The 72,089-nt window shown below is 33.8% G+C and overlaps 2 protein-coding genes and 1 long non-coding RNA gene across 5 annotated transcripts; 1 reads left to right on the top strand and 2 right to left on the bottom strand.

Annotated features, from left to right (window-relative positions):
• Positions 1–17,197: 17,197 nt before the first annotated feature.
• On the bottom strand, positions 17,198–21,414 carry LOC120081068 (pentatricopeptide repeat-containing protein At5g18950-like). Of its 3 annotated transcripts, none has more exons than XM_039035752.1 (3): positions 19,475–21,414; positions 18,023–19,044; positions 17,198–17,496 (listed from the first exon to the last, which is right to left on the bottom strand). In XM_039035752.1, exons 1-2 carry the CDS (start codon positions 21,138–21,140, stop codon positions 19,034–19,036), a joined length of 1,677 nt encoding a protein of 558 aa, XP_038891680.1. In that variant the 5' UTR covers positions 21,141–21,414; the 3' UTR covers positions 17,198–17,496; positions 18,023–19,033. The 3 variants fall into 3 exon arrangements, with proteins under 3 accessions (XP_038891680.1, XP_038891688.1, XP_038891677.1); XM_039035760.1 differs by having other exon boundaries at positions 18,023–18,375; XM_039035749.1 differs by having other exon boundaries at positions 18,023–21,414.
• A 14,869-nt stretch (positions 21,415–36,283) lies between these two features.
• On the top strand, positions 36,284–38,992 carry LOC120067493. The gene is made up of 3 exons (XR_005478990.1): positions 36,284–36,459; positions 37,666–38,011; positions 38,181–38,992. It is a non-coding gene; the product is annotated as an uncharacterized LOC120067493 (long non-coding RNA).
• Positions 38,993–40,176: 1,184 nt separating this feature from the next.
• On the bottom strand, positions 40,177–45,333 carry LOC120089390 (mitochondrial adenine nucleotide transporter ADNT1). The gene is made up of 8 exons (XM_039046845.1): positions 44,978–45,333; positions 44,474–44,522; positions 44,162–44,325; positions 43,514–43,551; positions 43,269–43,381; positions 42,943–43,056; positions 42,050–42,394; positions 40,177–40,648 (listed from the first exon to the last, which is right to left on the bottom strand). Exons 1-8 carry the CDS (start codon positions 45,133–45,135, stop codon positions 40,565–40,567), a joined length of 1,065 nt encoding a protein of 354 aa, XP_038902773.1. The 5' UTR covers positions 45,136–45,333; the 3' UTR covers positions 40,177–40,564.
• Positions 45,334–72,089: the final 26,756 nt, after the last annotated feature.

The following is a 72,089-nucleotide window of genomic DNA, read 5'->3' as shown; positions in this document are numbered from 1 at the left end:
ATCCTGTGCAATAAGTTTGCACAAGACCGGACCGTGAAATAGTAACCACTAGATGTAACTCCATTGACTAATTAGGTTTTTATTTCAATAGGATGACCTAGGCAACTTAGTCTTACTCCTGAGTATATTATGAACTCTTGTTCACGAGGAATTGTCCTTTGATTTGTATGGGTGAGAATGGCCAGTTCGCCAACTCAATATGCCTACTATTTTGGGGATAAGACTGAGTGGGTAGCTGGGAACATAATCATACAAGATGGATTTCACTCCTCCTCGACTTCAGAGTAAGTAGACGAGTGTTCTCATAAGTGATATCTCCGGTGTTGGGGTTGATGCCCTAAATCTCCTAGGGTCTTATAGTTTGTAAATATTGTTGAATAAACTCATTATGTATTTAATAAAATATTTTATATTTTATTCATTGTCTATAAAATATATGATATTTTAGTTGCATTAACCACAAACCAACAAAATAACATCTAAGATTATTTTTGTAACTTAAACATGTATGTAGAGACATACGGGTGGATCATGTTTAAGTGATAACCTAAATGGTCTGTAGTAGATGGACAAGACTGTATAACTTATCTTGGTGCTACTGCGAGTATGACCCACTTTGTAGGTGTTACAATTGTTGTAAAGTGCTACAAATGATATGATCCTGATCATTCATGTATAGACATGCGAGTGAGGATATACAAAGGAATTTGTATAAGACCGGACCACGAAATTTTTAGTCTCATTATATAACACCGTTCATAATAGAGACTTACATTTCACCAGGATGACCATAGGTAACATGACCTGAATCCTGAGTGGGCTGTGAAATCCTACCTATGAGGGCGGTCTTTTGATTTTTATTGGTGAGAGTGGCCAGATCGCCGACGTAACAAGCCTACCATTTTAGGGATTCGTTTGATTGAGGAGCTAGAAACACAGCTACACAAGATGGAATTCACTTTTTCCCCGAGGTAGGGGTAAGTAGATAAATTGCTCCTTAAGAGCTGATTCTGGTCTTGAACAATGTGGTCTCACCCTCTCCTGGCCCGATAGAGGTTTAGTCATAGTTGGACTATGATCTATTGTTCATTAGAGGGATCAGTGATACTTTAAGGAGTTAGATATAACTACAATGACAAAACAATTATTTGGCCTAGTTGTATTTATGAGCAATTTGTGAAGGTCATCATATTTGATTTGTGTATATCCAATGGACACAAAATATATCTGCAGTGAAAAAAGTGCAGCTGTCAGTCTTTAGTGGAGTGTCCGATAGTTAACGGATGGTGAATAATGTAATTAAAGAGTTTAATTAATTATTCAGTATCGTTGAAGCTTCAAGCTACAGGTCCATGAGGTTCCATTAGTAGCTCAATAGGATTTAGTTGAGAAATCGGTTTTTGGGTTAATTTGAATTGTTCTAATTAATAGAGGGATTTAATTATATATGATATAATTAAGTTGTATAATTATAGTGATATAATTTCATAATGTATTGATACCTATAACTCAATGGAAGGAAATGAGTATTTGAATGAGATTCAAAATATAGTTTGTATGGATTAGACATAGTTGTTAAATTTAATATAAATAAGATTTATATTAAATTCCATATTTAAAAGAGAAAAGAAATTATAGTTTATATGTATGTGATATAATAGTTAAAACTATAGGTTATATATTATATTTGATATAACATATAATTTATATGATAAGTTAGTTATCATACTTATATTATTATTATTTTAATAATAAGGAAGGGAGTTACAACTTCTTTCCCCATCTTTTCTCTCCACCCACATTAGTGAGTGGTGGTTATTTTATGGTGAGGAGAATAAAAAGAAAGATGTTTTCTTCTTTTTATAGGCTGTTTTTTGGACGATTGAGAAAGAGAAATACAGAAGTGTTTTGTGTGTTTTGTCTTGGGTTTTTTTTAGAGTTCTCAATCTTCCTCATCTACATTAAGTTTTTCCTCTTAACCAAAATAGTCAGAGCTCACCACTCCTGGATTCTCACCCTGAGAATACCAACGTAACTTTTGTGGTAGTGTCCAATTTTGTTCGAGGTTAATCTTGAAGAAGGTCTTCAAGTTGTTCGTGATTTGTTCAAGGGAAAAACGTGAAGAAAAGGTCTTCAAAGGTGAGGTTTCATGAAACCCTTTAATTCTTTCTAAAGCATGCTGTAATTTAGAAACAAATACATATCTTGTTTATGAAGAGTAATATAACATGCAACGGAAGAATTCATATCAATAAACACTCTAACTACACTTAATTTGAGTTTTAAACATGCTACTCATGATATATTCATAAGAGGGTTTGAACAAAACATTACCTTTGTAGATCTCTCCATGAATTCAGCAAATTTACACAAATTTGAGCTTGATCCTTCAAGTAGACTACCACTAAGGTCTTCTCCACTAATCTCAAGAAGGAATGTGTGGTGGAAATACTCAAATTGAGCTGAATTGGTGATGAACTTAGGTGGGTTTTGTGGTTTTCAGTTTTTCGGTTTAACAACAATTCAAGTGTGTAACTTAGGTTACCCTCTCAATTCCTTGCATGAAGCTTCAATATATAGAATGAATTCATGCAGGAAGGAGGGCTGCATGTAGGGCAGCTCCTTGGAGTTTAATTGAAGATCAAAATGGATGTGGGTGATTAACCACCCAAATGATGTTAGTGGATCAATTTTTAGAAAAAATCTACTAACTCAAATCAATTTCTATTTAATTGATTTTTTATTTAAACAAAACTATTCTATTTAAAAAATAGTTTTATAAAATTAATTCAAAATAATTAATTTAAATAAAACCAATTCTAATTTTAATTAAATCTTTTTAATTAAAAATTATTAATAAAACACTAATACCACCAATATGATTCAATTTCATATAATTAATATTTAAATCATAATTTAAATATTAATTGATTCTCCAATTTCGTTTAATTTCGACTAAATTAAACGTTTTAATTGTATCGTATACAATCAATTGAAAACCCTAAAATTGAATTTGAACATTTCAAATTCATAATTCTAAATTCAAATTTTATCCAATCAATACTCAATTTGGTATTCCAATTTATGAGCTAGTAGAGGGACCTAATGGACCTATAGATCATGAGCTCCAACGATTTGTAATTAATTGGTTAAACTCTTTAAAGTGAATTAATTACTATTCGTTAACTATCAAAGCATACCACTATAGCTCAATAGTTGCACTCCTCTCACTGTAGATGTATTTATGTCCATGTTAACCATAATCGGTAAGTCGATTCTTCACAGGTTGTTTGTATTTACAGCTAGGTCAAAAGTACCGTTTTAACCTTGTAAATGCATCTTGTTCCTAAAGCTCCCATTGACCCTCTAATGAACAACTAATTCATAATACCACTTATGAATCATGTCCCTCTCTATCACGAGAGGGCGGGGCCCCGTTGTTCAAGACCAGAAATCAACACTTGAGAGAACAACCTATCTGCTAACCCTAAGACGGGTAGAAGTGAATTCCATCTTGTAAGGCTATGTCCCCAGCTATCTACCCGGTCTTATCCCCAAAATGGGAGGCATATTGAGTAGTGTTGTTGGACTACTCTCACTCATATAGATCAAAGGATAATTCTGAATAAACAGGAGTTCATGGGTAGCTCAAAATTGAGATCGAGTTATCCTAGGTTATTTTAGTATGAAATAGTCATTTTTAATAGTAAACGATCGTTATAAAGAAAAGTGACTATTTCGAGGTCCTCCCATTCACATGTCTCTACATAAATGATCTGTGGATCACATCATTTGTATTACCATACAAAATAGGTTGCATTCAATAGTGTTACTAGGATGAGATACCCAATTTCATCCATATACCTATAGATCATTTAGGTTTTATACTATCAACTTGATCCTGTCTATGTCACCATATAAAGTTAGAGTATTCATACTATAGCCATGGATATGTTTATTGGATTTTCATAACATAATGTAATATCAACAACTTTATTGAATAAGATACTCAATAATATTTTATAGATAAATAAAACGTTTAACACAAAATTTATAAACTTCGAGTTCTAGGACATTCCCAACAGTTTATTTGTTTACTGTAAACTTTGTATTCAATGAAAATGAAATTTAGTTGATCCGCTTCCGCTCAAGGTTCTCTCCCATTAGAGTTCCTTCATCCGGGACTTGAACAAAGAACCCTACCCTGTCACTGGCATGAGAGGGGTTTCTGTTTAATGGTTGGACCATAAACAGGTTGTTCATTAGGGAAGCACTGGTACTTAAGGATGTAGAGGTAACCTAGGAGTAAAATGGTAATTTGACCCAACTTGTGTTACGAACACTCGTGAAGGACTAACTTGTTGTGTTATTGGTCTATATTCGTGGATATAGAAACATATCTATAGTGAAAATAATACAATTGTGGGTCTTTAGTGGAGTATACCCATAATTAATAAATATTGATTAATTTGGTTAATGAGTTTAGCCAATTAATCTCACATCCTTAGAGCTTCTGATCTGCAAGTCCATTAGGTCCCATTCCTAGCTTGTAAAAGGTATTGAGGTAATTTGTCATTAAATTGAATTTGAAATGTTCAAATTCAGAATTGAGAATTTTTTAATGTATGTTGATACATTTTAATATAAAGTTTAATTTTAGACTTTATTATTAATTTTGGAGAACGAAATATTTGAAAATAGTTCAAGTATTAATTTCTCGAAAAGTATAGATGTGCAATGGATACGCATACAAACTATAGGTTAAATGAGAGAAATATTTTTTAATATGATTCAAATGGGAAATTAAATTAAATATGTGATATTTAATTGAATAATTAATTAATTATTTAATTAAATTGATTAAATCAAAACTATATGTTAAAATTAATGTACATTAGATGCACATTAAAACTATAGGTTATGTGAGAGAAAATCATTTAAATATGATTGAAATGATCAATTAATTAAATATGATTTAATTAATAAATTTATTTCATTTAAGTTAAACAAATTAACTTCTCATTTTAGGGAAGTTACGAGAAAACGTGGGATCAATCTCACGTTTTTCTCTCCCTTTCTCACATCTCTTTAACAAAAGGGTTTTGTTTTTGCATAGGGAGGACAAGGCTCTCAAGCTCTCTGTGTGTGTTCTCTTCTTCTTGAGAAAAGAAAGAAAAATATATTCTCAAATCCCAAAAGAGAGAATCCCACAATTCTCCATAGTCTCAATTCCCTACAAAAATAGGGAGGTTTCCAAGTGGTGATACTCAATCCCAATTCAATAGATAATTTCTACACAATTGTCAAAAGATTTGCAAGATAAGGTTTCTTCACTTGTATAATTAGTCTTTTTGGGAATTGCATGCTTAATCGATATTATTTTTTATTCCAATGCAAAATTGTTTTGATTTTAATACCAATTTGAAAAAAAAAAACGAAATGATTTTGTGTTTTGGTTTTCGCTGTGCCTTAGGATTTTCATCCCTTCACAAACATGTTGACATTTTTCTATAAAGATCAATTATGTTTAAATTCATTTCATTTCATTTCTTTATTATTTTGAGTTAAGATATTGGTTTTTATTTTCTTTTTTACATCACAGTGGTATTTGTAATTTGTAATTTATTAATTCGATTTGTTTTGATTAAATGATATGTTTTCATTATTGACGTAGTTGACATTAGTATTTGATATAAAATGTTAAGAAATACAAACATAGCTCGCATATAATATGCATTCACTAGAAGAAATTCGGGCTTTAATATCGGTTTACATTATTGACGTAGTTGACATTAGTATTTGATATAAAATGTTAAGAAATACAAACATAGCTCGCATATAACATGCACTCACTAGAAGAAATTTGGGCTTTAATATCGGTTGGCAACCGACATTAAAGATAGTGTTATTAAAGCCCTTTAATGTCGGTTGCCCTTAATGTCGGTTTTAAACCGACATTAAAGGGCTTCAATAACACCAATAACACAGCCTTCAATGTCGATTGCAATCGACATTGAAGGCCTTTAATGTCGGTTGCAACCGACATTAAAGGTCTTTAATGTCAGTTGCAGCCGACATTGAAGCCTTTTTTTTTATTCTTAACCGATATTGAAGCCCAAATTTGTCCGTTTTATCAATTATTGTCCGTTTTTTAAAGTTCCCTTGCCAAATCCATTTTTTCGGTAAAAAAGTATAACATGACACATCATCATCGAACGTTATGGCTATGACATATTATTCATATATGGATTGTAAATCTATTACATTTAATCCCGCAAATTCTGTTATAGAATTATAATTTAAAAGGTGTACAATAATTCAGGCCTTGAAAACACAAATTATAAGTAATACAAAGATTATGATTTTACAAGGGCAACAGAATCTTCCGTATAAGGGAAACACAATTTTATTTGTCTATAAATTTGGGAGGGTTTGAGAGATTAAGAGATGTAATATACGTTGTTGAGATGGAAATCATTATCAGAATTCTTCTTCTTCAGCTCATCCAGCAACTACTGAAGAATTAGAAAGATTTAGAATTTAACTTCAACTTAACAAGTAAAGTTACTGCACACAATAAAAGTTAGCAGCAGACCTCGGCCAAGCGCATGGAGGGTCCTCCAAGCTGCATTTTCTCCATAATAATGTTGCGAGTTGCCGATAATAAACTCTCCCTTCGCATCCTTTCGCTTGTCATACTCCCGTGGTAATCAGATCCATGCCAATAGTTCCTGAAAGTTTATTGCAAAGAAGCAAAATTGAAGTTAGGATATGAGTTAAGAAAACACACATCACAACACACAAGAACAATATCAAGTTCTAAAACAAAATTCTCTTAAACCTAACTTCTAGTAGAGAGCCATACCTTGAACATATAAATTTATACAACAAAAATTGAGCACCTACCTTCAAACGATGTTTTCCAAGAGGAGGCCGTAATTCTCCAAATTTTGTGGGTAATACTTTATCATCAGATGATAAGTTTAAGAGTTTTAACAAATCACCTGTGAGACAAGTGCTATCAGAAACTAATAGAAGAATTTTACTTCCCACAAGTAAATCAAATATTTGCAATTATGGAGACCATGCTGCTGTATTCATAGTGCTACTCACAATGTTGCTTTCCTGCTGTGTACATGCATGCCAAATCAATGGGCTAGATGTATAAGAGAAACCACAAAGCGCACATACCTATCAATATTAGATCAATAACAATTAAATATTTCTCTGAAACTTTGATGATTATTGACCTAATATTGATAGTTGTATGTCTTCTATGGTTTCTTTTATACATCTAGCCCATTGATTTAGAGAATATAGAGAGTACGAGTGTGAACTAAGGCACCATCAAATAAATGAAACTAGCATCATACACTAACCAAGTTTAGGGAGTATTGCACCAACAATCTCTGGGTCAACAGGAACTGGACTTTCATACATATGTTGAATTCGGAAAGAGTGAAAAACGCTCTTTGCCAAATGCATAAATCAATGGCAGGGGGAAAGAGATTTCGCCGACGGGGATTTAAGGCGTCGGGGATTTAAATATAACTCCCGATGTTGTATTGCTATTGTTGGGAGATATGCACTATCTCCTAACGCTGTATCCTCACCTGTCGACCAGCCTTGAAAGCAAATTACATTTATAGGAACTGTCGACGGTATAGAAGTATGCATCGGGAGTTCTATATATAAAACCCTAACTTTCCTCTCCAATTTCATTTCATCTCGCAGCGTCTGATTCTTTTCTCTTATCCAGCAACGTTTTCTCCCACCTCCATCTGTTGCGCTCAGTCTCCCGTTGTCACCCCAAAGTCTTCTTTATCGCCGACCGCCTCCTCTCCCTGCAAGATTGCCGATTGTCTCCTCCCCTATTTTAGATTTTTTATTGCGTCTCACTGCTGCTTGAGCCTCCGTCGATTCAAACGTTCGTCGCACGCAGTCCCTATTGGTCAATTTCATATCTCCCTCAGCAGTGAGTATTTTTCCCTATATCGTATGGATTGGGAATGAAATGGTAACTTTACCCTATATTCAGAGTTAAATTTTTGTCAAAAGTTATGAGTTTTGGGCTAAATAAATTTCATAGTTAATTTGTGCATCAATAACTTAAATTTGTGCAAATATTAGTGGCATTAGTCATGAGTTTATAGACATCTTAACGCAGTGGGTGAGTGTTAGTAACATAACTAATTCTGTAGTGTAGTTTGATGAAATTGAAAATATAAGGTGAAAATTGATAGTACACACAAGTTTAGATATAAAAATTGGATTTATCACATTTCTTTCTTTATTTCTCTTTCTTTTTTCCCCAAAATTTCATGTTCTCATATTTAATGTACAATAAAAAAGACTGGGTTAAATTATAGAACTCTTTCAATTCTTCTCACTTGAGCATTTATTTAAAAAGGAAAAAAAAATGTCCCAACTATATCCATTAGGCATAAACCAAAAGGAACAAAACTGAAAACAAAAAAAAATATATCCAAAAATAGACAGTCATAATAAGAAAAAAAAAAGTAAATAATCACAGATAAAAATGAATCCAGGCTACCAATGCACAAGCGTTGAAAATAGCGGGGCTACTAATACTATAACATGTGTGGGTTTATGATAAATTTCCAATTATAGCACCACAAGTTCAGTTACAGGCCCCAGATCATCGCCCAGTTAGTGTCAGGTATTATTTCATTTATATATTTATTTCGTTATCATTTTATGTAAGAATATAAATTAATTATATTTTTTATAATTTTAGATGGAGTGGTGTACTAACTGCTTCTGAACAGCCAACAAATATGTTGTTCGTCTACCGAAAAATATTTGACAAACTGATGCACAATCAGGTAACAAATGTATATATAAATGAATATTTAAAACATTTTGAATGTATACTTTTTTTTTTGTCAAATTATTTGGACACCATACACACAACAGATTTGGTCATTCCTACCTAATTACTGTCATGATGGTGAAGACATTTGGTTGACTGTTAGCCCTCTTATACTTCCATATAGTAGAGTGACATCATCCAGATCGTGTATTGAGACAGTTCGGTCTGAGACAAACGATACCTTCATTGTCCTATACACTCCTAGCACTACACCAGATTGATTTGAGAGGTAAGCACGACTAAGACTGGCGTCGAATCCACGCGGAATATATATCCTACTAACATGGATGACATGATCGTTATGCACAGGGAGAATTAACAAATGGGCCAGCTATATCCGATGACTACTTTTCATGGTACAATTCAATCACAAGGCAATTTACCATATTTGATGGTGCTTACTATTACTGCATGGTAAGAGATTTAAAATCAGACATTTTCCATATATATGATATGAATATTGTTTAATATTTATTTTTTTCATTATACAGAATAAATTTATTGGAGATGTACAACAATATTCAATGCAGCACAACTTACTAGACTTGGGTTCAATGTGTCAGCAAACATTGCTCAACATAGAAGGTATTATTCAACAAACAAGACGACTCAATGTTGCTAACACTGATCAAGGACGTATTCGTCATAGACGACAACGACAACAAGGTCAACTTAATTTAGAGGGACACGAAGAAAACCCATGAGGGGTAAGGGCCAGAGGGGTCGTTTTAAATTTCATGTAAACTTTCATTTTCAAATTGTAAATTAAAGAACTAATTGCAAATCTTCTTTAATATCATGACATTTTTTTTAATGAATGCAAAAATAATTATGTTTCCATTGAAGATTAAATATATAATTAAATTTAATAATGAAGGAATTTATGGACCGTTCCTAAAATCTTAATATTGTTGTACATCTCCAATTAAAAAAAATTATTCAATTTATTTAAAAAAAGAAAAAAGAAAAACACTATCGTGGACCCTGTCCACGAGTTTTCATGCGACCGGTCAACCAAGTCAGTCGATGTGGTGCTGACGGGATTAAACGGTAATCGTGTACCCCATACACAATTTTTCCACATGGCAACCGTGTACCCCGTACATGATTTCACTATCCTACTTTTGTCAATAGTTTCAATACTCACCTATTTTTAAAAATACTTTCTCATATACCTTATTTTTATCGATAGTTTGAAAAAATACTATATTTTTTAACAAAATCCTCTTACACCTAACATTGAACATATATAACAAACACACAATAATAATAATTACTTCAAGTAACCACTCTTCATCTACTTTCAACTTAATGACTATAACTTTGATATCTCTCGGGTTCTACTCTATAATATTTTTGCATTTGAATGTCATGCAATGCTTTGTATTTCAATGTGTCATGCGAAAGGAATTCATCCACTTGATACTAATCTACGTAAAATTTTGGATTATTCTTGGTTTGCTTTTAGGTTTAAATGTATTCTATTTTCGTTCAAAATCCAAATGGGAGGGTAAGATGGATAAAATGCAACCTAAGTTTTTCTCAAAATGTGACAATATAGAATCTGAGTTATCATTGTAAGCCTAAAGTGTCTCAGTGGGTTACACTTGTATAAATCACTAAGTTTGTTTCCGGTTAAGGTAAAGAAATCATTTTCCCTCATTTTTATCTGTCAGACTTCTCTGTAAAATGGTTGGCAAATATTTTCAAACTATGCTCAAAACTTCTAGTCTGGTTAATTTTAAAATTATGTTTGTGGCCTTAAAAAGGCAAATAAACCTTGGAGGTCTTACTTTATTTTGCAATTTAGTTTGGTTTATCTTAAAATTTAAACAAATGTTTCCTCCTCTATAGACAAAATATTCATATACATTGGCTCTATATATATAAATGGTTACAAGCCATAAATTAACCATAATTTTTTTATTTAAATAATACATGTTATAAATCTATCACCAATTATCAAGTTGGTCTGAAAAAATATTATAATCAAGGACGAACAAAAAATGGATCAAGCATAGAAATAAGTTATCAACTGAGTATAGAAGGGATTGACGAGTTTTTAGATGTGACGAAATCTCATGTTAATGATTATAGACAAATAAGATGCCCATGCAAGAATTGTATGATCGCAATGTAGGAGTCATTAGATGTTGTGGAACAACATCTACTAACATTTGGAATATCTCCCTCTTATTATGAATTGGTATATCCTAGAGAACCAGTCGACTTATCTAAAGGATTTGAGAGTCATACAACTCACTCAATATCCAACGATGAACCAAATACTGTAGAGTGTAATATTGTTGAAGAAAATGAAATATTGAATCTTTTAAATGATCTACAAGTTCCAATTGAAAATGAAGATACAGATCAAGAAGACATTGAGAATGAGATGCACCTTGATGATCAGGAAAGAGATATCACAAACTTTTTTTAGGATTTAATAAATGAAGCAAGCAATGAACTATACCCTAGTTGCTCACAACTTTTATCGCTACACTTTTTGGTAAAGTGGATGCATATTAAAGTTCTCAATGTTGGAGTAACAAATCGTTTGAATGCTACTAGAACTGTTAAAAGCAACATTTTCAACCGGAACCACTATATCTACTTCATTTTATGAAGCCAAGAGAAAATTATGTGACTTAGTGTTGGTTATTAGTCCATTCATGCGTGTAAATGCGATTGTGTATTTTATTGGAAAGAATTTGTTAATTGGCAACATTGCCCAAATTGTGGTGAGTCTCATTATAAAGTTAACAATGACAAAGATAAAAAATCACACATAAGATTCTTCGCCATTTCCCATTGATATTGAAGTTAAAGCGATTGTTTGCATCAAAAGAAGGCACTTCTTACATGAGATGACATAAAGATAAATGAGTTCAAACAGAGGATGAATTACGGCATCCAATCGATGAAGAGAGGTGGAAACATTTCGATCGGGAATTTCCTAATTTTGCCATAGACCCACGAAATATGCATTTGCGGTTAGCTTCAGATGGGTTTAACCCATTTCAAAATAGGAGTATTTCGTATAGTATATGGCCCATGGTGTTAGTTCTTTATAATTTGTCACCTTGGAAATGCATGAAAGAGACAAAATTTTCCATGTCTTTACTCATACCTAGTCCAAAATCCACTGGTTAAGAATTGATGTTTACTTGCAGCAGTTGATAGAAGAATTGAAAATTTTGTGGAATATTGGTGTCATAACTTATGATTGTTTTGTTGGTGAGTTCTTTCAACTACACGCGACCTTATTGTGGACCATTTAATGACTTTCTTGCATATGGGGACTTATCTGGGTGGAGTAAAAAGGGTTATCGAGCATGTCCCATTCATAAAAAAGATAACTAAGCAGATCAGTGCAGAGATATGCAGGAAACACAATCAGAATCAGATGACGGTAACTTGTGCTGCAGCTGAGAACTACAAATCTGGTTGGCATGCAGTTGGGATGCGAACAGAACGTGAGGTTGATAAGCAAATGGATCTGAAGACTAAGACGCAAACAGATCTAAAAATGGAGATCGACAAAGTGATCTACAAAGCAAAATATGTGAACGGATTTGAAGAAAATGAACGTGGGTGCTTAGATCTGCAACAAAACCAGAATTAGGTGTTCGAATTTCAGGTCAACGGCGCTATATCCGGACGGATCTAAAGTTGACGGAGGCTTGCAATGGATCTGCACTGAATTGAGGTGAATAGGATTTGGTCGAGAGTAGGGTAGATCCAGTCAACGATGAAGCTTGGTCGTCGACGACACTACGAAACGGACAAATCGAATGGATCCAATCTAATCTGTACTGAACAGATGACTTTTCGGATGATGTGGGCAGGTCTGATCTGGATGATAAAAAGAGATTGGCTAAACCCTAGATGTATGGAGCTCTTATACCATGTGAAGAATTTTTTGATATTTTATTGAATCAATATCTATTATATCTTTACAATTGGAAATAATATATAAATATACGCAAGAAGAGTTACAAAAAAGGTAAATCTCTTAACAAATAGCCTAAATGTTGCTCAAGATGCATATATGAGAACATGTTTTATCATTAACATAGGGCTAATTTGCTCATGAAACTAAAAGTTAATATGATAATTTCTTTTCTTTAATATAAAAAGTGGAATATGAGGATTTGAACTTCTGATCTTGAAAGATGAGTAGATGCCTATTTTCATTGATATGACAATTTAGTACATATAATATGAAGGAAGCAACCAAATGTTTGATAGGAATACAATTCAAAATTATTCTAAATATAAGAAAGATAAAGATTTGGACCATAAAAGAATAAATATAGTAGATATATGAAAATACACCATATAACAAGAAAATAATATTGCATTAATCTTTGATTTTACAAATTAGCTTATGATTTGGCATCTTTTTTTTATGTATGGAAAGTCGAATTAAAATTTTCATGTATAAATAAACATTTTGGCTAGTCATCAAATATAACTCAATACAGCTTTTAGAATCTTTGTAAGGATCGTTGGTGATGGTGGCATCTTCTACATCCTTGTTTATTTTTCCTTTTTATTTTATGATCTTGACTTCTTTGGATTCTAATAGCATATATAGCCCATTTTTACTGTCATAATAGGATATGAACAAGTAATTGGTAAATAGAATCAAACAGTAGAAAATTTCTCCATTATTATAGCGAAGCAGTTAGCATATATTTCAAGTTCGGTCCATGCTCACTCATTAGTAAAGAAAGTTCCTATAAATCTCTCAAAGTTTCTGTGTCTTCTTAAATAGTCATATAGTGGCCCAAGCTCTTTTTGTGCGTTGTTGTTATGACCCCGGTCGTTATAATGGATCAAGGCTTATGTCGTGTTTATTTTAAAACAAAAAACTCAGTAAATCAACTTCACTCCTCCATACTAAATAACATGAGATTCTATCTCAAAATATATTAACAATGGGAGAAATAGCTCACATATTAAGATTAAAAAGTCCTTTAATTTTAATAATATGAGATACTCAATATCCAAGTTAACTCAGTTTGGCTGCTTCACTCTCCTTCTTTCACTCAATAAACCATCTTCACTCCTCATTCCAAATCATTATAAAGGAATAAAGAAATTATAGTCCTCCATATAATAAAGTATCCGAATGTTCCCTCAACTACCGATAGAATAAAGAAAGATCATTACCTTCCTCTTTTGGAAAAAAATGAAAAGGAAAAAAAGAAAAAGAAAATCTCAAGCTAAAAAGGAAAAATGATTGTCGCATATAAAGATATCCAATTTTTCCACAGGGACGGGACCAGATTGGGGGAGGGAGTGGAGGAAAAAATTCCTCGTGAGCTAAACGGGGACGGGGACGGGGACGGGGTCGGAATATGCATTCCCATACCTGCCCCCGCCCCGTTCCCCGTCCCCGCTCCGATTAGCTTCTACATATTTATTTAGCATAGTTATCTAATGTTATGATATTATTATTATATAAATAGTATATTTAAATTTCAAATTTTAATTATTTATTACGAAAGATAATGAATATGTTTAAATTGAATATTTAAATTTATATTATATATGTGAATAATTTGATTTATATTTATTTCTGTCTACTAAAAAAATTAACTAACTTTTTTTGGACTAAAATTTTAGTAATTTATCTTAAATTCAAATTGTCATGTAAAACTAATCATAATAGCCAATTTAGTGATAAAGTTAATTATTTAATTACAATTGCTCATATTAGTGATTTAATTAATTAACCTTTTACCAAAAAAATAACGGAAAAAGATTTTCTGCGGAGAATCATTGCCCCATTTCCCGTGAGGATGGAGGTGGAAAATGGCATCCCGATCTCACCCCGTAGACATCTCTAGTCACATATCTTTTAAGAAGTCGACCCAAATGCTTTTTAAACATAGTCGAGGACCGTGCCTTAGATTAGGTAAAATAGCCTTTCTCTGGTGCCATAGGGTCGCAAAGCTCAATTCTCATATTTGGTGCAATTAAAAATAATAAACATAAACTAATTAAAAAAACTGAGCCTTTAGCTAAATATACCAACCAAATTGATAAACCCATCATATTTTTCTTCCATAGAATCAATCAAAGATGTTAGTGAATGGAATCTTTAGAACTCAAAAACAGTTCTACCAGCTATAGAACAAATTCTGTTAAAAGGTTATCCGGTTAATAATATCTTTTTTAGACAAAATTACTTGCATCTTAAAAACTTGTTACGTACCTATGTGAGTATGAAAAAACCAACATTGGATGAATGACAATATTCAAAACAAAGGAGGTTAAAAAGTTTGCATTTGAACTGAGCAACGAAGGGCTGAAACATAGTAGATCGTGGTAGCAAAGCCACTCTGCCACGATTTTTAAGCTCAGTATTTAAACTAGAAATTTAATGGAAATAAAGAAAAAGTAGTTATACAACAGGCAGAAGAGGAAGAGGCCAAGAGAATATAAAACACTGATATGAAGAATTTCAGCTATTTCGATTACAAGCACTGTTCAGTGTACACTATATATCATGCAAATCAAACTTAGTGTCTTCAGTATCACCCATTTCAATTAAAAAGTCGGTTCACATAAGAGCAAATAGTGAAAGAATAGCACGAAAACTGAAAAACAAGATTCAATAAAAGCTCTGCTCTCCCAAATGTAACGGAGGCATTCAAATGTGCTTATTCTATCGTCAAAACATTTATTGACATAGCATAAGAATAAAAGCTTATACTAGCACAAGTTTGTAGAAAGATATTTAAAATCAGGGAAGCAAATTACAAACACACTCAATACTGCCTTAAACTAGTTCTTGGAGAGGACAACTAAAACATCCTAGTTTACCATCCCCCTGCCTACAAAAATAGCAGACTGTTCAACCATTCAACAAATGTAAGTTAGTACCCAATAATCAGTCTGAGATCCTAATCTCGACTCCCAAAACGTCCTTCACCATTTTGTACGTCACAAATGCAATTGCGATTGATGCGATGACCTGAACAAGGAGCAGGCAACAGAATCAGAAAATATTCTTGATCAAGGGAAATACTATTAAAAAGTCAATTCATCAACCAACTTGTAATAGTTATGCTGGTCAAATTTAAGCCAGGAACGATATAAACCACCCAAAAGAATACGACACCAAATATTCAAAAGAAGGGACCACGAGGGGATGCAATTAGTCAATACTTCTAATCTAAATGGGATGAATGGGCATCATTTATAATAATTAATAAACATAAACAACAATCTTCAAATTTCTAATATAACAAAATCAAAGTTGTCCATGGAATATAGATGACGTGAGTACAACTTCAAACAGCTCTACAAGGAGAATTTTAAAAAAAATCAAACCATTTTCTATTCTGCATAGTAGAAATCCTACATTTCTCAACGCCTCAGATTGTAAGGTCAAACAATTATGTGGAACAGTTCAGAATCCAGATGAGGCGCGCCCAAACACACAGGTTGATTTCTTTTTTTTAAAAAAAAAAAAGTTGAAATAAAAACTGAAAGCAAAACCTAATACTACATGCATGTCTTCTTAAAGAAATCAACTCATGTTTTGAAGTCAAGATAATCTCCGCTAGTCACTGGTGTAGAGTAGCTACTATTCCTATCGATTGTGGAGTTGTTAAAACAAATGTCCATGGTACTGGTCATTATAGTAACTTCTGCTCGTAAGGAGTAGCCCACTATCTTGGTTTGAGTAAGGGTGACAAGAACGCGAATCTCTCAACAATGCATAGCTTAACCTTACTTGTGAACTATTTACTTAATATTTTTGTCAAATAAAGCTGCAGTTCCAACAAGGGGAAAATCTTGGGAACTCTAATTGGAGCTCGCTTATTGGGTTTATTTTGTTCAGAAAACAGTTCCAGGTATTATCTTTGAAGATTGGCTTTCGAAAACCCATACCCATCATCACATCAGCATGCATGCACAATATCTTCCGGAAACAGTAAAGATCTAAAACATCATGACAACAATCACTTCTGCCGTTTTCTTAAGTTTTCTAAAACCACCCAAAACTAGCATGGCTAAACAATCTCTTATCATCAAGTTGAGGCTAATGTATCATACAATATATATACACGGTTTAAAAACCATTTCCAAACAATCCACCGACACCTCATTGATCCCTCAAACTCTGCATACGGAATCTCATTCTCCCATCAAATTCAGAATTATACCTCAATCAGTCAACTTCTAGATAATGCAACATGTTAATATAAACAAGCAGAGACAGAGAAAGAGTATTTCTAACCTTCACTGAGTTGGGAACCAAACCCTTATACAATGCTCTAAAGCCTTCATAACGAACAGCTTTTCTAAGAGCATCAACCATGCCAGTGTACTCGAGGGATGCCTTACTTCTTCCATCACCAGCGACAACAGAAGCAGCATTATTCCAGCCCACCATCTGCATTCTTCTACAAATGACATCAAGAGGATAAGCAACAGTTGACCTACTGTTCCAGCAGCAGCTCCACATCCTAGGCGTGTTGTCACACTGAGCTCTGAATCTTCAACAATTCCAAATGGTTTATTTTTAATTAACCAATCTCGAGTGATTCATACACAGCAAAGTTAAGACCCACGTATGGAACCTGCAAAATGAAATGTGCTAAACTTAAACTTCATGCACGAAGTATGTAAACAATCTATCTTCTAGAATCCATAAACTGTATCCAAACAAGTTTTTAACATTGAGAAGATAAATAATACTAAAAGAAATTGCTCATTAGTAAAAGCATTTGGAATGAAGGTTTACAACAAAAAAGCAAATACTTGATGATAGATCATTTTCTAAAAATCTAGGACATGGAAATGGCACAAAGCCATCTATTAAAATATGTATACCTTTTTTTATAGATGATGATTCTCCGCTAAAATTTGTAACAATTTATAGTTATGAAAATGATAAAATATATAACACTTCAAGAGACTAAAGAAACCAGTTAAATTTCTAAAGACTAATTTTCCCCATATACTTTTTAGTGCACTTTGCTTCACTCAACTGAAGAATCCTACTACACATCTCCAGTTTCTTATTGAGCAAGAACCTCATCATCGCACCTAAAAAATACTTAGAATGACAGTACATATTTCAAAAGATAATTATAATAAACTTACAACTCCGATGACAGAAGGAAGCCAACCCTTGTACAAAGCCCTTGGACCTTCCCGGAGCACCATTGAAAGAGCATGGAATATTCCTCTGTACTGGTAAGGAGACTTATCTGTCTGGAAACAAATTCCTTTCCTCCCTTAATGGGTGGGTGGAAACGAAACACGGAGCTGTGTTTCGAAGATGAGAATGATCCAACATATTTTGTAACTAGGGATATTCGATCTTTAGCAAAGAGCAGTTGATCAATCAGAAAAAGTGGGGAAATTTGCTGGAGGATTTAGTCACAGCAAAATGGTATATGCTTCTTTCAAAGTTTTGCTATCTATCTTAAATTCTAACTGCAGCTAATGAATACCTGAATAAAAACAAAGCAAAAACTGTAAGTTGTGAAGAGATTCCCTGCCTGCCCTGCCAAAAGCGAGAGTTCTGCAAACCACAACAGAAGATGCTGAAGCTGCTCTTTTCGCCCACAGAAATGGCTTTGGAAACGGTAGGGGGAGGGGTCAAGCATGCATGAAAAAGAAAACAATGTATGAAACTTATATTTTATTAGAACCGGACTTCATATGAGATGTGTATTGCTTTGATACTGATCTTAACATTTGGAATGAGAATTAAACTTAGTGTGAAATTTAACACGATTTTGCAATAACGCAGCACATATGGTAGGAGCTAAGTTACATCACATGGAAATTCTATAACCCAATGCGTGCAAATAATTACTCATAACCATGAAGTGGAGTTAATCTAATAAATGAGCTGCATTGTTTTCATATCAACTTCTCATATATGAAATATTGACTCTGGACCTAAGAACCACTGCATAACTTCGCTACAGAATTCTCCACCAACAACATAACATAGCTTTGACAAAACACAAGGTTCTAAACACTGTTTCCACATGTCAATCTTCTTCCAAGTTGAGAACATTTTTCCCAGTGGAGATGAATCAGAGAGGTTATTCGGTTGATACAAGAACAGCTCTCCGAGTTAAAAAGATCCCTTCTAACACTTCATCTCCCACCTTCAATGAGTTACGCGAAAGCAAATGAGAAATATGATTGACAACACGGGTTTTAAGATGAGTAATATAATTCATCAATCTGCCCCATGTCCAATCCAATGAATGAAAATTCGGATATATTCAAAATTGCCGATGAACGTCCCCCCAACCCAAACAACAACTTGAGCAAATTTACAGCCCAAAGAAGCATTTGACGGATCTGCTTTAAAAAAAAACATCGACGACCGGAGTATGACCATCTTAAACTGGCCTCCTAATATATAGAGATTCTCCTACTGATTGAAATTTATGATTTCCTCTAGTTGTGATTCAACAAACTGATACTTGTTTTCACATAGTTTATTCAAGAGATAACTGAGAGTGTCTTCTTCTAGTTCATATCCTACTCTAAGCATTGAGCCTATGACTGATAAAGAATCATCTAATTTACCTATTTGAATGAGACTCTGAACCAACTTAACAAAAGTTTGCTTTTGAGGCTTGAGATTGCTCTTCAACATAGTTATCAACCACTCCATCCCCTCTACCACACATCCTTGTTCACACAATCCATTAATTATGTGATCACGAGTGCAGACCATTGGCTGAAGACCTCTATTATGCAAATCATTCCACATTTTCTTTGCTTCTTGCACACTACCTACTTGACAAAGCTTTTGAATTAGATGAGTATAAGAGGAAGTTGAAGGCTGCAACCCCTGCTCTAGCAGCTCCTTAAATAGGTCTGTGCTCTGCAATATCTTCCCCTCTCTGCAAAATCCTTGAATCAGGGTATTGTATGTTACAATATCGCAAACTACATCCTTGCAAGGCATTTCTCGAAAGAAGTTGTATGCTTCATCTGTCCTTCCGTGTAGACACAACCCTGCAATCAGTATGTTGCAGCTCAGAGTGGTTTCTTTAGAACCTCTATCATGCATTTCCTTATATAGCTTCAAGGCCTCATCCAAATTTCCAATCTTACAATATCCATAAATCAACGTGTTGTACGTATACTCATTTGGAAGAAATCCCTTAACAATCATCTCAAACCACAGCTTTCTAGCATCTCCAAGCCACCTCATCTTACAAAGCCCATGAATCATTGTTGTATACATGACCATATCAGGAGCATATCCCCGACCCTTGAGGGCATTGAAAACCTCAAATGCCTGAAGCTGCTTCCTTTCCTTGCAAAGCCCGTTGATGATTTCCTGGTAGGTAAAAATATCCGGATTACGGTTCTTAGCTATCATTGTGTGAAGAAGTTCTGATACTCTATCATAATTCTTCTCCTCACAGAATCTAGAAATCAATTTGTTGAAAGCATCATTACAAGGGGCCAATCCATCTTCTAAAGCCTGTCTTAGAAGCTCATAAGCTCTTGAAACCTTGTTATCGCTGCAAAATGCCTGGATAAGATACCCCACAGTCTCAATACCCACATCCTTCTGCACACCAGCTTTCATCATCTCTTCATACAGTTTCCAAATAAGATCAGTCCTCTCAAACTGAAGACAACTCCGTAAAGCAAAGTTCCAAGTCTCAATGGATGGACGATATCCAGTCCCTTTTAACACATCCAATACATTAACAGCTTCCTCAACCAAACCACCCTCACAAACACATCGAATGTAATTCTCCAATGAAGCTGGCTCAGGACTAAAACCAAAAGAATGAAGAAAAGATTTAGCGGGAACACAAGCCTTGGCTTCCAAAAGAGCATCGAAAAGCGTGTTGCAACTGACTGGATGGGGCAAGAAGTTAGGCTGCGAACTCAACCAGAGAAAAAACCTCAACGAAAGCAAAACATTGTTTAACTGCTTCAAAAGCTCGCGAAAAAAAGACGGGTCATGGAAATTGAAAGAAGGGTAATCAGAAAGCAGAGTCTGCTCCCATCTGGGTTTGTTCCTAATGACCTTACAAACCTCTTCCGCAATCTCACTGACGTCTTGCCGGCGAGTAGGGTTCAACAATTTCTCACTCGGTTCAATCTCTTCATACCCTTTATTGCCTCCATTCGTTTCTACCGAGAGATTCCGAATGTGGATCCTAAGGTTCTTGGCAAATCGAGAGTTTTGGCGAATGGAGATCATAAGAGATGTAATATTAGCCATAAACCACTGTTCCTCAGATTCTCATAGGTAGAATTTCCACTTCTCCGCAGATATAATAGCTGAAAATAACCTAATTGAAGATAAATGGAGGAACAGCGGCAATCTAGAAACTTAGAAGAACAAACACGAATTAAAGAGGTTCATTCAAGACGTTACTCGGATTACAACAATTGAATCCAAGAAATACAAGATAAAGTTAAGCAAACCAGACATCGTGGAGCGGCCAGTACTCCAAGGAGAACGATGGAAGAAAGCGGGAGTGGCAAAAGGATTTCTTACCTTATAAACATGTGATTTTACCGATTCACCGATGCACTCCACGCACCTGCCAATACAAAGTTACTCGATCTTCGATGGCTTGTCACTCGTTTCTTGATGGTTCATCACTCGTTCCTCAATGCATGATCACTCGATATCCAGGTGCATGGTCACTCGATACGATTGCAATCGACACGTGTATACTCTACTATTTTATACTCGATTCTTTTGAATTCTTAACTCGTTTGAAGGCGTTTAAAGTCCATTATTTCACCACTTCTGTGTTAGCTCAAACTATTTTCTCTGTTCTTCCGATTATATATCTTTCTACAACAACACCTTTACACTTAAGACTTTTATCTCTATATTAAGTAAATTCTTCTCCTTGTTTATATTTTGTTATCATTCATCTCGTTCTTTGTTATATTTTGGTATCATGTTCTTCAATATGCACATGCATGTTACTCGATACTCAACCGATGCGGTTTTCATTTATGTTTTCATATCTTGCTTGTTTGATTGGGCCTCGAGTTTGCTTCATTTCGGTTTTCATATTTTTGTTATTTCGAACCATCTAGAGTTTTAGGGTTTGAGTAGGATAATGCATGAAATTGGAAAATCAAATCGAATGCTCGATAATCAACCATCTAGTCACATGTAATGTAGCAAGTAAAGGACATCATGTAGCATGTATCGGGTATCAAAAAATCGAGTATCGTGTATCTTGTACCGTGCATCGATTATTGTACATCGTGTATCAAGTATTGAACAGAATTCTTACTTACCCCTATTTTTTGTTATTCTATGAAGTATGGCTAGACAATTCAAGATTCCTTCCCTGGATCGTTTCTCAGGCCAAGCAACCAACCTATTCTCTCACATTAGGATGGCTAACAAGATAGTGAACGAGAAGTTTACTCCCACTCAGCTTGCCCTCTTCAGGAAGATGGTGTTTGGACGATTCATGGATATGGACATTATCTTCAACAATCCATTAGTCCATTACATTCTATTGAGGGAGGTTGAAGACGATAGGAATGATGCAATGACATTCGATTTGAATGGTAAGGTTGTGACAGGAAGACTTTCTATAGGTGACAGGATTGTGGTAGTCACCTTGTCATACCCTCCCAGATTACCCTCTTAATCCGGTAGAAAATGTGACGATCAGTTACCAACCCTTTTATGGCACCCACTACCTGACTAGCCTCCTTAAATTTCTTAAGAAACTCTGGTTCCCGTATATAACATTTAGCAAACTAAGAAAACTTAAAAATAACCTCATAACACCAGGGTCCAACACACAACATAAATACATCATAATAATTATTACAAGGTTTAATGGGTCCCAACATTCTTCATTAGTCCCTAGCATGAATAACACATATGTACATACATAGACAAAATAGACACCTAGAATGTCATTGTAGTCTATGAGCTAGTCTTAAGTCCTTGAGTGGCAGAGCAGCAGGGCAACTGACCTCTGGGGAGATGAACACTACCTGGGGAAAAGGAAAACATTTGAAAAAATGAGCTACTAGCCTAGTGAGTGACTAATAAAACTTAATCATCATGCTTAAAACTGAAAACTACCAAACAAACTCATACTTAAAACTTTTAAACATAGAATCTCCAGAAACAATAAATATCATAACTTCTTAATACCTTGTTGAGAGAGAACTCTTTTTCTCAATCCTTCAACTTTTATCCTTAGTTGATGTGGAGTAATCTCAACACAACCAACGTCAACTCTACCTACGTGCATGTGGTAATAACTAAGTACCGTCATACCTTAAGTACTATAGCCAAGATACCTTTTCAATCCCACTGTCCTTCAGTATCGGGTTCATCATAATCATTATAAAAACTTACTCATTAAAACATGTATACATAAAAGCATAGCAACATGAAACATATGCTTTAACATCCTTATCATAAAATCATGAACTTCTAACGCATGCTAGTAACATAAAGTAAATATTTCTTGCACATGCTTTCATAACTTCTTTAAATTAAGCATGCATTAATAGGCACTTTAAAATCAGTTTGTTTGGAACTATCTTAAACATCTTTATAAATAAAGCTAGCATGAGTCTGAACTTTTTAAGTAAAACGCGAGTTTACTAAAACATTGAAAAAACACTTAGTTTTTTCACTGACAGCCTTAGGCGTTCTTCCTAGGGTTGATAAGCCTTTTCTATTGGCATTAACCCTATGGAAATGATAAACATATTTGGTCAATGCTATTTGTCTCCTCGTGAGACTAACTCACATAAACAAGCTTAACATTCAACGTAGAACATCATCCTTCAGCTCAATGCATACCTTCCTTATGTGTTCAACACTTAGGAAATTTCTTGAGCTATAAAACTTAGCTATGCGACCAACAATGCCTCATTAGGTGTCAACGCATGCCCATGCGCCCACTTAGCCGCACGCCACCATCGCATCACCTTAACACTAGTGCATGCCCTATCGCCCACTGTGCAACCCTTGCGCCAATGCCTCAAATGCACACTGGCACAACATCTCGCGTCAACCTTCCATTGCGCGTGCCTGCAGCTTGCCAAGCTGCTTCTTGCTCAACGGTTGTAGCTGTCTGCTTATTCAAACCAAAATTCCATATTCAACTTTGAGCTCGAATAACTTATTTTTTAGACCTTTTCTTGGAAAAATTCTTTCTACAATCTTATTTAAAAATGTCTTATCTAAGCTTCAAATTCCACATGGTCTGGTCGGAATCCTTCGATCTCTACTTCTGGCCTAGATTCATCTGAGAACCTGACCTTCTTGAAGAGTCCTTCAAATTTCAACTCGAATCTCTAAGAACTCCTTTTAGCAGTCTAGGGCCATCAACTACACTCATCAGTCGTTCAAATGGCTCTAAAATCACCTCTTTTGCATAATTAGACTGCTCAAATTGACCTTTAAACTGAGGCCTTCTTTTTATACTATGAACTGCATGCCCTTCTTTAAACCTTAGGCTACCATCTCATCCACTAAGTGGGTTTATTTCTCCTAACCTTGACAGCTGGCCCACTTAAATTGGTGATTAAGTTGAGGATTCCCTCTAATTCAATGCTTGGTTCCTCAATTCATTACAAGGCACACTCACAACTCACAACTAACTGGTCAGCGCACACTCGACACTCACACTCGACACTCGACACTCACAACTAACTGGCCTCTTGTACACATCGCCTTGTCCCTTGGTCATCGCATAGCTTCCTCATACACAGCCCTTCGCCTAGCGAACACACACTACAACCCTATCGCTTAGGCACCTTACCACGCACGTGCATCCATGCCCATCTAAGCTCAACATAAGGCTTGGCCAACGCATGGCAGTCCCTTCAGTCAACACTTAGTCGTCTACTCCTTGCCTCATGCTCAACATGCGCGCAACTAACCTCAAGATGCATAGGCTGTTGCATGCCTCAACAAGACCTTCAATGCAAAGCTTTCTTACTTAGCCAAATTTCCTTCCTTCTTTTAATCATACATATTTACACCTTTAACATCTGAAAGCCTAGATATTCCACACCTAGAATATTTTTCTTCTTCTTCTATCTTTCTCAAACTTCATCTCTACAACAATATTAACTCATTCTTAAACTTAATTAACATACTAGTTAACATGCTTGAGTAGGGAAAATAGGGTATGGGGTTTTCACACCTAATCCAACAATTGTGAGGAGGGGTGAAGCAGTTGGATCACTGCGTAGTAGGTACCTCAAAAATGATTTTGCAGGGGACATTCACATTGGTACCTTAGAGATAATGTACAAGGAGATGAAGTTTGAGAACGACATGGATATTGTAAAGATGACATTGGTATATTACACTTAATTGGGTATGATGGATATGATGGGAAGGGAGAAGACGAGGGCCAATATCGACAAGACCTTATAATTGATGTGGAGGATTTGGAATATTTCAATTCCATGGATTGGAGAAATGTGTTATGGGAGAAGACATTACTTGGACTACAAAGAGGATTGAGTGGTAAGGCAGAGAACTACAAAAAAAGGTCCAGGTATAATAAGAACTACATTGTCAAGTACAACCTACCGGAATTTTTTACATGCATTTCAGGTAATATCCATTCACTAGTCATACGAGATATACTCATTGTAGTGTCAATGTCACTTATTACTTATTCTTGTCTTATAATCATTTAAGAATTATGGTAGGTGTGGGCATAAGAGATCATTTCAATGGTTGCTGAAAAAGTTGCAACCCGACTGAATAGACATGTCGTACCTCGATTTCTGATGTGGGAGTATACATACTCATTGTCAACCAAAACAATACAATGAGATATATTTGAGTCCATCGAGGTTAATGTATTACATCACAATTTACTTGGATTTAAGGTGAGTATCACATATAACTAATAAATTGTTCGTTGTTTTGTACAGACAAAGATCATACCCACATCATTGTTCATGTCCGATAGGGAGAGGTGGTATAGGGACACTAGGGTCGATGAACAACTCGTATACGAGCGTATTGATGTCGAGACGAGCTCCTAAAAAACACATAGATCACACCATGATGAGGATGCGCATAGTAACTCTAGTGAATACAAGAGTTACGAGCATCGATTTCACAAGCCAGAACTCCAAAAGCATCAGTCTCAAAGCTCCTTATCGATGAGCGCGAGATTCACCTCCTCATAACGAGTCTCACGAGCTCCCTACTGACGAGCATGTGCCTCTAAATGAGAAGCGAGTGTCATCTCGACCAAATACATCCCATTCTGAGCCCATGAAGGGGTAGGCATTCCCACATCACTCCATGACATAGACCAGATAATGTCTATGATGGAGCATAATTAGACGATGTACAGTCAGACTTGAAAGATGTAAAGTCTGACTTGAGTGTCCTTCAGACCAGTGTACAAACAATCATCAACCTACTGTGGTCATTGTGTTAGGTACGTAATATCATCTTAAACTTGTTCTAATGTAAATCTATATCATGTTGTATTTGACTAACGTACTTCATAAATGATATAGGATTTATACATGGAGTCCACCGAGACTATTGACCCCATTCCTCCACTTTCCATCGAGACTAGTGACCTCATTCCTCCACCTACCACTGAGTCTCGTGACCTCATTCCTCCATCTTCCATCGAGTCCCATGACTCATTCCTCCACCTTCCATCGAGTTCTAGGACCTCATTCCTCCACCTTCCACCGAGACCAGTGACCCCATTCCTCCACCCTCCACCGAGTTGAGTATGGAGAGCTTACGATAAGATAAAATGCATGATTTTAGATTGCAATATGGTGCCGAGTTGTGGGAATATTAATTTTTATTAGGGCTTTCTATGTAAATTTTTTGACATCTATGTAAACCTATGTAAACTTTGACATTATTTGTAAATAAAACCGAATCTAAATTTTATCGAGTATCGAGTAATATACATTGAGTATATAGTAACATGCATCGAGTATTATTGAGTAATTGTGTACCGAGTATTGTAATTTGAGTTAATGTTTATCGAGTATTGTCGAGTAATCATGTATTGAGTAACGTGTAACACGTATCAAGTAGCGAGTAACGGATATCGTGTAACATGTAATGAGTATCAAGTAACAGTATCGTGTATCGTGTATTTATCATAATGTCTTTACATTACATAATGAACAATCTATAATACATAGTAATAAATTATCAAGTATTTATCAGAGTTTGGGTCCCTGAGTCTGGGTTTGGGTCCCCTGAGTCATCCTTGCCCATTTGTTTAGTTTGAACGTATCAAGTGATTCGTTGCACTTTTGTCTGTTATGTCCCAGTTGGCCACACCGTCCACATTTCTTTAATGTAACATATTCTCCAACAAATGGTATCCTGTTTACCCTTCATCTACCAACCTATACCATTCTTTTTCAGTGGGAGTATTTTTACCTCGGTATACCTTGATGGCTTTTTTCATTCGAATACATGACCTACCAGGTTTATTGATTCCATATATGCTAGTACTAGAGAACCAACACTATACAATCTGCTGCATAGAGTAAACGAATTGATATTGCGCTCTTTAGCTATAGCCATAGCGTGCAAACATGGAATCTCCAAACACTGAAATTGCATGCAACTATATTCTCGAGTGTTAAGGTTGACTATACCATCTAATCCACCATCCTTGACATGAAATCTATAACAATAGATTGGATTTACTCGGTATTGCCTACTTTTGTCACACTCTAAACCTATTATGTTCTCTACATACATTGAGTGTGTCGATGTACTATTAGACCAAATTGTTCACCACTCATGAAACCAACCTTGAAGTAGACCTCTTATGTATTCAAGCAACAAAGTTATTGGCAACTCCCTTGCTTTTTTAGTAATAGCATTAAAGCATTCAGCACTATTATTGGTCATGTTTTCATATCAGTTCCCAGACCGGTAACATCATGTCCACCGCTGAATATCAGCATCCTCTAAATATCTAGCAAGGGAATCGTTGTTGTAATTCACTATTTGGACCCAATGACATTTGAACTCTGATTCTTGATACGTTCTACAAGCATCGTGAAACAATTTCCTTATGGCTCGTCTTTAAAGTATTTCTCTACGTTCCTTTTCAAATGGAAGGTACAAAGTTTGTGGTCAGAATTAAGGAATATGATATCAATGACATTAGCTAGACTCTGTCCATAGTCTGAGACGAATACAAAGTTAGGGCATTCTCTAGTTGTTGTTTTAATGTTTGTCATGAACCACTTCAGGGTTCGGTCATTCTCACTATCAACAATTGCATATGTTAGTGGGTATAGTTGATTATTACCATCCATTGCAACACCAACTATCATTGTTCCCTTATACTTACCCTTTAGATGAATGCTATCTACAGTAATCACAGGTCGACAACCTAAAACCTCTTAAACTTGCACCTAGTGCCATGAACATGTATTTGAAATATTTTAATTCTTCAAGCTCGATCTCAAATAAAATTCCAAGATTTTCTATCTTCAAAGCCTCACCATATGAATGCAAGATGACATATGATTCCTCGGCATCCCCCTTGCAAGAGCAAAAGCAGTTTCCCTCGCACGTCATGCCTTGTCATAACTAATATTGACACTGCACTGATACCACATATCCTCAATAATATAGTGCAGTTTATCCCCCCGACCAACGTCGAACTTGTCCTTAATTAAGTGACCAATAACGTGAAGGAACTCATTTTACAAGGAGATCCTTGAGCAAAAGCGGATCGTCCAAATTTCATTTTTTATTGAAAACTAAATTTACAATAGACATACAAGATATGCATTCATAAACAAATTACAGCATGCATTTTACAAGGAAAAAGGGTTCAAGAGATATCACCTTTGAAGAACCTTTCTTCGTGTAATTCCCTCGAACGGTCACGAGCCTCGAACTCAGCAACTTCTTGAAGACCTTCTTCAAGAACTTCACGAACCAAATAGAGAGAACACTACCACGATGAGCCTTTGGTCTTCTCAGGGTAAGACTTAAGAGTGGTGGGCTCTGATTATTTTGGTTAGGAGGGATTGTTTGAATTTTGGAGGAAGAAGATTGAAGAACACACATAACGTTTCTAGGAAACTCTCAATCGTACAACAAAGTCTTTCAATTGTGTAAGTGTTCTTAGGAAGAAAGGAAAACTATATTCTTTTATTCCTTTTGCCACAAAATTGAATCACCACTCACTAAGGTGGTTGGAGAGAAAATAGGAATTTATTATTAAAAATAATAAAATAATAAAAATAAATGTAATAACTAACTTATCATATTATATTTATATTAAACTATATGTTATATCAAATATAACAAATAACCAATAGTTTTAATATTGCATCACATACAACATAAACTATAGTTTCTTTTCTCTATTTTATGGTATTTACTATAAATCATATTTATATTAAATTTAATAATTATGAATCACATTTCATAGAAAATATATTTGAATCTCATTCAAATATTTAATTCCTCCAAGTAAACTATAATGTATCAAATACATTATAACAATTATATCATATATAATTGAATCAATTGAATTATATTATATATAATTAAATTCTCTCTTATTAATTTAAACAATTCAAATTAACCCAAAAATTGATTCTTAACTAAATCCTTTTGAATTACTAAAGGGATCTTATGGACCTGTAGCTTGAAGCTCCAACAGTACATGAATAATTAATTAAACTCTTTAATTACATCATCCACCATCCGTTAACTGATGGATACTTCACTAAAGACCGACAACTGCACTCTTCGCACTACAGATATATTTTTTTATCCATTGGATATAACCAATCAACAGTACGATGACCCTTCATAAATTGCTCGTAAGTACAGTTGAGCCAAAGTACTGTGTTGCCCATGTAGTTATATCTAACTCCTTAAGTACCACTGATCCCTCTAATGAACAATAGATCATAGTTCTACTATGACTAAACTCCTCTCGAGCCAGGAGAAGGTGTAGCGCCACATTGTTCAAGACCCGGAATCAGCTCTTAAGGGAGCAATTTATCTACTTACCCCTACTTCAGAAAAGGATTGAATTCCATCTTGTGTAACTGTGTTCTCAGCTCCCCAATTAGACGAATCCCCAAAATGGTAAGCTTGTTGAGTCGGCCATCTGGCCACTCTCATCCATACGAATCAAATGACCGCCCTTAAAGGTAGGAGTTCATAACTCACTTAGGATTAAGGTCATGTTACCTACGATCATCCTAGTGAAATGAAAGTCTCTATTATGAACGGTGTTATAATGAGACTAAACATTTCGTGGTCCGATCTTATACAAATTTTTTTGTATAGAATATCACCGCTCGCATGTCTAATACATGAATGATTAGGATCAGATCATTTGTAGTACTTTACAACAATTGTAATACCTACAAAGCAGGCCATACTCGTAGTGTCACCAAGATAAGATACCCAACCTTATCCATATACTACAGTTCATTTAGGTTACCACTTAAACATGATCCACCTGTATGTCTCCACATACATGTTTAAGTTACAACAATAACCTTGGATGTTAGTTTATTGGTTTGTGGTTAATGCAATTAAAATATCACATATTTTATAGAGAAAATGAATAAAATATCATATATTATTAATCACATAAAAGTTTGTTCATACAATGTTTATAAGTTATAGAACCCTACGAAATTTAGGGCATCAACCCCAATAATCTCCCACTTGTCCTAAGCTAGTGGGGTGTACAATATAACAAAATACTAGTACACAAAATAATAAACTAGGGCATAATACACCCAGTACAAGATAACGAATGTGTTGGCTTGCTTGTGGTCATGATTCAATACTTCAATTGAGCATGTGTGATTGGGTGTGCATTTAATGATATTGAAAATATCACATCTGTCCATTTTAATTTCCCAAACGGCCCATTTACAAGTCGAGTCTAAACACCAACCCCTATACATTTTTTGTTCGATTTTTTAACCCCCTGCTCAAAGTTGTTCTTAATGGCCAACATTGCTAACCATCTTCACATCATTCTTACTGAAGAAAATTTGATCTACTTCAACTGTATCCACCAACCTTATGGACGACTGTGGTTGCATGATCAAGTCCCCCGTTCTGGCGTTACTACCAGATAATATATCGTTCAGATTTTGGCGAGGCACACTCCCAACAAAATGGCCAAAATCATTTGACAGAATCGGAGCTGGTTGTTCTTCATTTACAATGTTGGATTTTATGTCCTAAAACTCGTAATCTGTAAACAATAAACTTATTATGTAAATTGATAAAGTTGTTATTGAAAATATGAACTGCTTATTTTGTTTTAGAAATAAATCAAATAAAATAAAGATCCATGACTATTACATAAGTACTTGAACTTTATGTGGATACATAAGAGTGGATCAAGTTCGAGTAAATAGTCAAAATGATCTATAGTATACGAATATAGTTGGGTATCTTATCTAGTAACACTATTGGATGCGGCCCACTATGTAGTTGTTATAATTTGTTGTAAAGTGCTACAAACGAAGTGATCATGATTCATTCATTTATTGACATGAGGAGGGGTGGCATCCTATACAATGAGTTTGCATAAGATCGGACCAAAAATTAAGTCACTCTTACTTTATAACGTTGTTTACTGTTTCAGACTGACTATTTCAAAGCGATGACTTAGGTAACTTAACCTTAATCCTGAGCTGACTATGAACTCCTGTTTATTCGGAATTATCCTTAGATTTGCATGGGTGAGGGTTGGTTCAATAGTGCTGGCTCAATAAGCCTTCCATTTCAGGGATAAGACCGGTAGATAGTTAGGGACATAGGGTGCAAGACGGAATTCACTCCCACCCGCTTTTAGAAATAGTAGAGAGGTTATTCTCTTAAGTGCTGACTTCGGGTCTTGAACAAGGGGCCCCACCCCTGTCTCTTATACACATCTAGATGTGTATAAGAGACAGAAATAGTTTAGTCGGTTAATCGCGAATCGTTGGAGCCCATGATTTGTAGGTCTATGAGGTTCCCCTACTAGCTCATATCGAACTAAACCTCAAAATCTGTCTCTTATACACATCTAGATGTGTATAAGAGACAGGGGGAGTGCAACTACTGGGCTTTAGTGGAGTGACCCGGTAGTTAACAAATGGTGATTAATTAGGTTAAAGAGTTTAGTCGGTTAATCGCGAATCGTTGGAGCCCATGATTTGTAGGTCTATGAGGTTCCCCTACTAGCTCATATCGAACTAAACCTCAGAATAGTGTGACGAACAAATTTGAAGTATTCAAATTCGGTTTTGGAGCAAAGCAGTAAATATATACGATATATTTAACCTAATGTTTAATTGTGAATTAAACATAAAGAGAGTAGCAGATATTTAAATAAGATTTAAATATCAAGATTATGAACATGGATTCATATAAATTGGGATCAGTGTTGGATTTAATATTAAATTAAATTAATTAAATTGTTTAATTAATTATTTAATATTAATTTATTTTTTAAATTGATTATTAGAATTAATTTTGAAATTAAATGGAATTGCTCAAAATTGCGTTAAAAGTCAAATTATTGACTAGGTCAAAAATGCAATGGAAGTCTAATTGTTGACTTTGAACTTTGAGAGTCAAACTTTGACCATGTTAGTGGAAAGATCCAACATTTGTGAGTGGGAAATTCCAACTATTGAATTGTTAAGTGTTGTCTTCATTTCAGACACTTGTCTCACTTAATCCCACTTTAAGTTAGTGGATTTTTTAGTGTCAAATTCTCATCAAACTCAAAGTTGCATGTTTTGCATGTAATGGTCTTTAAAAGGGAGTGTTTATTGAATTTCAAAAAACACTTGGCCTTAGTGGAAATTGATGTAATTATGTGATAATCTCATCCATTTTTTCTCTCAAAGTTTTAGCCTTTTTCCTCTCCAAATTAGTCACTCACTGGATCCCACCATCCTGTTCTAAGGTCAAAGAATAGTCGGAAAGACTATCGTGGTGGTCTACGAACCGTTCATGAGGAGATTGGGGCTAATTTGAAAAAGATTCAAAGTCTGCAAAGGTTGTATTCTTTTCCCCCTTTTATTTGTTTCTTTTGCATGCTTAACCTAATGAGAGTACTTTAGATCTGTTTTTCTTCTGTTGTACATGTGTTCGTTCCATCACACAATAGAAGGACCATTCCCAAAAAAACTTGGATTGGTTGTTCTTCATTGACAACAAAAGGATTACTCCCTAAAACAACCGGGGTTGTCTGTTCTTCATTCTTAACATTTTCCTCTTCTATCATCACATTCTCATTTACACATGTCCCAACATCTTCTATTGTCACATTCGAATGCAATACATTCGCTATATTAACATCGATGTTGTCATTTTCCAATGAGACACCTAATGGACAAACATCATGCTCATTGACATCACCTCCACACGTGTTGGTATGATCTCTCTGGATAATCAAATGTTGTCCTGTGATGAATTTCTTCGATTTTCTCAAGATTTACAAATACTTATGGTCTAGTATGGTCGTATTCTGAGAGGAAAAATTTAACATCAGCATCGTCCATTAAGCATACTGGAGGAGAATCAATATCCATCTTATATGTCACCCTCATTATAATATTGAACTCTGTCGAACTAACTTGCATGATCTCATATACTAGATTTACCAACTCATTATACATCAATGTGCTCGGAACTAGCAAACCCTTCAAACGACCTCCAGTATAGTATTCATCTGTGTCATCCCATGTACTGCCATAACGTAAGAATATATACTTCTCCATCCTTCAAGAAAAACAATACAGAAAGTAAGCAGTTAGGAAAATAGGTAACTGTTAAATACTCGCTATACTCTCTACTCGCTACTTGCTACATGATACTTGATGCTCGATACTCATCACTCAGTACTCGATATTCTCAACTCGATGCTTACTGTTTCATAGCTCTCTCCCCTCATCCTCGCTCCACTAGGAGCTACTTGCATGTATCAGTGCACACTCACAAACTCACACTCACTCATTCTCTTTGCTATGTTTGTATATCTCGCACATCGTCGGAAAAGCAAACAAACTGAGCAAGAAAAAGCACATTTACTTACTTGAGGTGTGAAACAATATAGTGAAATAATCTCAATGCCTTTATAACTTGATCTCCATCAAGAAAAACAGGTTTTGTGAAGTTGGTTTTTTTTAAGGGAAAATGATCTCGATTTTCTTTTTTGTGTTTTGGTTCTATTTGTTCTTAGTTAATAAAAAAAGTTACTTCACATTTCAAGAAATTGATTTGAAAGAACCATGTACATTGTCAGAAAAATTCTCAATTTATGTATGTTTGTACATGAGCATTAACTACAGAGCAGGTTCTGACGACACAGAGAATTCAAAAGAATCGAGTATCGAGTGTGACGTGCTAAGAAGCACAGACACATATACGGATACGATACGATACAGCGATATGTTAATTTCTAAAAAACTAAGATACAGATACGTTGAAGATACGTTATATATATATATATATAATGTTTAATAAATTGCTATAGTACTTATTTTAAATTAGATTAAAATAGATTCAAGAAGAGAGTGAAAACTTGAAAAAAAAATCCAGTAACGTCGAGTCATTATTGAGCGACCAGAGTAGGCTGTAGGAAAGAAATAAAAGATGAAGATTGAAGAATGAAGTTGAAGATGAAGGGAGAGAAAAGGGAAGAATGAAGATTTAATTACGTTTCGGATTTTTTTTATTTTTTATGTTTTTATCATTTTTAATTTATTTTGTTTTGGATTGCTTAATTTAAGTGGACTTTTATGTTTGGAAGTGATTTTAAAATGGTTAAAAATCATTTTTGTCATTTTCAAAATCACCGTGAAAGATGTTTAATCCTTCAAAACTAATTTTGATGATATAAAAATTGCATTTAAAAGTGTAAATTTGAAAACTAAACTAATTTTGAGTAATTAAAAGTATGTTTTCAAGTGATTTTAAAAATTAAAAAAAAAAGTGATTTTTGATGATTTTAAAATCACTCCTAAACATGCACTAAAATAAAATGGGTTGTGGGTTGGGCTTAAATTTGAAAAAAAAAAAAAATACCCACATATCCCCTTCACGTATCTGGAGGCAAATACGCATATCTAAAAATTAAAAATAAAAATAAAAAATCAGATACTTCAAATCACGTATCTACCACGTCTGGACGTATCCGTATCGTATCTGTATCTGATACCAATTCTCTGCACAATTAGAAGTATTTGTGCTTCCTAGATGATGTGGATATGATCGAGTATACGTGTCGATTGCAGCTGTATCGAGTGACCATGCACCTGGGTATCGAGTGACCGTGCATTAAGGAACGAGTGATGAGCCATCGAGGATCGAGCAACTTTGTATTGGTAGGAGCGCGGGTGCATCTAAGGGGCAACTCGGTAAAATCACATGCTATGATGTAAGCAGAATGCCACTTTCCATTACTTTCTCTATAGGTGGCTATTTTTCGTTTGAGTCATTCGTACAAAAAAATCCAGTGGCGGAAACGAGAGAATCATTTTTTTTTTCTAAATCTTAAATTTGTTATTAGTGATATAATATTTTCTAAAAATAAACGAGGAGACTCTAAATGTAAAGTTAGTATTCTAATGTGTTTATTCACTTTTTTCCTTTAATTGATAAACAATAATGATTTATAACGAATGAAATTTTTTTTTTTTTTTACTATAAGCGAGTATAGCTCAACTAGTGTACGGATGTTTACAATCTAGAGGTCCTTCATTCAAATCTCCTATCTTTATTATACTTTAAAAAAAAAAAAAAAAAAAAAAAAAAAAAAAAAAAAAAAAAAAAACAAACCTTTTGGGTTATAAAAATGGTGAAAGAAGTCCTCCATTTCTTTTCAAGAAATGAGAACGTTTTTCATATGGGTTAAACCGCGCTTTACATATTTCTATAGAGATCGGTTGTGTTTAGATTCATTTCATTCTTTTATTATTGTGAATTAAGATTTTTGCAAGCTTTTATTTTCTTTTTTTAGATTAGAATAGTATTTGTAATTTGTAATTTATTAATTCAACTTATTTCGATTAAATGATATTTTTTTTAATTAAAACGTAGTTTGCATTATCATTTGATATAAACTATTAAGAATACCAACATAAGCATAGCTCACACGTGACATGTGTTAGTAATCATAAAGATTGATATTATGATCCTCTACCACTCTACCTAATGTGCTAAAAAAATGTTGAAGCATATGAAGCCGAAACTCCTTTATGCCCTTTCCACTTGTGGGTCATTTAAACCAAAACTTGCCTACCAAGTTTGTGTGTTGTTCACGGCAATTTGAGACTGGTTTTCAGAAAATAAAAAGGAAGAAATATTGTTGAGTGAAAGAGCTCATGCAAAAGGATAATTTGTGGTGAGTAATGTAGAGTGACTCCTACGCTTTTTGTTTAAGAGAAAAGTGGGGAAAAAATCATTCTTTGTAAATTCTTTTATTTTTCTCTCTGACATTTTTAGTGAAATCTACCTCGATAGCAAAGAGAACTAGACGTAGCCCACATAATTGGTGAACTAGTATATAAATCAGGTATTATCTCTCTTCTCTTAAACTTGTTTTATTATCGTATTGTTTTATTATTGTTTTGTTACTTGGAAAGAAGCTTAGATTAGTTTACCTATTCTTGTGTGCTTGTGAGTTCCAAACTATTTATTTTGCAATATTTTGGAACATGTTTTGAGATTATTTATTAATATATATTATTTGAAGAGTTGTTTTTAAATATAAAAAAATGAATCAAAATATTTACAAAATATAGCAAAATTTTATAACTATCAATGATAGATACTGATAGACATTGATAGAATTCATTATTTTAGATTGTATTATCCCCACTCCCCACAATCAAACAACTTTTTAAATTTTTACATGTAATATGATTTTCTGCAAACTGTCAAATAAAAATCTAAAATCCATCTTTTGTAATCATGAATTTTGAAATGATTTCTAACTAAATCCATATTCAAATAGAAGATAAGAAAATTTATATTATATTTCAAATTATTTAAAAACTAATCCTTTTTAGTTAAAATCTTATTAGAAAAATATAAAAACAAAATCTCATTTTGACCGTATTTTTTCTACCATAAGAATGGAAAATCTGAAAATCTGTCGACTTTGAGTTGACGGTATAAATTCACGCTAGTTGAGTTATATTTACATTCATTTTGACAAATTAACTAGTAATTAAAAAATCTTACCTAAAATTTGATCATCTAACAAATAATTCTAAATCAAGACAGAAATCACACATTACTATTCAAAAGTTTTATATATTTCTATTTTTATATATTTCTATTTTGATAACTAAATTTTAGTAAAATTTGTCTGAATCATTGTTTTTTATTGTAAAAAAAAAATCACATATGAATTTTTTCTAATTATCAGTCATTGAAAAGTCAAAACTGTCAGGTTTTAGCATTGACTAAAATTAACTACAAATAACTGAATTAATGATAATCCTTAATTTGCTAACTTATTATTAGACCAATTCACAGCCAAAAAAGAACCATCAAAGCAATAGCGTAAATTTGAAACCAACATTTGTGAAGGTTTTGACTTTGCGGTCCAAACCTTCCCCACAAGAGAACAATACAAATTCAACTTCCCAAAATTCATGTTAGTTTTTTTTTTCCCTCTAAATTTTCCCATTGACTAATGTTTCTGCCTAAGCTTAAGTTAATGTATTCCGATGAATTTTAATTTTGTCAATACTTTAACAGAATTTTGTCTCAGATTTTCAGGTAAAAAAAATGATGGAAACTACCAAAAATGAAAACAATTCTAAAGAAGAACAAGAATTGAGAGAAGAAAATGAAGAAGAAGCCATAGAATCGAGTTCGAGTTCTTCGTTTCTACCTGATTTGAACCTTCTATTTGTGCTTCTCTCATTAATTTCTCCAAATTTAAATGAAGATTCAAACAGTGAAAATAGTGAATCGATGAAAATGAAAGAGATTGAAGCTAATAACACCTATAATATTGGACGATCGGGTGTAAGAAAGAAAGATGTGATTGAAGCCAAGTTTGAAAGTCGTCGACGAGTATCACAAAGGTCTCATACAACAATAAAGGATCACAGGTTCTCTTCTATACACCAATTTCTAACGTATTTGCAATAATTTTAAAAAAAACGAAATCAATTTTTGGAAATTTTCTATTTATAAGAATTTTCCAAATAAAGTATCTAGAAATAACTTTAAAGTAATCAAGTGAAAAATTTTAAGCTATTGTTATTTTGTTCTATACAGACACGGGAGGAAAATGTGAAGCAATCAATGAAGAAAGACAAATGGTTATTAAAAGGAGATGAGAATATATGTTACGACTAATATATAAAAGTTTTGACATCATCAGCACATGAAGAAGATGCTCAAGTGATGTTGACACCCTTCATGGTCAGTCAAATATGTTATATCATTATCATAGGGCTAATTTGTTCGTCAAACTAATAGTTGACATGACAATCTTTTTTTTAATATAACAAGTGAGGTATGAAAATTTAAACCTCCAATGTTGAGATATAGAGTAGATGTCAATTATTGCTAACAAGGCAATATGATGCAAGTAATATGAACAAGGTAATTAAAAGTTTGATAGGAGTACAAATTCAACGTCATGAATTACATATATACAAAATATAAGAAAGACATAAGATTTGAACATTAAAAGAAAGAATATGATACATATTTTTCGAGTACAATAGAGACGGGAAGGATTCACAAATTTCGTAGTTTTACAAACTAGCTTATGATTTGTGCTAATGTGTAAAGTTAAATTAAAATTTCCATGTATAAATAAACATTTTGGCTAGTCTTCAAATATAACTCAATATAGCTTTTAAAATCTTTATAAGGATTGTAGGTCCGATGGAGGCATCTTCTACATCCTTGTCTATTTTATTTTATAATTTTCACTTCTTTGGATACTAATAGTATGTATAGCCCCTTTTTATTGTCATAATAGGTTATGCACGAGTAATTGGCAAATTGAATCAAACAGTGGAAAATTTTTCCATTATTATAACGAAGCAATTAGCATATATTTTAAGTTGGGTCCATGCCTACTCATTAATAAAAGATATTCCTATAAATCTCTCAAAGTTTTTCGGTGTCTTCTTAACTAGTCATATTTTGTTGTTCTGTTTGTGTTGTTGTTATGACCCCGATCGTTATATATGGATAAATGCTTGTGTCGTGTTTATTTCAAAACAAAAAATCTCGGTAAAACAACTTCACTCCTCCATGTTAGATAATATGAGATTATATCTCAAAATTAATGGACAATAAAAGGTGTAGATCATGTATCTTATTAAGATTGTAAGATCTCTTAATTTTAACAATGTGAGATACTCAAAACCCAGGTTATAACTTGGTTTAGCTACTTCACTCCCCCTCCCCCTCCTTCACTCGATAAAGCATCTTCACTCCTTATAGAAATTCCAAATCATTAAAGAAGAATAAAGAAATTATAGTCTTCCATGTAATTAAATACCTTAATGTTCCCTCGTTTACCTATAGAATAAAGAAAGAGCATTACCTTTTCCTTCTGAAAAAATGAAATGAAAAGTAAAGGAGAAAAAAATCTCAAGCTGAAAAAGAAAAACTATTGTCGCATGTCTTCTAAAAAGTCAATCCAAATGCTTTTTAAATATATTCGAGGATCGTGCCTTAGATTAGGTAAAATAGCCTCTCTGGTGCCAAGCAATGCAAAGCTCAATTCTCATATTTGGGGCAATTAAAAATAAATTAATTAAAAAATTAAGCCTTTAGCTAAAATATACCAACCAAATTGCTAAACCAATCTTTTTCCATACAATCAATCAAAGATGCTAGTTATTGGTGTCTTTAAAACTCAAAAGACAGTTCTCCCAGATATAGAATAAATTTTGTTAAAAGGTCATCCTGTTAATAGTATATTCTTTGGACAAAATTACGTGCAACTTAAAAACAGCTTTGTTTCGCACCTATGTGAGTAATGACAAAGCCAACCTTGGATGAATGACAATATTCAAAACAAAGGAGTTTAAAAGATTTGTGACAAAGGGCTGAATCATAATGGAAATAGCTTGAATATTAACCTCACCACTTACAATACTCGTAGCATAAAGATTTTAACCTCAGTATCTGAACTAGAAATTTCATGGACATACAACAGCAACGGGCAGAAGAGGAAGAGACCACGAAAATATAAAACAATGGTATGAAGAATTCAGCTATCTCGATCTCGATTACAAGCACGGTTCACTAGCAAAGCAAACCTGGTATCTTCCAGTATCACCCATTTCAATTTAAAAGTCGATTCACATAGGAGCAAAGGGTGAAAAGAATAGCACGAAAACTGAGAAACTAGATTCAATAAAAGCTCTGCTCTCCCAAATCTAACGGAGGCATTCAAATGTGCTTATTCTATCGTCAAAACATTTATTGACATAGCATAAGAATAAAAGCTTATGCTAGCACAAGTTTGTAGAAAGATATTTAAAATCAGGGAAGCAAATTACACACTCAATATTGCCTTAAACTAGTTCTTGGAGAGAGGATAATTAAAGCATCCTAGTTTACCATCCCCACCTTTGCCTACAAAAATAGCAGACCGTTCAACCGTTCAACAAATGTAAGTTAGTACCCAATAATCAGTCTGAGATCCTAATCTCGACTCCCAAAACGTCCTTCACCATTTCGTACGTCACAAATGCAATTGCGATTGATGGGACGACCTGAACAAGGAGAAGGCAGCAGAATTAGAAAATATTATTGATCAAGGTAAATACTATTAAAGTCAATTCATCAACCAACTTGTAATAATTGTTCTTGTCAAATTTAAGCCAGAAACGATATAAACCACCCAAACAAATACAACACCAAATATTCAAAAGAAGGGACCACGAGAGGATGCAATCAGCCAATGCTTCTATTCTAAATGGGATATGAATGGGCAGCATTTATAACAATTAATGAACATGAACAATCTTCAAAATTCTAATATAACAAAATCAAAGTTGTCCATGGAACATAGATGACGTGAGTACAACGTCAAACAGCTCTAAAAGGAGAATTTTAAAAATCAAGCGCCCCCCTCCCTCCTCATTCTCACCGGTTGGAGCACTTCTTTTAAAAGCTCACAGAGTATTTCACATGATTCTTGATTTTGTGTCTTTTCAGTTTATTAAACAAAAAATTAAAAAACAAAAGTTGGTACTTGATAGGCTATATATCTAGGTGCCCCACTAACCACCCACCCACCAAGGATATTAGATACCCAACATTTCTCAATGCCTCAGATTGTAAGGTCAAACAATTATGTGGAACAGTCCAGAATCCAGATGAGGTGCGCCCAAACACACAGGTTAAGTTCTTTCCAAAAAACGAAATAAAAAATGACAGCAAAACCTAATACTTCATGCATGTCTTCTCGAAGAAGTCAACTCATGCTTTGAAGTCAAGATAATCTCCACTAGTCAACGAGTAGCAACTATTCCTATCGTTCGTGGAGTAGTTAAAACAAACATCCATGGTACGTAATTAAAGTAACTTCTGCTCCTAAGGAGAAGCCCACTATCTTTGGTTTGAGTAAAGGTGACAAGAACGTGAATCTCTCAAAAAAAGAAAAGACTTAGACAATGCATAGCTGACCTTATGCATACAGTATGTACTTAAATATTTTTGTCAAATAAAGCTGCAATTCCAACCAGGGGAAAATCTTGGAAACTCTAATTGGAGCTTGCTTATTGGGTTTGTTTTGTTCAGAAAAGAGTTCAAGGTATCATCTTTGAAGATTGGCTTCAGAAAATCCGTACCCATCATCGCATTAGCATGCATGCACAATACCTTCCGAAAACAATAAAGATCTAAAACATCATAACAACAATCATTTCTGTCGTCTTCTTAACTTTTCTAAAACCACCCATAATATCAAGTTGAGGCTAATGTATCATACAATATACATACACAGTTTTTTGCCAAACAATCCACTGAGATCTCATTGAACCCTCAAACTCTCTGCATTAGGAATCTCTCACTCTCCCATTAAATTCAGAATTATATCTCAATCAGTCAACTTCTAGATAATGCAACATGTTAATATAAACAAGCAGAGACAGAGGAAGAGCATGTCTAACCTTCACTGAGTTGGGAACCAAACCCTTATACAATGCTCTAAAGCCTTCATAACGAACTGTTTTTCTAAAAGCATCAACCATGCCAGTGTACTCTAGAGATGCCTTACTTCTTCCATCACCAGTGACTACTGAAGCAGCATTATTCCAGCCCACCATCTGCATTCTTCTACGAATGACATCAAGAGGATAAGCAACAGTTTGACCTACTGTTCCAGCAGCAGCTCCACATGCTAGGCGTGTTGTCACACTGAGCTCTGAATCTTCAACAAGTCCGAATGGTTTGTTTTTAATTAACCAATCTTTAAGTGATTCATAAACAGCAAAGTTGAGACCCACATATGGAACCTGCAAAATGAAATGTTCTAAACTTAAACTTCATGCACGAAGTATATAAACAATCTATCTTCTAGAATCCATAAACTGTATCCAAACAAGTTTTTTAACATCGAGAGGATAAATAAAATTAGAAGAAATTGCTCATTAGTAAAAGCATTTGGAATGAATGTTTACAACAAAGAAGCAAATACATGATGATAGATTATATTCTAAAAATCTAGGACATGTAAATGGTAGAAACCCATCTATTAAAATATATACCTTTTTTATACATTGCAATGATTCTCTGCTAAAACTTTATTATGTTTTATAGTTATGATATGATATAATATATAACACTTCAAGAGACAAAAGAAACCAGTTACCAATTTCTAATGTTACTAATTGCAATTTGCAATATTACTACTTTCCCCCTTTACTTTTTAGTGCACTTTGCTTCACTCAACTGAAGAAACCTACTAAACATCTCCAGTCTTTAAGTGAGCAAGAACCTCATCATCGCACCTAAAAAATACTTAGAGTGACAGCACATATTTCGATAATTATAATAAACTTACAACTCCAATTACAGAAGGAAGCCAACCCTTGTACAAAGCCCTTGGACCTTCTTCCCGGAGCACTGTTGAAAGAGCATGGAATATTCCTCTGTACTGGTAAGGAGACTTATCTGTCTGAAAACAAATTCAGGGCAAATGAAGGAAAATTCAATTTGATTAAAAAGAACATCAAGATGCCACAGGCTCACAACATATAATGTGGTATAATATCACAACATTGATCCATATTCGGGATTATAAATGCTCAGCATTGAATAAGAACTTGAAAACTCATTGAAAATATGTTAACACAAAGGGGCAAGGAACTGAGAAATGAGAATGAGTACCTGCACGGTTAGTCTGCCTCGCACCATGTCCATAGGGTAAGTTGCTGACATGGCAATTATTCCAGCACAAGCTCCAGCACCAAGACGTAGAAGAGGAGTGAGTTGAGCATCTTCTGCAAAAATAATGGCAAAAAATCTTAGATCAAGATTTGTGCAGAAAGATGGGGGGAGGGTGGAGCAACTCTCGTGATCTTACATAATTATCATATAAAAAATTTGATAAATGGAGGCCAAAATGAACTTACGGTCACCAGTCTGCTCCCTGTAAAAGTACAGTATTCCCCTGTCAATAGAAAAGGACAAAATATCAGCAATTTAGCAAGTACTAGAGAGAAAATTAAGGGATCTAAGGGGTGTATCCAAGATGTATGGAGGTTCCCTAACTGGCACATTAGTAAGATTACCAACAATTATGAACTGCTTTGCAAATCAATGATCATGCTTTAGTCCATCTCCACCCTTCAGCAATTAGATTTTTCTAGTAACTCTATTCTCACATGACGCACTGTGTTGAAAGACCCATAGTACTCTATCAGATCAATCTCTTTTAAAAACTATCTTCAACAGCCAACAATCCTATTTGTCAGAATGAAACCCACTACTGATTTCAGATGACCAATTACTAGACTTACTTTATTCCTAATAGAAAAAGGTAATTTCTACCATGTACTGCCAGGATAAGACAATAGCCAACTTTTCTAGCCATGTGTGGTTCTGTCGTTGCAACCAACAAATCAGTATGTGCAACAATGTTATTCATACAAATTCAAGAAAAATAAAGCACTGCATCCTTCAACATGTGCATGAAAGTTAACTTAGAATACTAAAGTCAACCATTTCTGATGGAAAAATGGAAATTGATCATCGTGACAGAACATTGACTTAAAACATACCTAGAAGCTTGCTCATAGCTGAAGAATTTTACTGCTGAATTTGGTACTATACGAGCACAATTAGTACCATTGCCTTTGAATAGTCCTCGAAAGCCCTCAGTTCTCCAAATATATTTCAAGCCTTGTATCGTTCCATTATATTTTATGCTATGAGGATTCTGGACCTGTTTGTAGAAGTAGCTAAATAAGACACTGTAGCTATGTATACCCTACTTCGTCTCCAAGCCCATAAACCTCGTGAGTAGTCCGTATGCTAACAAACTGATCGATTAATCAATGGCAGAAAACTAATAGTGAATAGAATAGACGAACCTGTAATAATATCTTCAAACGCTCCAAAGGGGCAACAGCAGTTCGCGACCTGAAAAGATATGAAAACCTTTCAGAATACGGATTCACTGTAAAATAAACTTATATATGAAATTTTGAAACTCGGGTATCTCCGAACACTACAGAGAAGCGACGAAGTCAAATTATAGGAAAACCTGAACAATACACGCATTAAACATTTACCGACCATCTTTCCCAAGTCAAAAATAATGCCACACCATCAAGTTCAATGGTCGGTCTGATTTACGAATTGAAAGCATGAACAGCCCAAAACACACTTATTAAGTTCTTCTCTCCCACATTTTCTACAATACAACGAATCAAAGCAACAAGGACAACAAAATCCTCGACCGACGAACTATAACTTAATCATACGTCCTATAATTTTAACAGGCAGCCAAAAGGAGGGAACAGAAATACGTAATCATTCAAAAGCCAATTTATATCGATAGAAATCGCAGTTTACAGGGGGAAAATGGAACTTACACTCCGCCGGCGACTCCACCAGCAACCAGAGATTTACAGATGCTAAGCACAGCATAACTGGGTGCTTTGACGCCTTCTCTCGCAAGCTTCGCCTCCTCTGCCAGGTTTACGATCGTAGAAACAGCCGATTCGCTTCGTTTGACGTCTTCCGAAGCCATAAAAGAGATCAGCGATACAGAAAACGAACTCGAGGCTCACCGAAACCCTAAGTCGCCGTAATTGNTGATCTCGGCTTCCGAACAAAGATTCCGGTGATTATCGGAGAGCAAGGTTTGGCATTTCTCTCTTTCGTCAGTGTTAGTCGGGGAGGGAAGGAGGGGTGGGGGCGTTGCGGCTGCTGCTGCTGCGAAGTCATGAACCCTTTTGAAATCTCAAAACTACGACCGTTAATTAACGCCGTTTATTTGATGTTGATTGACGGCGTTTATTGAAGGTTCGGTTTCTTTTTGGATTGAGATGAATTCTCAACCACTAGATTTACACTTCTGTAAATAGCGAAAGCGGTGTACTCGCCATCAAGAAGATGACACGTGGCACTGTGAGGAATGTTCTTGTGTAGGAAGGGACACCGTATCATCAATGTCTCACCAATTAGATTCCACCGTCAGGGTAAGCGAATCAGATTTTCTATTTTGATTTTTCCAGTTTTTTCAGCGTGGCCGAAGGATTCGAACTCAAGGAGTCTTTGTTTTGATTTTAATGGTGTGGGCATCTGATACACTTATTTTGCAGTGACATAAGATGTCGGACATTAGATTCTTGGCTTTCTTAATATGTTCCTATATCCGAGGGCATCTCCAAAGTGTAATGCATTCTTAACATATGGTATACTAGTTTTACTTTCTTTTTATCTTTTTTTTACATTGTAGTTGTTTTTCCTTTTTTAGCCCGATATCAAAGTTTAGAATAATATTTATTTTATTGAAAAATTTTAAACTAGTGTATATTATTTTGCTAAAATAAATTATATAAATTTAAGACATTCCCAATTAATATTTATTTTGTTGAAAAAACATAACATTATGTAAATTTATTAAAAAAATCTTAAATTAAGGAGTAGAATTCCTACAAAACAAATACATTATCTGAGTATTACCATATATCTTAAAAAATATTCTTACAAAATAAATGTAGTTTATCTAATGATGTTAGAAACCTATAATTCACAACATTAAAAAAAAAGACACCCCTATGAGTCCTTTGTTTCTCGTAATTTCATAGGGTATGTTGTATAAATTCAAATTGGTTTAAACTAATAAATAGTCGTAAGGTTTTATTTGAACATTGTGTAAATTTAAAACATTTTTTTTAGAAATCCTACGAAATAAGTACATTTATCCAAATTTTCGAATATCACCAAAAATATTCATACGAAACAAATATGGTTATCTAAATATGTTAGATATCTGTAATTTTGAACATCTTCTAAAAAACAAACAACCTACTTAAAACGATAGTTAATGTCTTATTCAATGAACTAGGTTTTGATTGACACGCATAATCTTTAGATACAAACATGCAAAACCGCTTCGTTGTCATTACCAAAATCTGTATACAAAACAAAACAAGCTACCATTTTTTTTAGTGAACAAGCTACCAATTTAAGCCATCAACACTAATTTGTTTTTCTTTTTTTTAATGGTAACCTCATTAATCCTTTTAGTTCTCTTGACTTATTTGGTTGATTAACTATTCATTACTCATTGATCTATTAAAAAAAACTATTCAGTACTCATTCGCCAGTAAAAAATTAAAAAAATTAAAAAAAATTAAAAAGTTTTTTAAGAAAAAAATGTCAGTAGCATTTGAATGAGAACTCCGTATCTTTTTTTGATTCAACCTACGCTTCCGTGAAATAAATAAACAAAATAAAAAGTCTCTTTGATTGTATTTATTTATTTTTTTATACTAAAAAATATAATATAATTTTTAATACAATAGAAATAAGGAAATTCAAACCACAAATATCATTATCGTTAAAACATCTGTATTTTAGTTGAGTTGTGCTTGTTTAAAAATAAAAATTAATATTTTTGTTGTCTTTACTCATTTGTAAACTGGTGGCTACATTTGTCTTACTTTTTGTATACTTGTTTGATATTATATGCATTGCACGTGTTAATTATATATATATATATATATATAATTCATGTATAAAAGATGTTAAATAAAAAGGATTGAAGAAAATAACGTTGAATTAAATTTTGGTTTTTAAGTAAAATAATTGATTAAACTGAAGGAACGGTGAAGTTCGAATGTGGAAGCGGAATTTTACACATAATTACAAATTTACATAATAATAATTTATGCAAAACCATAAATTTTACAGCATGCTTATCACAGAAGAGGGAATTAGGGAAGAATAATAAAAACTTATCCTTGAAGAATAACTTCTTCACATAAATCTTCCTTTGATCCGATCACGAACTCTCCGATGAGGAGACCACCAAGCGAGCCTTTTATATTATCTTTTTTATAGATAATTGGCTAGAGGTGTGGGCTCTGCTTCTTTTGGTAGAGGAAGGAGGAATTCGAGAGGGAAGAATTTTTTCTTCTCAATGTGTTCTTTTCTCAAGATTACTAGAGAGTTATTCTACCTAAAAAAATAACAAGAGGAAGAAGAAGATCTTCAGCCAACCTCTCATAACTCCCCACACACGTTTAATTGAGAGAAAATTAAGAGAAACTATAAGTAATATGTTATATTTGATATATATATATATATATATATAATAAATTAGTTATTATATTTATATGTATTTATATATTATATATAATTTAATTTTGAATTAAAATAAATGAGGGAGTTATGAAAACAACTCCCTCCCTACTTTTACTCTCCATCACTTATGATGTTGAGAGAGGTTACGGTGGATTGGTCCCTGGGTTTTGCATTTGACGCAAAAGGAGAAAGAAAATCTCTTTGGGTTATCTCTAAAAAACCTCGAATAACACATAGAAGAAAATTTGTTTTTCTTCTTCCTCTCCTCCCTTTTCCAAAAGAAGTAGAGCTCATCACTTATGCCAAATTCTCATCCCAAGAGAATACAAAAGGTTCTCAAGTGGTGGTGTCTTCATTTGAGATCTCAGTTCTTGGAGATCGAATTGGAAGACTAAAATGTTAGTGACCGGATTAAGGGACTATGCGAAGATTATTGGGCTTCAAGGATAAGTCCTCTTTCTTCCCTAATTCTTTTGTGTAAATGCATGTTGTATAATTTTTTTTATTATAATGCAATTTTTTCTTGTTTTGTAAAACTTCAATTCTGTAAATATAAAATTGAGACCGATCCTTTTCCGCTGCGAACCTTCACTGATTCCCTTCAATTAGTATCAAAGCCAAGTTGAGAGAGTGGACTATGAAGAAACTTTCTCACCTATTGTCATGTTAAAGTCTATTGGAATTCTCTTGTCCATAGCCACATATTTTGACTATGAAATATGGCAAATAGACATCAAGACTGCCTTTTTGAATGGTAATCTTGAAGAGACCATCTACATGAATCAACCAGAAGGATTCATTAAACAAGTCAAGAGCAAAAGGTTTGTAAGCTTAATCTGTCCACTTATGGACTGAAAAAAGCATCTCGATCATGGAATATAAGATTTGATACTGCCATCAAATATTATGGCTTTGATCAGAATATTGATGAGCTTTGTGTTTACAAGAAAATCATCAACCCAGTAGCTTTCCTCATGTTATATGTAAAAGATATCCTACTCACTGGGAATGATGTAGGTTTTTTATTGATGTAAAGAAATAGCTAGCCGCCTAATTCCAAATGAAAGGTTTGGGAGAGATGCAGTTTGTTCTAGGGATCTAGATCATCAAGGATCATAAGAATAAAAGGTTGGCCTTGTCTCAGGCATCATATATTGACAAAATGCTTGTCAGATATTCGATGCATAATTTCAAGAAGGGTTTATTACCTTTCAGGCATGGAATTGTATTATCTAAGAAGCAGTGTCCTAAGACTCCTCAAGAGGTTAAGGCAATGAGACAAATTCTCTATGCATCAGTTGTTGGTAGCCTTATGTATGCAATGTTATGTATCAAACCTGAAATTTTCTATGCAGTAGGGATTGTCAGTCAATATCAATCCAATCCAAGATTAAATCACTGAACAACGGTCAAACAATTCTCAAGTACCTTGGGAGAACGAGAGACTATATGTTTGTGTATGGAGATAATGATTTGATCCTTACAGAATACATAAACTCTAACTTTCAGACTGATCAGGATTCTCGAAAATCCACATCAAGGTCAGTGTTTACTCTGAATGAAGGAGCTACAATTCAGTGAAGCATCAAGCAAGGATGCATCACAGACTCCATTGTGGAAGCCGAATACGTAGCTGCTTGTGAAGCTGCTAAAGAGGTTGTTTGGCTTAAGAAGTTCCTTACTAATTTGGAAGTTGTTTCAAATATATCTTTGTCCATCATACTTTATTGTGGTACATTGGTGTTGTGGAAAATTCTAAGAAACCTAGGAGTCATAGAAAAGGCAAACACAAAGATTGGAAATATCACTTGATTCGAGAGATTGTGCATCGAGGTCACAATTGTAATGAAGATTGCTACGGAGCACAATGTTACTAATCTGTTTACAAAGGCTCTCATGGCTAAAGTGTTTGAGGGTTATTTGAAAAGTCTAGGTCTACGGGATATGCGACATATTGTCTAGGCAAGTAGGAGATGTTACTAGGTATAGTGTATGCCCTAGTTTATTGTATTTTGTACTTTATTTGTATTGTACATCTAGCTCCCTAAGCTTTAGGACAAATGGGAGATTGTTGGATTGATGTTCTAAATCTCTATTTTATTCTCGTAGTTTGTAAACATTGTATTAACAAATTGTTATTAATAAGATAATTGTTATTTTATGAGCATACACTCAATCTAATAAACTAAGATCATAGGATATTTTTGTAATTTAAACATGTATGTAGAGACATACAAGTGGATCATGTTTAAATGATAACCTAAACGGTCTGTAGTAGATGGATAACATTGGGTACCTTATCCTAGTGACACTACGATACATTCCACTTTGTAGATGTTACAAGTGTTGTAAAGTGCTACAAATGATCTGATCCTTATCATTCATGTAGAGACGTGTGAGCGAGGGTATCCTATACAAAGAGTTTGTATAAGACTGGACCATGAAATGATTAGTCTAATTAAATAACTTTGTTAATAATAGAGACTTACATTTCACTAAGATGACCATAAGTGACATGACTTGAATCCTGAGTGAGTTGTGAACTCCTGCCCATGAAGGCGATCCTTTGATTTGTATAGGCTGGAGTGGCTAAATTGCCAACTCAATATACCTACCATTTTGGGGATTCGTCTCATTGGGGAGCTTGGAACACAGCTACACAAGACGAAATTCACTCCTTCCCTGATGTTGGGGTAAGTAGATAAATTGCTCACTTAAGGATTGATTTCGAGGCTTGAACTGTCACATCCCCTCCCAGATTACTCTATTAATCTGAAAGAAAATATGATTGCAATAGTTACCAACCCTTTTGTTGGCACTTACTGCCTACTCGCCTACTTAACCTGACTTAGAAACCCTGGAATACATACACACATACTCATAAACATACTAAATAGATTAACAAGAATGTATAGAGTAGGAGTTTAATCACGCTAGGAGTGTATTGTATAAAATAAATTGGAAGAATAAGTTCTAAGTATAAATGATGCATTGATGCTTTGATGTGTTTATGTGATTGTAACGCGTTGGTGCGTTAGAGATATGCAACAGAACGCACAACACTCCACTATTGACGTTCAAGTTTTCCTAAACTAGACCCAAGTATAAATCTAATTTAGGTTCCTGGTAAGTCCAGGGTCGAACTCAGGGATTCAGTTAAACTAACGCAGACCTTGTGTTGTAGCTATTGTAGGGGTTTCCTAAATGTATGAAGAGAAATGTGTTATTTACACTAAAGTATTGTGCTTGTGCAAGAAGATACAAAAGAGTTGAGTAGTGAGTGATGGATCATGTGAAAATGGATTTTAATGTGAGTGGTATGCGTCGGTTTAAGATGAGTGTACACAAACCAGAGTGTGATGTGGATGAGATGGGATGATTTGCTTATCTTTGTTTATGCGTTAGACTTTATTCAACACTTCTCAATGCGAATAACATACAAAACCTATCTCTAGGATGTATGCGTCTAACACATAATGCAATAGACATCAGTAAGTCTATCTCTAGATGTACTAGGCGTCCTACTGATGCTGGCTTATTTATTCTTTCGAATAATCTAAGCTAAGTATGCTTTCACCAATTGATCAAGATGGCTTAAGCATTTAAAATGAGATTTTGAATAAAGTACAGATGCATTCAACATAAACAAGAAATAAACAATGACAAAGTGTGATGGATCAAATATATGAATTTTATAAAGAAGCAGATTGTCTTTACAAAAGCAATATTTAATCAGATGAAATGAAAGTGATAAATAAGATGAAAGAAACTGAGTCAAGTCGCAGAGTACAATTTCTTATATCTCTTTGGCTTAATCTTGTTGTGTACAATCACTTGTATAGAAGTTGGGTGAAGTGTCTTTCTCAAGCTTGACTTCCTCCGCTCCCTGACCGGCGGTGATGGTAGTTCTCAACCCTTCTGATCGTCTTGGTACCACAACACAGTTTCTAAAGAACTAAAACTATGACTACTCTAATTGTGAGAGTGAGAATCTTCAAAATTTCTGTGTATGTATATGTATATCTGTGTTTTGGAGGGTCTTCATCTATTTATACGCGTTGGTCATCTCCACTTGGTGATGGGCAGCATTAAAGTCCATGCTTGGTCAGCCGCCTGACACTCAGAAGCTTTTCAGACGCCGCCTGCTGCAGGTGCCCATACTTGCAAGTGGTGATTTGACACAAACAGCCTGTATCAATGAATCTTCTCTGCGTTGAATTCCCTCCGACGCATGGCGCATGCGTTAGAAATTTTGCCTGCGACACTTTTTACTCATACGTTAGTTTCTTGTTGAAATCCTGCAATATAACGCGTTAGTGTCGCAGTATTTAGTAATAAAACTTCTTTTGCATGAGTTTACTAATGTTTAAGTAATTCCATGCGTTTCTTCTAAAAAATGAGGAGAATTTATCATTAAAAACCTTAGTTGTTCCAACTTAAGAGCAAAAATAACTTGTATTTCTACTCATCGCTTTCCCGTTTTTCAACACTTTTCAAACTCCGCCGCATTTGTTTATTTTTCATTAACGCAAACAACAATCCCAACAATTTATTTATTTTTCCAGTTATCGCAAAGTTTTCATAAAAATTACCAATGCAATCTGTTTTCACAAGTCCCTAAGTTCAACCCTGGACTTACTAAGAAACTCAGTGGAATTTACACTTGGATTATGCTGAGGAAACTTGAGTGCACAACGCAATTTCACCATCGCATATCATCCATAATTCACTTCACAAAATCAAGCATCATGTACCAGGTGCTGAGAGTTGGGATACAATTCCATGATCTATCATATAGTTCTAGAATGTTAAATCCATAAACTCTCCGCCTCGATCAGATCAAAATGTTTTAATCGTTCTATTTAATGCATTTTCAACTTCAGCCTTGAATTCTTTAAACTTTTCAAAATATTCAAATTTATGTTGCATTAAATAAACATACTCATACCTTGAATAATCATCAGTAAATATGATGAAATATTCATAACCTTCCCTAACTTTTACATTCATCGGACCACAAAGGTCTGAATGTACTAGCTCTAGAGGTTATTTGGTCCTATGATCTTTTCTAGTAAAAAGTCTTTTAGTCATCTTGCCTTCAAGGCATGACTCACACACAGGTAAATAATTTTCTTCTAACTCGCTTAGAAGTTTATTCTTCACCAACCTCTCAATCCTATTGAGATTAATGTGTCCTAGTCTTAGGTGCCAAAGTTGAGCATTTTACTTAGGAGAAATTCTAAGTCTTTTATGTTGAGTTACAACAGTTTTAAACATCTCTATGTTATGGAGGGCATTTATTGCTAACAACCTTAACATATACAGATTATTTTCTAGATTTGCAGAATATATATCAACACCATTTTTTTGTAATAAACACTTTATTAAAAGAAAAGTTAATTTGATAAGAACTTTCTAACAAGCACTTTAAAAAAACTAAGTTCCTTTTTAACTCAGGAACTACAGATATATCATTCAAAACTAGAAATCTATTCTGTAAAGTCAACCGGAGACCTCCCACTGCCACAGCTGAGACGACATGCCTGGTTCTAACTCGCATCGTCATCTCACCAACATCAAGTTTCCGCAAGGAATTAATTCCCTAAAATGAAGAACAAACATGGTTAGGGGCCCTAGAGTCAATAATCTAGGCAAAATCATCATTTTCTACTAAACAAATTTCCAAGACAAGCAAATCATATTTACCTTGTTTGGCCTTCTTCTTTTTTGCCAAATATTTGGGACAGTTCCTCTTCCAGTGCCCATCTTGGTTGCAATGGAAACATTTTCCTTTGTCAACCCTGATAGGTTGTCTACCCTTTGGTGCAAGAACTCCTGGGTTAGCAGCAGCCTTCCCCTTTCCACCTTTTTTCTTTTTCACTTTTTGGTGCCGGAGGAGAAGGTACACACTTAGTTTCAGAGGTCGAACCTTTATGGAACTTTTTGGAAGATGAAACAACATTTGCTTCACCCTTCTTCTCCTTGATTTTCAACAAGGATTGGAAGGTCTGTAGCTCGTTGAGTAGGGTAGTAAGGTTGTAGTCAATCTTATTCAAAACAACATTGCTACGGAAGTGCAGGAAACTTTCAGGTAAAGTTTCCAGTATGATGCGAACTTGGCTGGCCCCATTAATGCTTGACCCATTCAGCTCCACCACGTTGAAGTGGATCATCATGTTCAGAATGTGTTCTCGAACAGATGCCTCTTCTTGCGTACGAGCATTAGAGATGTACTTGAGAGTGTCGTGCTTGAGCTGTGCAGACAGTTGTCCAAACATTCCCCTCAAGGATTCCATGATCTCATGGGTTGTGAGCATGGACTCATGCTTCTTGGCCAAGACTTCATTAAGACTTGCCAAGATATACGCTCGGGCCTTCTCGTTTGCCCTCATCTAACACTTATATTCTTTCTGAACGTTTTGAGGAGAATTGAGAGGTGGAATGGGAGGACACTTCTCCATCAGGACGAAACGCAGGTCATCGATGATTAGAATAGTGTTGATCGTGTTTTTCCAGCTAGCATAGTTTTCGCCCGTTAATTTATCGATGGCTAGTAAACTAAGAGTAGCGGTAGCTATTTTAAATTTGGTGAAAAAAGAACAAACTACTTTAGTCTACTTGCATTAAACTACTTTTAAAAAAACCAATCCAGTTTTAGCAAAATAATCTAGTGTACCCAAAGTGACATTTATTTTGCAATGATGCTTCAGTGAGGCAGGACAAAAGTCACCATAGGGTAATCAAGTGCCCTTTCACTGAAATGAGACATTCTCAACCATTAGACAAAAATACTCATTGTCCTTGTAACTGATAATCACCATTGTTCGGTCCAAAATTTGTTAACATCTTTAACAATTTTGTGTAAGTGTAGCCCTTCATTTTAGGTTCTAGAGTCTCGCTTCAATTGAGTCAACCGTAGGGAAACAATGATTGGAACAAGAGACAAATGCAACCCTATCCATTTTTAGAGATCAAATAAAGCGTCATGCAATACAACCATCCTTTAGGGGACACCCACGATGCCTCAAGGCGATGCATGAAACTTTATCAACCTAAAGAGAAAGACTGAGGGATGTGTTGTGACACGTCCCACTCCTACTTACTATAAACATTCTCTCCATTCACCTTGATATTGGCATACTCAAATGCCACCCGCAGGGGGACACCCATGGAGCCTCGAGGCCGAGTTCTATCTCAAAAACATCCGTCAACAATTTATCCACAACCATTCATTGCATAAATAGAATGTAGATCATAAAAACCACCAGTACTGTAGACGATTCAATACAAGAATGGAATTTGGAATCAGAAACCTATAACCTAGCTCTGATACCAATTGAAGGATCTCGTATGAGGAGAACCTTGAGCGAAAGTGGATCGACCAAATTCCATAAATTATCGAATATAAAGTTTACAGTAAACAAACAATGGATATGCATTTAAAATTAAATTACAACATGCTTTTGCAAGAAAATAGTTCAAGATACATCACCTTTGAAGAACCTTTTCTTCACTATCCTCCCTCGAATGGAATCACGAACCTTTTGAAGACCTTCTTCAAAATAACCTCGAATTAGAAAACCCAAACACTACCACAATGAAACCTTGGTATTCTTAGGGTGAGAACCCAAAAGTGGTGGGCTCTGACTATTTTGGTTTTGAGGGAGAAGGCTTAAGGTGGGTCACACTTACAAGAATTACTAAGTTGTTAGTAAAGATCTTGACCGAAAACGATAACTAAACGACTATAGGAAGAAGAGTTATTTTGGGGATAGTGTTTGGTCAAAATTGTTTGTTTTAGTGAATGAGTATCTGACTGCCCCTCGGTAGCACATATTCTGACTCACTAAAATATCGTTGCAAATAAATAATGGTTACGGGTACATTATTACTTTTTGCTAAAACTTGACTTTAGATTTAGTTACAATTTTCTAATTAGAATTTGTTTGAATTTTATCAGCATGTCGAATTCTTCTGTAATACTCACTTCCGATGTACATAACAGTAAAATCAAATCGACAAACAAATTACTAGCGGTTGATCATACCAACAGAGTTTTAACAGAGGACTATCCTCTATCTCCGAACTCATCTAAAATTATGAATTATGTAGATAAGGATGATGAATTCGAACAACAAGATAAATATGATTTACTCGTTATCGAAGCATGTTTAGTGGAAAACGATAAAATCTGGATAATTGATTCAGATGTCGCTAATCATGTATGTACTATCTCACATGAAACGAGTTCCTAGAGACAGTTGACAGAAGGTGAAACAATCTTTAAGGTAGGGACCGGGGAGATTATTTTGGCCAAAGCAGTGGGAGATATGAAGTTATTTATAGGAGATAAGTACATTTATTTGAAAAATGTATATTATATTCCTTCTATGAAAAGAATCTAATATCTGTCTCTTGTTTGCTAGAACAAAATTATAAAATTTATTTCGAAAATGGTGAAGTGTTCATCAAAATGGGAAATAAACAGATTTGCTCTGCAAAATTAGAAAATAACTTATATATGTTAAAACCAATTGAGGTCAAAGCAGTGCTGAATATAGAGATGTTTAAAACTGTTGGAACTCATAAGAAGAGGAAAATTTCTCCAAATGCCTATCTTTGGCACTTGAGACTGGATCACATAAATCTCAACAGGATTGAGAAATTGGTTAAGAACAGTCTTTTAAACAAGTTGGAAGACAGTTCATTACCACCATGTGAGTCCTGTCTTGAGGGTAAAATGACAAAAAGATCTTTTTTCTGGAAAAGGTCTTAGAGCCAAAGAACCCCTAGAGCTGATTCATGACCTTTGTAGGCCTCTAAATGTTAAAGCAAGAGGAGGGTATGAATATTTCATTACTTTTATAGATGATTATTCAAGGTACGGGCATGTTTACCTAATACACCAAAAGTTTGAAACTTTTGAAAAGTTCAAAGAGTCTAAGGCCGAGGTTAAAAACCAATTAGGTAAAAAGATTAAAACACTTCGATCGGATCGAGGTGGTGAGTATATGGATATAGAATTCCAGAACTATTTGATAGAACATGGAATTCAATCTCAACTCACAGCCTCTGGCATACCTCAGCAAAATGGTGTGGTAGAGAGAAGAAACAGAACCTTGTTGGACATGGTTGATTCCATGATGAGTTACGCTCAGTTACCAAATTATTTTTTGGGACACGCAGATGGATTGCAATGTATATTTTGAACATGGTTCCCTCGAAAATTGTTTCTGAAACACCTTACGAGCTCTGAAGAGGACGCAAAGGAAATTTATATCACTTCAGAATTTGGGGTTGTCCAACACATGTGTTTGTGCAAAATCCTAAAAAGTTGGAATCCATTCAAAAGTATGCCTATTTGTAGGCTACCCAAAAGAAACTAAAGGTGGTCTATTTTATCATCCTCAGGAAGATAAAGTATTTGTATCGACAAATGCAACCTTCTTGGAGGAAGATTATATAAAGAACCATCAACCTCACAGTAGGCTAGTAATAGAAGAAATGTCCAGAGGAACGACAAATGTATTAATAAGAGTTGTTGATCGAGGAGGTCCTTCGACAAGAGTTGTTGATGAAACTGATACTTCACATCCTTCTCAAGAGTTGAGAATGCCTCATCATAGTGGGAGGGTTGTGCAACAGCCTGACCGGTAAATGGGTTTAACTGAAACTCAAGTCATCATACCAGATGATGATTTAGAGGATCTGTTGCCTTTTAATCAAGCAATGAACGATGTGGACAAAGACCAATGGATTAAAGTCATGGACCTTGAAATGGAATCTCTGTATTTCAATTCTGTCTGGGATCTTGTAGATCAACCAGAAGGGGTAAAACACATTGGTTACAAGTGGATCTACACGAGAAAACGAGACCAAGCTGGTAAGGTACAGACCTACAAAGCTAGACTTGTGGCAAAACGGTTTACCTAAAGAGAGGGATTAGATTTTGAAGAAATCTTCTCTCTAGTTGCCACGATAAAGTCTATTAGAATACTCTTATCCATAGCCGCATTTTATGATTATGAAATATGGCAAATGAATGTCAAGATAGCTTTTCTGAATGGCTATCTTGAATAGAGTATCTATATGTCTCAACCAGAAGGGTTTATACAGCAGGGTCAAGAGCAAAAAGTTTGCAAGCTTAATCGATCCATTTATGGATTAAAACAAGCTTCTAGATTCTGGAATATGAGATTTGACGCTACAATCAAATCTTATGGCTTTGAACAAAATGTTGACGAACCCTGTGTATATAAGAAGATCGTCAACAAAACTGTCGCTTTTCTAGTGTTTTATGTTGATGATATTCTACCATTGGGAATGAGGTAGAATATCTAGCTGACGTTAAGAGATGGCTAGCTTCACAATTCCAAATGAAAGATTTGGGAGAAGTACAGTATGTTCTTGGAATCCAAATGTTTGGAATCGCAAGAACGGAACATTGGCATTATCTCAAGCATCTTATATAGACAAGATGTTGTCTAGGTATAAAATGCAAAGTTCCAAGAAAGTATCTTTACCTTTCAAGCATGGAATTCACTTGTTAAGGAGCAGAGTCCTAAGACACCTCAAGAAATTGAGAAGATGAATCGAATTCCATATGCATCTGCAGTTGGGAGTTTCATATATGTAATGATGTGTACTCGTCCCGATATATGCTATGCTATAGGAATTGTCAGCAGATTTCAGTCCAATCCTGGTCATGACCATTAGACTGCTGTTAAAAACATTCTTAAGTATCTTCGGAGAACGAGAGATTATATGCTTGTGTATGATCCTAAGGATCTGATCCTTACTGGATACACTAATTCTGACTTTCAGATCGATATTGATTCGAGGAAATCAACTTTGGGGTCAGTATTCACTCTTAACGGAGGAGCAGTTGTGTGGAGAAGCATCAAGTAGAGTTGTAATGCAGACTCCACAATGGAAGCTGAGTATGTAGCTGCAAGCGAATCAGCAATAGAAATATAGCTGATCCATTTACGAAGGCCCTTTCGGCTAAAATGTTTGAGGGTCACCTATTAGGACTAGGTCTACGAGTTTTGTATCACTAAGGCAAGTGGGAGAATTGATGGGTATTGTGATGCCCTAGTTTATTGTATTTGTACATTTATTTCTCTTCATGTAAACTCAACATTGTATATATTTGTATATATTGATCCACTGGAGTTTTAGTCCAAGTGGGAGTATTGTTGGGTTTTATGTCCTAAAAACTCGCAGTTTGTAAAATGATAACATTTTCTATTATCAATATACTTGTTATTGATCTCATAAATTGTATGAAAGTCTAAATCCAATAAACTAAGACCCATGACTATCGTATGAGTACTTGAACTTTATGTGGAGACATAAGAGTGGATCGGGTTTGAGTAAATAGTCAAAATGATCTATAGCACATGAATGAGGTTGGGTACCTTATTCTGGTAACACCATTGGATGCGACCTACTCTGTAGTTGTTACAAAGAGTTGTAAAATGCTACATACGATGTGGTCCTAATTCGTACATGTTATGACATGAAGAGTGGGGGTGTCCAATGCAATGAGTTTGCATAAGATTAGGACCAAGAAATAAGTCACTCTTACTTTATAACATTGTTTACTGTTTAAGACTGACTATTTCACCTAGATGACCTAGGTAACTCGATCTTAATCTTGAGCTAACCATAAACTCCTATTTATTCGGGATTGCCTTTAGATTTGCATAGTTGAGGGTTGACTCAACAGCGCTGGCTCAATAAGTCTCCCATTTCAGAGGTAAGACCGGATAGATAGCTGGGGACATAGGGTGCAAGAAGAAGTTCACACCTACCCGATTTAGGGATAAGAGAAAGGTTGTTCTCTCAAGTACTGAATTTAGGTCTTGAACAAAGGGCCTTACCCTCTCACTGGGCTGAGAGAGTTTGGTTTGGTGATTGGATCACAAATCAGTTGTTCATTAGAGGATCAGTAGGGACTTAAGGAATAAGACGTAATCTCGGGGGTAAAACAGATATTTGACCCAGTCGTTATTACAAACAACCTGTGAAGGCTTTACTTGCTGATTATGGTTAAATCATGTGGACATAATATATCTACAGTGAGGGGAGTGCAACTATGGGTTTTAGTGGAGTGATCCATTAGTTAACGAATGAGGATTAATTTGGTCTAATATGTTTAGTCGGTTAATCTCGGATCCTTGGAGCCCATGATCTGTAGGTCCACGAGGTCCCCCTACTAGCTCGTAACGGACTAGTTCTAGAATAGCGTGATAAGTTCATTTGAAAGGTTCAAATTAGAATTAAGGAAATTAGTAATTATATGAGATATAATTACATGTTTAGTTTTAGAATTAAACGAAATAAGAGAATTTATATATTTAAATATGATTTAAATATATAAAGATGGATATGTGTTAAAATTAATTTAATATTTTATATTAAATTAATTAAGTTTTATTTAATAATTAATTTATGAAATTAAGTAAATTTTCATTTTAAAATCAAATTTTGATTTTTAGATAAAATTAGAAAAATTGGAAAACAAACACACAAAATAGAAAAATGGATTTTTCCATTATCCATCACCTAAGTAGCTCACACATGAAGCATTAACATTGCCTTGTCTTCTCCAAGCTCACACAAGAAAGGTTCTTCAACAAGGTTGCAGCAGTGAGCTTTTCTCCTTCATCCCTTGATTCAAGCTTATTTTGAGTCCCATAACTCAATCTAGAGTACCAAGAAAATAGTATGGAAGATCTTGAGGTGGTCTACAACAAGATATGGAGAAGATAGCAGCTGGAGATGGAGCTTTGAAGAAGTTCTACAAGAGGTATGTCTTGAAACTCAATTTTTCTACAAAAGCATGTTTTATATTTTGCCAAAATTAGTGAATTTGAATGCTTAGATGATCCTTGTGCTTCCGCTACTGTTGATACAATCCTACACTTTGTATAGAATATCCCCGCTCGCATGTCTAATATATGAATATTCAGGATCAGATCATTTGAAGCACTTTACAACAATTGTAACACCTACAAAGCGGGCCATACTCGTAGTATCACAGGATAACGTACCCAGCCTTATCCATACTACAAACCATTTAGGTTATCACTTAAACATGATCCACCTGTATGTCTCCACATACATGTTTAAGTTACAATGATAACCTTGGATGTTAGTTTATTGGTTTGTGGTTAATGCAACTAAAATATCATATATTTTATAGACAATGAATAAAATATTAAATATTTTATTAAATATAAAATGAGTTTGTTCATATAATGTTTACAAATTATAGGACCCTATGAGATTTAGGGTATTAACCCCAACAGTTTACATTTTCTCAAAGAGAGAGTTATACCTAACTTGAAAAAAATGTAACAAGATGGAGAGAGAGATGATTGAAATGAGATCTTTGATATCTCACCTACTCTAAGTTCAAGTATGCTACTAACTAGTAGAATCAATGTGGTTTATGTTAATGTTTTCTTATTATTTAATAGTTTACTTTATTTTTTAAAGAATCTTTTAATATTAGGGAAATACAAGTAAACATCTCCTAATGCATTAAATGAACCCTTGATTGACACGTTGCTATTGACTCGGTGGTATCTTTACCTTCAGAAAGTGTTTATTATTTGTTTCTTATATTCTTATTTATTACTTGTAGATTATTAAACTTCTTTTAGAATAACAAACTTTTTGTAAGTTTCTCACCATGTTATATATTGCTCTTTATATTGCCTTGTTGATAGAGTATTAATAATTATAATGTTCTTCGCAAGTACAAGTTGCTAGATTTGTGTGGTATAAGAGAGGTTGTTACTAAAGGTCGATGGTCTTCAAATGACCCAAAAAATCTTGTTCATCATATTCCCCTTGGTCCACAAGCAGTGAGAGTTTGGGTAGACTTGCCAATAATATATGACACATTTTTATGGAGGCCAAACTCACAACGATGACATACATAAAAGATGCAATCGACAGTACAGTTGCATGGTCATCTGATAAAATTTTAATTAGTACATATATTTATCGATTATTTTATTTCTTTAGTTTAATAACCTTATTTAAACTTTTTATTACTTAACATTTTTTTTTGTAGGTTGATGAAGGACTATCAGTGCATGCATCTCCAAGTATTTTGTGGTCGGCTACAAACACAACTAAGTTGAAGTTATTTTGGAATTTGATATTGACATATGTTGTAATTTATAAATTTATGCTTTGTTTCATCTCCAAGTTTCTAGTATACTCATTACTATATCTCCTTTTTGTTAGGATATATGAATCTCGTATTGAATGCTTATTATGATAACATTCATTTTGGAGATTATATAAATATAATTTTATTTGATTTCTAATGTAGAAATGTATGAAACACAATAATAGGATTATAAACATATTTGAGAGGTTATAAATTTGCAACAATAGGATTCATTAAAACTATAAAAAGCTAATAAATGCTATGAATACAAAACGTTGACAATAAAACTTATTATAGCTTTTATTAAATTAATAATTATAATTGTAAATAAATGTCATAATAGATAAATGATAGCTACATATTTTTGCTATAAGCTTTTTCAAAAATGTTATTTTACATGTTACAAAGACCAAATGTGCTATTTGAAGCTTGTATTTATAGCATTTACAAAACGCTATAAAAAATCGAATATTTCATAACATTTAACAAGTACTATAGAAGGAAACTTATTGTAGCATGTAACAAAACGTTATAAAAAGTTGAACTTTTCGATATTGTTTAAAAAGTGCTATAAAAAACTCAATACTTTTAATAACACGAGCTGACACGACTTTGGACAAAATGCTATAATAGACCTACGATAACAGTTTTTCAAAGCTATCATAAATCTTTTTTCCTAGAGTGAGTGTACGTCCTTTTTTATTGACTTATGGAAAAACTCTTATATAATATGCCCACATTTTCATATTTTAGAGATAAATTATATTGCTTTTGTCAAATTTATATTAACTCATTCAATTATTTATGGTTGATACATATATTTTTTTCAATCAAAGATTTCATCATGACCAAAATTTTGATTTATCTAATGCAAATTTTTAAAATTAATTTTGGTTTTAAATTTTTTTTGAGAAGAATTTTAGTTTAAAATTTTTAATAAAATTAAAAAAAATATATATTTGAGGGTTGTTTTTAAATATAGGAAAATGAACCAAAATTTTTACAAATATAGCAAAATTCTATTGTCTACCACGGTCTATCGTAAATAGACTGTGATATTTTACTATTGTTTATAAATATTTTCAACAATTTTTTCATCTAAAGTAATTTCTCTATATCTTAATATCAAATGTTTATTACATACATTCAATTTTGTCAACATGTCCTCTCACTTTTAAAAATTTAGTAGTAATTAAAAGAAAACTATATAATATTTTATTTATTACATTCTAAAAATTACTATATTTTAATATTTTTAAACTAAGCTATGATTTTACGTGCATATGCACGTATTTCTTTACTAGTTTTATATATCATTTGATTATTTACTTATTTTCAAGATTAATTTAAACCCATCTAATATGTTTAAACATTTTGAGTTAATTATTTAAGTCTCGTTTGATAACCATTTTATTTTTAAAATTAAGCATATGGACACTACTTCCACTTTCAAATTTCTTTCTTTGTTATTTACTTTTCACCAATAGTTTAAAAAACAAAACTAAATTTTGAGAATTAAAAAAAAGTAACCTTTAAAAAGTTGTTTTTGTTTTTGGAATTTGACTAAGAATTCAACCATTATACTTCGAAAACATACAAATTATGGTAAAAAATATGGTAAAATAAGCTTAATTTTTTTTAAAAAAATAATAAATAAATTATCAAACAGAACCTTACTAATTAAAAAATATGCAATTTTATTTTTATCTGAATAATCTAATTAGGGAAAGCATTATAAATAGAAAAATTCTAGAAAAATTTAGATTTTATAGCAAAAAAAAGTTTAAAAAACTTTTAAATTTTTTTTTGCTATAAAGTGTAAATAGTTTTAAATATTTTTTTATATTTAAAAAAGCTCCATCTAAGTATCCCATTTATTTCCGACTTTAAGTCGAATAAAAAAAAAAATTCAATTGTTAGAACCTCTATGTTAGTTATTCAATAATTTTTTATTCGGATTGATTTGATTATGTGTTAATGTTTTTTATTATTATTTTTTTGAATAAAATTTTTTTTTAATTTTGATGTGGATAATCTAATTATTCACTTTATTTCAAACTTTAATTTAAATCATTATTTTTTTTTTCAATTTTGAAAAATTTTCATAGTCATATTAGTTACTTAGTAATTAAAAATATTATTATTATTTATTTTGATTTGGTTGATTCAATAATGTGTCGATGTAAAACTTTAATTTAAACTATTTATTATTTTCTTATTTTGTATTAATCATTTAATAATAACAAAATGTCTTTTTTATTTTTTTATTTTTGTTGTATCTGGACTTTTGTAAAACTAGTGGCTGTATTGGTTGGAAAAAACTTAGGTGCAGCCTGACACGTGGCCATATATATATTTTTTAAAATAAATTTTCGGTGGATAGAAGGAGAACATAAAGGTGACTAGCAGTAGTCTTACATTTTCTATATAATCACTTTCTTTTATTAAATATTGATGTATAATTTTCAATTTGGACAGGTAGGTCCCAAAATAGTTCAATAGGTCTACATGACGTAGACAATATAAGAAATTATTGTTATAAATACAACTTTAAGACAATTAAAGATGAACAAAAGCAAATAAATCAATAAATTGATGAAACCCAAGCTACTGCCAAGATCGTCATGAAGGAAGTTTTTTATGTAGCTTCTTTAGTGGAGGTGTAATGTTTGATGGACCCACCTGGAAATTAGGTCAAAAGTTTTGAACTCATTTTCGTCGGATCGCTATGACAATCCTAGAAAGGTGAATGAGGTTTATTAAGATTATTAATTTTTTTTCAAAATGGGTGCAATTAAGCAAATTAATAAACCTTTTTCTAACCAGTAGTTTAAACAAAAATTGCATGCAAATAATTTCAACCCAAAGTAGCCAAGTTATTAGAATTGACACTTTTAAACACTCAATTTAATTTTAATAATAAGATTGATAAATGATTTGAAAATTTAAGAATTACCAATCAAATATGAAGAAGTAATTTCAAGCATAAATTATAACAATTAATTTCAAAATTAAATAGGAGAGGATACAAAAATTGACTTCGGTAGTTTTATAGTGGTTCGGGGCAACCCGATTTACATCCACTTTCCAAGCTCATCTTGGGTATGTCACTACGAACTTGACTCTTTCCACAGTTTAGGATCAAACCGTTGTAACAACTCTTTTTCCGGGATCAAGAGTCAACCCTTACAAAAGTTTGGAAAAATAAAGAGCACATTTGACAAACTTTCTAAAAGAGTGGATTTACAAATTTTAGCTCATAACAAATCAATCCTCACAATACAATATTTCTCTCTCAAGAATAAGATGAAAATAAGAAAAAATGAAGCTTGGAGAGAGCAATAATTGAGACTTATATAATTATAGAGGATTGTAAAAATAATGTGAAAGTGTTTTTAATTTTGAAGAAGATGAAGAGTTTAAAAAGAATGGGGTAGCGGAAAACCAAATTCAATTTGCGTAATTGGATATTGGTTAAAAAATTGAATGGTGGAGATGGAGATTTAAACCCGCTAGCCATTGGACAAACAAAAAATAATATAATAATATATATTTTAAATAATTTCTTTTAAAACCCAACATAAACCAAATGCACACCATGTGTCCAAAACTAGTTATTTAGCACAAAAATAAAATAATATTAAATCACTACTACAAAATCTACATTACTTGACACTTGTAGTTTTTAATTACTTGATGTTTCTGTGCAAAAACATCAAGTAATATGATTTTGGACAAAAAAATGTCAAGTAAAAGGGTTAAAAAAACAAAGATTGATGGAATATTTCGGATATTTTTATGCGAACCTTTACTTGACACGATTTTTCGTGTCAAGTAATATAAGGTCTTACTTGACATTTTTTTTTGTGTCAAGTAAAATGTAAAAAAAAATTTCCTAATAATATTTTTTTTTCTTACTTTAATGAAAAGTCCTAAATTTATCATTTCATTTTCTCCATTTCTCTCCTACCCCAAACCCTGGTCGTCCGCATTTCTCCAGTCGTCGCCACCCTAAATTTATCAGGTTGTCCATCAGTGTTGTCGTCCGTAGTCGTCCATTGCCGCTGAGATCCACTACTGGTGGTGTCGTCCAGTGGGTCGTCTGCTGCCGGTGGTGCCGTTCGGTGGGTCGTTCGCTGTGAATGGTGTCGTCCAATGTCATTGGTTCGTGGTACCACTGGGGTTTGTTGGTGCCATTGGGATCGTTCCTACCGTGAATAATATAATTTTTTTTTATTTTTTAAATTAAAAAAGTGAGCTTAGGACTTTAGTTTGCATTTTTGTTATTTGTATATATTATCTTTTAATTGAAATGTGTATATATTTGTTATGTGTATGTTTCTTTTTTCTTTTCTTTTTTTGTTTTTTTTAGTTTGAGGATGCAGTTTGTGATTAGATTAGATGGTGTAGTTTTGGGGATGCACTTACAGATTTTTTTTTTTTTTTTTTTTTTTTTTTTTTTTTTTTTATAAGTTTGAGATGCAATTTGTGATTAGTTTGTGATCCTAGTTTGTGATTGAGGATGTAGTGTTTTTTTTTTTTTTTTTTTTTTTTTTTTTTTTTTATGTGTATGCAGTTTGGACTTTTGAGTTTGGTTGGAGTGTTGTGATTAGATTAGATTCGTTGTTTATTATTATTATTGCTGATATTTTGTTGATCTGCTTGGTTTTATTAGTTTTTGTGATTCTGTTGGAATATAATGTTTGATTATTTGGACCAAATTTTGGTGGGTTGTTTATGTTTTAGATGTTAATGTTGTTGATCTGCTTGGTTTTATGGATTTTTATGTCTTCAATCACCTTCCGCGAATAAAGATTCTTAAGTTCTCTATAAATATCAATTCCATCAAATTTTATAAGTTATATGAGTTATCTAATTTGAATTATTGTAATATTTTTTTGTAGTTCCAAGATTAGCTTATTATAAGTATGGATAAGTCATGGATGACGAAGAGTAGATTATCTAAAGAGTTTGAGTTAGGTGTAGAAAACTTCATCAAATTTAGATTTTCCAATACAAATAATACTACTATACGTTGTCCTTGTTTGAAATGTGGAAAATGTCAAAGTCATAATAGCAATGATATTAGAGATCATTTATATTTTAATGGGATTGATGAAAGTTATAAGATTTGGTTTTGGCATGGTGAGGAACTTCCTAGTTCATCCTTGCATGAAAAATCCTCTAAGTATAGGTATGAAGAGAATGATGTTGGAAATATAAAAGAAATGGTTGAAATTGCTCATGAGCAATATTCAAAAGATCTCAATGGATTCGAAAAGTTGCTTAATGATGCTGAGAAGCCATTGTATGAAGGATGAAAAAAGTTCACCAAGTTGTCTACATTAGTGAAGTCGTATAACTTAAAAGTTAGACATGGATGGAGTGACATTAGTTTCTCAGAACTACTAAAAGAATTAAAGGGTATCTTACCTTCTACTAATGACCTCCCTACATCAATGTATGAAGCAAAGAAAACATTAGGTGCACTAGGAATGGAATATGAAAAGATTCATGTATGCCCTAATGATTGTTGCTTGTATCGAAAGGAATATGCCAATACAATTGTATGTCCTGAATGCGGTGAGTCAAGGTGGAAATATGGTAAAGACACAAATAAGAAGAAGAAAATCCTACCAAAATAATGTGGTATTTTCCTCCTATATCACGTTTTCAACGGATGTTTAGAAGTGTTGAATGTGCTAAAAACCTGACTTGGCATGCTAATGAGAGACAAATGGATGATAAATTACGTCACCTTGCAGACAAATGGATGATAAGTTAGTTGACACTATGTGGCCAAACTTTAGTTCTGAACCTAAGAATCTTTGTTTGGCATTGTCAGTAGATGGAATAAATCCACATAGTGATATGAGCTCTAAGTATAGTTGTTGGCCAGTTGTTATGGTCATTTATAATCTTCCTCCATGGTTGTGTATGAAAAGAAAGTTTACGATGTTATCAATATTGATTTCAGGTCCAAAACAACCAGGGGATGACATTGGGATATACTTAGAGCCATCGATTGATGATTTAAAACTTTTGTGGGAAAGTGGTGTGCAATGTTATGGTGCTTATCAAGAGGAACTATTCAACTTAAGAACAGTTCTATTGTGAACGATAAATGATTTTCCAGCATATAGAAACCTTAGTGGATGTAGTGTCAAAGGTTATAAGGAATGTCCAATTTGTGGAGATAACACAACTTCATTAAGACTGAAACATGGGAAAAAGAATGGCATACCTTGGCCATCGAAAATTTATAGCACAAAATCATCCTTTTCGACGTCAAAAGAAATCATTTGATGGTTAGAGAGAACTTGGAAGTATTCCAGAACCTTTTTCTAGGGAGGTTGTATTTGAAAAAACTAAAGATCTTGATTTTGAAAGAGGAAAAAAAAAGAAGAAAAGAAATATCTCAAAAGGAAGTACCAAAGGTTGTTGGAATAGGATATCTTCTTTTTTCCAACTCCCTTATTGGAAACATCTCCATGTTGGACATTGCTTAGATGTGATGCATATCGAGAAAATTGTTTGCATGAATATCATAGGTGCACTTTTTGATATTCTAGGGAAAACAAAAGATAGATTGAATGCTAGACGTGATTTAGCGGATTTAAAAATTTGACCAGAGCTTACACCTATTAATGGGGATAAAAAACATCTTCCTTCCCCCTGCTTATTATACTTTTACTAGAGAAGAAAAACGTTGTGTTTTGAAGATGATATCAGAAATGAAGGTTCCTGAGCCACTCCTCCAATGTTAGAAATCTTGTGTCAGTGGAAGATTTAAAACTCAATGGTCTAAAATCTCATGATTGTCATGTGCTCTTACAACAATTGCTCTCCATTGCCATCAGATCTGTGCTACCAAAACATGTTCGATATGCGATAACTCGTCTGTGTATTTTTTTCAATTCTATATGTAACAAAGTCCTAGATGTTATACAATTAGAGAAGCTGCAGGAAGACATAATGATTACATTATGTTTATTAGAGAAGTATTTTCCTCCCTTATTCTTCACAATAATGGTGCATCTCACAGTACTCATTGTTAGAGTAGTCAAACTTTGTGGACCTATATATTTGCGATGGATGTATCCCTTGAAAGGTTCATGAAAGTGATTAAAAACTCTGTGAGGAATAGGCATCGTCCAGAAGGTTATATTTCTGAAAGTTATATATTACAAGAAGCTGTTGAATTTTGTTCGGATTTTTTATGTGGAGTAGATCCTATTGGACTTGGGTGTCAAAAGTCAAGAGACAATTCAGGAAATTCAGAAATTGATAGACCATTGTCAAGTGGAGTTCCTTACATACATGAACGAGATTTTTTATACCAAGCTCATCGATATGTCTTGGAGAATACAATTGATGTGCAACCATATATAGAGTAAGTTATTGTGACTTGGATCCATTTATTTCATTAAATACATGAATTTGAAGATAATTATATTTGAACATTTTTCTTTTTCTTCATAAGGAAACATATGATGACATTGGAATTACAACTCTCAAGTAGATCAAAAAACTAGAAACGGATTCAAGATGAACATAATCAAAATTTCATATCTTGGTTACGAGAAAAGGTAAAACATTAAATATACTATTTAACATAGCCTTTTGTCACTTATATTTTAATTATGTAACCTTTTGGTTCCCAGGTTGGAAATGAACTTGAAATGGGAGATGTGGAGGTATCAAATAACTTGAGATGGATTGCCCATGGTCCCTATCAAATTGTGACTACATACAATAGCTATGTTATTAATGGATGTCACTATCACACAAAGTCATATGACAAAAATAAAAGTGTACAAAATAGTGGAGTTAGTTTAATTAAAAAAACAATGCAAGTATCTAGCTCAAAAGATAAAAATCTTATAATTGGAGACATGTCCTTTTATGGGGTGATACAAGAGATTTGGGAACTAAATTATAATACATTTAAGGTTGCAATTTTTAAATGTGATTGGGTTGAGAATAGTGATGGCATAAAAAATGATGAGCTTGGTTTTGTGTTAGTTGACTTAAATAGAATAGGCCACAAGAATGATTCTTTCATATTGGCATCCCAAGCAAGACAAGTATTTAATGTTGAGGATCCAAGTGATGGTCGATGGTCTATTGTTCTTACTCCGCCACAAAAAGATTTTGAGGATCAATACAATGACGATGAGCTTGGAGATACTGTCTACATCGTTAAGGAATTCCTAAAGTCATGTTAGATATTGAATCTAGAATTGATTTGGATGAGAAAACTTCAACATATGTACGAGTTGATTGTGAAGGCACATGGATTCCTAAAGAGTAAATGTATGGGTGAGTTTTCACTTACTAATTAATTTTTATAATTTTATTGTATCTGACACCTAATTAAACTCTTTTCTATTTTTCAGGATAATTCTTACACCATGGAGATGGCAAGTGATGAGGACTTACAGCTTAGTTTGGATAATGTCAATGAAAATATGGAACCGAAGCAAGATGAAATACCAAACAAAAAGAAAAGGCGAACGCGAGGACCGACTATTATGCATAAGGTAACAAAAATTAGGAATGTAGAGGAGAAAAATTTGGTTGAATATAATGATGATGGAGTGCCGATTGGAGACAATGAATATAAGTTAAAATCTTTCATTGGATCTATTATGCATCATCATATCCCGATTATATATATCTTGGAAGTGTGTACCGACTGACTTAAAGGAAAAACTATTTAATATTGTTGAGGTATGTATATTTTCCTTTGTTGATGTATTATATTAATATTATACTTGAAAAGTAATAATCAAGTTTTTTAAATGTTTAGAGTGCTTTCATAATTCATGGTAGAAGTAAGAAGGCTATTCTCAAAACTGCGGGTGTTGTATTTCGTCAGTTCAAGTCTTGGTTAACAACACAGTATATTATCCTTTTTAATGATGAACCCCAACTTTTGTTCCACCTACCTTCGATGTACTCCCATATAATTGAAACACATCATTGGCAAGAGTTTGTCAAATCGAGATTACCTCCGGAGATCGAGGTATTAAACTTTTCATTAAGAACATCAATATTTGTCACTTTCTTGTCATTCTTAAGTTTAACTATTTTACAAATATTCTTATATCTAACAATATGTTTATTATGCAAAAAAAAATCACCTTCTTCTAGCGAATGTGATTTTGGACGAGATAATATGTGGAAAAAAGCTCGGATAAACAAAAAAGGATAGTATGACAATGGGGATGTCCAACAAGTCGCCAACCGAATAGTAAGATTACCAATGTTACATTTGCATGAAATTATTATAATATTTTATATGTGTTATTGAATATATATAATTTCCATTTAGGATGAGATCATAAAGAATAAAGATCCACTTTCCAAAAAAAAAAATGATTCACCGAATGATGTTTTGACTCAAGCCTTGGGTATTTCGGAATATGGTGGATGCGTACATGGGGTGGGTGGTTTCATTACACATACCGTTTAGGAATGAACATTTTACTCATATTCTATCTTCATTGTGCTAGGAAAGAGCTTCAAACACGATGCCGAAACAGAATGAAGTTACTAGTGCACCATCCAATTTATCAATATCATTGAAGTCTATTTTTAGGCACGTTAAAAAGGTAATGGTTGGTGGGACTAGTATTTCCTTCCAACTACTTGTTGAGCTCTTTGATTTTGGCCGAAAGAGTTATGTTCTACGAGAAGATGTGATCGAGTTTTGTAGCATGCAAAAAGTGAAGACTTTATCAATGGTGGCTTATATCGCGTAAGTAAATGTTATTTGTTTATGATATATTATCACTTTATTAATTAGTAGTAAGTTAATGTGTTCGATCTATTATTGTAGGTACCTACACTCATTCATTGTTGATTCAAATAAAGGGTCGAAGTATATTTTCGTAGATCCATCTCTTATATCCGTGGGCCAAAATACTCGAGAAATTAGAGCTCGGAACCTTTGTAGTAGATTAATGGCTTCTAAACATGGTCAATTAGTTATTGCTCCTTATAATCTCGGGCAAGTATAATTAGTTTTACTCATGTTCAGAACCTTATACTCATGTTCTACCTTTTCCTGTTTTGTTCCAATGTAGAATTGTGTTGGGATTATTGTACTTGAAAGCTCTTTGTACACTATTCTACCTTAATATAATGAGCTACCTTCATGTTCCATACTAATTAGTTGTGTATTTTGTTTAGTG

This window comes from Benincasa hispida, chromosome 1, assembly GCF_009727055.1.
Source record: "Benincasa hispida cultivar B227 chromosome 1, ASM972705v1, whole genome shotgun sequence".
NCBI lineage: Eukaryota > Viridiplantae > Streptophyta > Magnoliopsida > Cucurbitales > Cucurbitaceae > Benincasa > Benincasa hispida.
Note: the sequence above shows the minus strand (reverse complement) of the source record. Positions and strands in the feature narration are given on the sequence as shown.

Excerpts from the sequence above, each read along its gene's own strand:
- LOC120081068 (XM_039035749.1), bottom strand. The coding sequence starts at position 21,140 with ATGGCTAATATTACATCTCTTATGATCTCCATTCGCCAAAACTCTCGA.
- LOC120089390 (XM_039046845.1), bottom strand. The coding sequence starts at position 45,135 with ATGGCTTCGGAAGACGTCAAACGAAGCGAATCGGCTGTTTCTACGATC. Across the intron at positions 44,326-44,473 it reads GTTTGAAGATATTATTACAG|GTCCAGAATCCTCATAGCAT; the intron begins GTTCGTCTATTC and ends TTCTACAAACAG. Across the intron at positions 42,395-42,942 it reads TTCCTTCTGTAATTGGAGTT|GTTCCATATGTGGGTCTCAA; the intron begins GTAAGTTTATTA and ends TTCATTTTGCAG.